Below are 72089 nucleotides of genomic sequence, written 5' to 3' on the forward strand. Positions count from 1 at the left end.
TGGGCCTTACAATTTTGTCTTTAATTTTCCTTCTCTCTTTCTTGGGGAATTATCAAATTTTACATGCATACAATTCTTTGAGAGTATGAGTAACTAGAAATTAAATTAAATTAAATTTATACAACATATATATTTACCATGCCACTCACTCTAGTTAAAAGTAAATATAATATAATCCTACAATCTAAATCACTTAGAAGTTTGTAGCAATTATCAATATCCTATGGTCCACTCTTAATTCTCTTAAGTTTTAACAATTTATTAGATGATTCTTTTTATTTTTTATTATTATAGTGACTTTATTTTGAATTGTGGCTGATTATTTGTTATTGAATTAGTAATTCTAAATGTATTAGTTTATTAGCAATTTTGAATTTATTCACTTCAGTTCCAGAAGTGATGAAGAAGAATGAAATAAAAGCTCTGAATATCCCAAGCAGAGGCAGTAATAACATGACTTGCATCCATGCATACCAACTTAAAACCACGATTCTCCCCTAATAAGTACATCATGAACCTTGGCTGCACCAATTGAGAAATTCTCATTCTTTACTATATAAAAGTCTGGTCAACCATTATATGAAAGCCTCTGAATAATTGCAATTTTAAAAGCCAAATCTTGAGTGCATCATTAATGATTCTGGACACCAAGAATTCATGTTCAAAGATTACTCGTCTACCATAAAATCGTCATTTGGTACATACCCCACCTTCTTCATTTTCACATGAAGATCACAGAGTAACAAATATATTGTCTTAGATTGGCAATGAGACTTATCGCCAACTACAAACAAATGAACCCTATTCCCAACTTCAATCCAACTGCAACCTGGTTGCTTCTTCAAACCTTTGTCCTTCATTTTCAACCTCACTTCCGCAGCTTCTCTCCATTTTCCATTTGAAGCATATATATTAGACAGCAAGAGGTAAGTACCAGCATTTTCTGGTTCCACCTCTGTAAGTTTCTTTGCAGCCAACTTCCCTATATTTTCAACACCGTGAACATTACATCCAGCAAGAAGAGCCCCCCAAACACATGCCGATGACTTGGTTGGGAGCCTCTCAATGAATTTAAAAGCCTCTTCAAGTCTTCCCGCTCGACCATAGAGATCAACCAAACATGCGTAGTGATCTTCTCTCACTTGGATGGAGCTGTCTCTCACCAGCTCATCAAAGTACTTCAGCCCCTCTTCCACAAAACCAGCATGACTACATGCAGACAGCAACCCCACATAGGTGACGTAGTTGGGTTTGAACCCTAAACCTTGCATTTCTTTGAACAAATGAATTGCCTCTTTACCACATCCATGGTGCGCATAGGCTGCAATCATACCATTCCAAGAGACCAAATCCCTTTGGCTTGTCAACCCGTCATCAAACATTTTTCTAGCAGTACCTAACTCCCCACATTTCGAGTACATGTTTATGAGTGCGGATACCACAAATGCACTGCCTTGATAAACTGATTTGCAAATTATCTGGTGAATTTGCTGCCCCTCACCAAGACCAGCTAAATTACTACAAGCACCCAAAACAGTCACAAAAGTTCCTTGATTAGGCTTTACCCCGGTGGACAATTGCATTTTTGAAAAAATCCTCAAAGCCACTTCACTCTGACCATCTTGAACATACCCGGTCATCATCGTTGTCCAAGAGATGACATTCTTACTAGGCATCTCACTGAACAACTTCTGTGCCTTTTGCAAATCCCCGTTTTGGATAAATCCTGTGATCATTGCATTCCATGAAGGGAGATCCCTCTCTGGCATCCTCTTAAACAAATTAAAGGCTTTATCTAACATCAGATTCTGTGCATAACCCGCAATCATAGCATTCCATGAGACCACATTCTGCTCTGGCATTCTATCAAAAAGCATTTGAGCTTCCATAATCCTCCCATTTTTTGACAAGCCTGTAATCATTGCAGTCCAAGAAATGATGTTCCTTTCAGGCATCTGGTCAAAAATCCTCCATGCCTCCTCAATTCTGCCACTTTGAGCTAAACCTGTTAGAATCATATTTCCAGAAACAACATTCCTCTCCGGCATTTCCTCAAACAGACTCAAAGCTGAATCCATTCGACCATTTCGCACATACCCATCAATCATGGTATTCCATGAAACAGTGTTTTTGTGAGGCATTTCATGGAATAGCTTCTCTGCTTTCAAAATCTGATTCTTTTTTATATATGCGGAAACCATAGCAGTCCAAGTGACCACATTCTTCTTGGCATCCACCCTATCAAACAAGTTTCTTGCTTCCCTAATCATCCCACACTTGATATAACCTGAAATCATAGTAGTCCATGTAATCACATCTGGGTCAGGCATTTCATCAAACAGGCGCCGTGCTTCGGGAATTCGACCCTCTCTGCTAAACTCTGTGATCATCCAATTTAGCCGAGCCACATTTTGATTGACTGTATAATCTATCCGAGGTATGGGTGTTTTGGCTATTCCGGGTCTTTTCATTGAGTGGTATTGATAAAATTGGGGTTCCCATTGAAGCTTGAGATTGCATAGAATTGGTATGAAATTTTGAACGGAACTCGGAAGGGGTAATATGGTGAGGTTGCCACCATGTCTCAGAGTGACTGATAATGGTATCCTAAACAATGGTAGCATTCAGGCACTGTTTAGTTTTGCGGGTGTAAGTCTTCCATAGGAATATCAGCGAAAACTAAGGGAGTATATATTCGGATATATTATATATATTAAATATATATGTGTTCGTATATATAAATTTTCTTACAGAGTGGAACACACTGCGAAGAAAGAAGGATCACGGTCGTCGAATCCAAGCCTCCAGTTGCGTCCTCAGTTGCCGGTAGACGAGTGGAACAGTGAGAGAGAAGAATGAGTGACACGTTGCAAGAAAGGAGAGCGAGCGAAGAGTGATGTCGTTGCTGGATCGTCGGTGGTCGTCTCAGGTGGTGACTGTTGTTGTCCGAGAGAGAGAGAGATGCCGAACTTTAAGTATTCCAAGAACTCACTGAGAACGAATCGTCCTACGGTTTATTTTTCTGACAAATTTTTCCTCCAAAAGTGACTCGAAAATCTCAAATATATACATACACATATACATATACATAAAGAGAGACTGTTTCTGTAGAATAATTAGGGTTCGACCGGTTTCAGAGTTGGGGTAATTGAAACGATTGAATACAAGTGAAAGTTGAGAGAGATGTGAGTGACTGAAAAATGAAAAATGAAAAAGGAAACCCAGAAACGTGTAGAGAGAGGAGACGAATTATTCTGAAATGCAAAACCCTAGTTTTTCTCGCGATCGGGTTTGTGTAAATTTCTCAGAAATTGGGAAAAGTTCTCTGGGCGAACTGCGAGTGACGTGACCAGTGAGTCGTGAGTCGTGATTCGTGAGTGAGTGGCACGGTCACGAGCTCGTGGGAATAATGGGCCGTTTTGGTGATTGGGCCTCTTCGTAAGCACTGGACATGGATGCCGCTCTCCTTTCTTTCATGCAGACAACAGCAGTCAACGGCATACCTGAGAGTGAAAGGAATAATGGGCCTCTTCGTAAGCACAAGACATGTCCTAATAAACCTGACCATGGCAATGTAATAATAGTTCAAATAAAGTACAGGACATGTCCAAATAAAGTATTATAAAATAATAATAGTTCGTCCATCCAATATACTATCTATATATCCTGAATTTATGGACAAAGACTTGATCAATGTTCTTCAACCTGACAATTTGGAGCCTTTCATAGTCCTGACTCCCTAAGAGGCCAGAAGTAAGTTTTTTACTATGCTTTTATTGATATTTTACGGAACTATTATTATTTTAAAATACTTTAATTGTACTATTTATAGTATGTTATAACAAATTATTTTTGTCTAACTACATTGTGATTCCAACAATCTAAAGCCTCAGTATATCTTCTTTTTGTATATAATGTGTTTATTGCTTCGCGTTGATTTTATGTCTAATTTTGTATTTTCTGTTTAATTTTCTAAGAAATATTGTTCCTTTGTACGTTCTCTAGCCTAATTCTCTTCAAAGTATTTTTGATTCCCGTATGTAATGTCTTTATATTTGGAAGAGATTTTTGAAAGTATGTTTCATTAAGATTTAGAATAAGAATACTGAGAAATTAAGAAACTCTTTAGAGTTGCATTTAGAATAAAAATGATATTTAATTCAATCACTTTAATATATATTTATCTGTAATATGTGTATCAGATATTGTAATACCCCAATATTTTAAAGGATTTATTAATTAGAATTAATTACTTTTATTTGATTTTAAAATGATTTGTTTGATTTAATTGGAATTAATTGCTTTTATTTTATTTTTAAATAATTTATTTTATTTAATTGAGTGTTATAGTTAATGGTCTTATTTTTATTAAATTTGTTTCGTGATTGTACTTGATGTATTAGTATGTTGGTTTGCTTTATGAGAATGTCATGATTGTGTTGTTTTAAGTTACTTATTTGACTACGTGTGATTTTTATGCTAGTGTGATCTTTTTGTGAATTAATTATAATTATTAGACTTAATTGAATTATTTTACTTATTTAAGTTAATGGGTTTGGGCTTAAGAGGAGAGGAACCAATGGATATGGTCTTGGGCTTGGATAAAACCTTGTTGAGTTAATTAATAAAGGCCCATGATTAAGTGATTATTTAAATGATCATTTTTGGGTAATTATATATATATATATATATATATATATTGTTATATACGATTTAATTAATTAATGATTAATTATGGAAGGTATATATATATATATTATTTAAGGATAATTATTATTATTTTATTTGGTAATCTCAGTAGGAATAGAATTAGGGTAATTAATGGGTATAAATATACACATAAGGCTTTAGGGTTAAAAGTTTGATACGTTAGAAAAATAAGAGAGACAGAGAGAGATGAAGAAGAAGGGCTGACAAGGAGTAGGTCGGATCTGAAAAGGAAAATGTCAGAATTGGAAGAGATAATTATAAACGTTGGTTTCGTTTTGAAACTTTCAGGCGAGTTTTCTCTATCTTTCCTTTTTAAATTCATAAGTATTTCATCTAATGTATCAAGGCTTTGAATTAAATTTATAAATTTAAGTCATGGTTAGAGCAGAATAATTAAAAGTATAGATAAATATATTTGATTATGGATTATCGGATTTTAATTATATATATAGATGTTGTATATATTTTAAAATCAAGTTATAGGTTGATCTTTGACTCAATAGGGTTAAAAAGGGTTTTTATAATTTCTGGGATCTTTTTAGATTTTCTGGAATTTTTCTAGATTTTTCTGGATTTATTTTATATTTTTAGGAATTATTTTAAAATTTGTTTTCTATATTTTTTGGTTAAATTATTATACACTGTGTACTGTATATACAACGGCGTGTGCATAAGGGAGTACGATTCTGTGCGGTGCGGCTCACAGAGTTTCGGTGCGCCCAAATCAGGACCATAGAATGGCCCTGATGGTTATTAAATGTTCCAGTGTGTGTATATGCATAGGAGAATGGTACACTTGTTGACCTATGCCGTGGATGGAGTTGATGGATGGTGAAGGATGATCTGGTGCGATGTAGTCCATAGAGAGATGATGCACCTTCAGCTTTGACCGCTGAATATAATTAAATGGTGGAAGATGATTCGATGTGGACGAGCTCACGAGAATTGAAAGAAGCAGCCAACCAAAAGACGCCACGTCATCAAGAGAGTCATCAGGCGAGTCTCAGCGCGTGAAAGTGCGTGAGGGCGTGTGGTGACATGTGACAACTTGTGGTGGCGCGTGCAGAGGCTTTAAACGCGTGTGACACTGTTTGGGGTCCCAGAAAGTTGTTGTGGGGTCTAGTGAATTTTTAGAATTTGTTTTAAGCCTGTTAGGGTTAAGAACAACCACTAGAGGAGGTGTTATTAGTGTCTAAGAGCCATAGAGAGTACTACGACGATTAGTAGAATGTACTTTGAGTAAATATAATAAATTAATATATTAGTTATGAAAGGAAGTGTACATATATATATATATTTATTTTATATATGTATATTTATGAATTAACTATTATGTGATTGGTTTGTAGGGAAGTATATATATATATATTGATATATATGTATATGTTTTAAATAATTAAGAATTATTATGGAAGGTAATATACATATATATATATTGTATGATGTATGTGTATGTATATATATATCATTTAAGATGATTAATATTATCATTCTTATTTGGTATATCTGGATAGGATGATTATTAAATTAATGATATGCGTATAATATGCATGAAATGGCTATGTATGATTTAGCGTATGGTTAAGTTTAAAGTAATTCATGGTTAAAGTGTAGACATGGATGAGTTGCCAAATGGTTAAATATATTACCTACATATTTGTATAGGGATGAATAAAATAAATAGGAAGCATGGATGAGTTGCGAAGTTAAAAGTATAAAAATATATACTTAAGGAGGCATGGTTGAATTGCCAAGGTATAAATAAATATACTTTCAGGAGGCATGGTTGAATTGCCAATATATAAATAAATATATTTATAATGGCATGGTTGATTTGCTAAAGTGTAATTATATTGCTACGTGTTTGATGATTAAAATATATCATCTATGGTTATTATATGTATAAGGTGAGTTAGGATTAGATATTCTTAAATTAGAATAGTCTAATACTTACAGTAATTAAATATAATATTCTTTTAATTATATTTTATTATTAAAATTATTAAATTGCCGTGTAGGATGGAATTAAGGTTAGGGGAGTTTCTTTAAAAAGAACTTGTGGATTGGACTAGATATGATTATTATTTAATCATTGATAATGGTTTTAGAATTAATGCACCTAGCTATAAATGTTATTGTTATACTGTATATAATTAGTTATATATATATGTATATCATGGTATATAAGGTTAAAACTTTATTAGGTTTGTTTTTGATCAGAGATGATCTATTTATTGGTTTTCAGAGGTCTGGTAGAGAGAACTTGCTCGTATGGTTTAACCCACGATTTATTTTTTAGGTTATTAGAAATTCAAGTCTCAAGGTTGAAGATCCGCAGTTGGAGGACTTATCCATTCTTTCTTCTTATTTCAATGTAGGATATTTTCTAATTGTTAGATAATGGATTTTATTTAGAAATCATTGGATTATTGGATTATGTTATCAGGGGTCCTTGATTTACGGGATTTCCAAGTTGTAACTTTTGGAGAATTATTAATAAAATTTTAATTTAATAGATTTTCCTTCAGCGAATTATTTGTTTTTTTTTTTATTTTTTTATTTTTTTTTGTACTTTGTGCTTGTTTGAAATACTTTAATTGTTTTGATATCTTTTAATTTTGTGCGCGGACTTGATCAACCCGTATTCCGAAATTAGGGGTATCACAAATATATCTATAGTTACATCCCTTATAATAGGGGATTTATTTTGTATTATTTATATACACTAAAATTAGTTTTTTTTTTTTTAATTTAAAAAGAAAACATGACTTAAAATTTTTGTTTTCTCAAGAAACATGACTTTTAAAATAATAATAATTAAATAATTAAACTCTTGTAACAACACTTTCTAACCGCAAACACCTCCTCTATTTTAAAATAATAAATATTTTGTATTGTAAATATATATATATATACATATATATATATATATATATATTCCATTTTACATTGTACACCTTTTGAATTTCTAAACGTTACACCTTTTAGCATTTCAATATTTTTAATATTCCCTGCCAATACACATTTACACCTTTGAATTTCAAATATAAAAATAAAACACTTCAAAAGTTACCTTGATTTTGCACACCAAGTAGCCTGCTTTTATGAAGAGTTTCTCTTAAATTCAAATACCTATAAAGAACACCTCTTCTTTTTCATATTAAACACCTTTTTTATATTTATATAATATCTTATTAAAATACATCGGTTCTCTATTTAAATTATTTTGTATATATTATATTTTTTAATAAATTTTTTTAGTGTTCTTTCCTTCTTCAAACAACAAGACTCTTGAAAGTATATGTCGATTCGATCTTAAAAGTATATGTGGATTAGATCATTTAAAAAGGTAAACGAACATTCCAACAACCTAAATTACCTTCAAACCCCTTTCACTGGAGACAAATCTTTTATTATTGTGCAACAAATTACAAATCAAAACCCAATTTTTTCAAAGGTATGAAATCCAATTTTTTTTTAATTCAATTCACTTGCCCAAAGTTGGCTTGAATTGGAGAGTACGTATGCATTAAAAAGAAAATAAAATAAAAGAATGATTTTTCTTGAAAGCACGTGTGTTAGTTAAATTAAAACAAAGAATTAAATCCATCCAATTGTTTCATGCCGACCCCAAATTTGTACTTTCTTTTGCGTCACCGTTCTTGATTAATTTATGTGACGTTAATCTTAATACAATATCTTATTATTTTATTGCTTTCCTTTACTAAATTTAAAGTGTTCTTTTATTCTATTTTTAAGTTTGTTCAATTCTATTGAGTCATTAACATATTATGTTATGTCATGGATTAAGGACACTACAATGGTAAATTGGTTCTCAACTTCATGGTGAGATATGAATTACACAAATAATAATACATTGTCTCCTATACTCATCCAATTCATTTTAAAAATAAAATTTTGTTATGTTGAGTTCTGTAAGTACTAATTGCACCAAAATGTTAAATAGTGTTTTTATTTTTATATTTTTATTACTGAGTAATTTCAGGAGACCAACACGAATATATATATTTTTGGTTATGTTGAGTTTATATTTTTGGTTATGTTGAGTTTTGTAGATACGGATAATGTACCAACACGTATATATATATTTTTTGTTATGTTGAGTTTTTATTTATTTATTTATTTTGATAAGTAAATAGTGTTTTTATTTTTATTTTTATACTCCGTATTTTAAATTTTTGGATTTTTATTACTGATTTATTTACATCATTGTGTTTGCAGAGGTGATTTGTTTTCTCAATATAATATATATATATATATATACATATATATATATATAAATCTTTAATTTTTTATTCTTTTATTAATTCCAAAAAATGTGACTCATCCAAAAGTCACATCTTTTTCAATTGGATTTTTATTTTTTAATTTTTTATTAATTAATTCCAAAAGACTTGACTCACCCAATTTTCGCATCATTTCTCTTTATATATATAGGAAGAATTTTGAACTTGGATAGAAAAATTGAACCCAGAGTTGAGTTTGGGTCAGTTTTAAGTTGGTTACTATCTACGTAGGCTATGTAGTACCAACACGGGATACGGATACGGATAAGTTTTTTAAAAAATTAGTACGGTCTGAACACGGCTACATTTAAATATAAAATTTTATTTTTATACATTTATTTAGTATTATAAAACTTTAATTCATTTATAATTTCGAGTTACTATGAAATGAATTAGAAATTGAAATTATGTCATTATTGTAATATTTTTATATCATATATATCATTATTTCACTACTTTGTTATGATAATATTCATTTTTTTTTCAAGATTATTGGGTAGACTTGCGTTAAAAATGTTCACGAAGTGTCGGCGAAGTATCCGAAATAATAAAATTAATTTTTATTTATGGACACGTATATGAAGTGTCAGGACACATATTCGAGGAGTGTCGATGTCTAACATGGGTACGGCTCCTTAATAGAAGTGTTCATGCTTCCTAGGTTACTATTGCCCATAAAGAATTAAAAAAACGAAATGTCATATATATATATATATATAAATGGGTAAAAAAAACCCTTATTTTTATAATTAGTTTAAATTTATCATTAAAAAAAAAATAGATTTGTAGTTACCATTTTCAAAAATGGTTAATTTATTATAATAAAATTTATAATACTTACTTAAAAAAAATTAGTTTAAAAAATACCCTCTTTTTCATACAATAATCATGAAAAATTAATAAATTACGTAAATAAAATATTTTTCAGTAAACCCCTCTCGTCTAATTTTTTTTCCAAAAAAACCCTCATCGACTTGTAGTCATTTTCAATAAATCCCCTTTGTATAATTTTTTACTAAAGAACCCCGCTCAACTATCTAAGGGAAGTAAAATAGTTAATATTTGGACCAAAATACCCTTTTATTTAAATCTTAATTTTTTCAAACTTCAAAAATTCATCTCACAAACCGTACATCCATATATTGCAAATAATATATGCACAGAAAGCTTATAAAACAATGATTCCATAAATATATGATTTGTTTAACAAAACCTAAATAGACAATCTAAACATCTAATGCAATAATCTTATTTTATTTTATTTTTTTATAAAATACTTGATTATTTGTAAAAAAAATTTCAGAACTATTTATTTTCATATGGAACATAACATATAAATAAAAAAATTAGCCCCAATAAAGACGGAATATTTATTTTTATTTATTTTTTAAATGGTGAGTCAATAAAAAAATAAAAATACTTTGACGCAAAATATGATATTTCGTGATATCAATCTTGCCGTTTTCATGCTCTCACTCTGGCGCCTGTTTTCGCTTCCACTCCCACTTTATGTGATTTTGAACTATTAACGAGATATAACTGCTCGTCTGGGAACTGTATGATTTTGGGGTAAAACTATAATTGTCTAGTTGCATAAAGGCTGACAAGAGGACAGGGATTGATGAGGTGATGACTACTAGTAATACTCAGATGAGACTATGCTCTCTCTACCCTGTGACACCCACATAAATGCGCACACAAACAAGTATATGTGACACACACAGACACACAGGTCTCCCAAGGACTGCATCTAACTAAAACCACGCAGAGAGAGTGTGATTTAGAAAGAGAGTGTGTGATTTAGAGAGAGAGAGAGAGATGTCGCTGCATCCCTTTTCTCTCTCCTACTCCACCCATTCCGACCTCACTGATCAGCTCTGCCAAACGCCTCCTTGAATTTCAGCAACCCATTTGCCCCAAGTCCTCTGTCTTACATCTTTCATTTTTCTTACTTTTCATAAAATCTGAATAGGTTTACTCCCAAGGCCATACGGTTAATTGATGAATCACTTAATCAGGTACGATTCGCGGACATAACTCGTCAAAGATATACTCAAACAATCCAACAGTTTGGGCTTCATTAAACATGCTTATGAAAAGTTTAAGAATTCAGTGCATGTTTGGTTTGTAGACGATGATTATCAAATACCATGTTAACATATAGTATACTAAGTTGCTAATATTTTTCCATCTCTCTGTTTTCTGATTCCATCTCTCTGTTTTTTTCCCTGTGCAAATCAAATCAAACTGAGTATTGTAATTTATCACCAGTAAAATTTATTGGAATCCAGGTTCTGAGGGATGCAAGTGCATGTGCTTTGATTACCACAAATCAGGTACGCTCAATATATATATATATATATATATATATATATTGTGGGGATGATTGATGATCACAAATCAGGCATACACCCCTTCTTCTAGCCCATTGCCCGCAGAATCAAGCTGTTGGTTGTAATTTTGCCACTTTAGTAGAGTTTCCTCCACAGTTCCAGGCCCCTCACGCATCCTTCGCAATTTCTTGTTGCAAGCGTCCATGAAATTTAGAAAAATTACTGCGCTTTAGAAAAATTAAATCATATATATATATATAGTGCTTCAATCTGATGAACTTAAATTTCAAAAGATTTAACTAATTAAGCTGATATGTGAAATCTATACATTACAATTTCTAAAAAAAAGATCATATATATATATATATATATATATATATATATATTTATGTATTGCTCAAAAAGATCGACGGCAGCATCGAAGATCTGAGGATTGATAGGTAGCTTTGCTAAAGTCGAACCCTTCTTGGTCGCCCCCATCCGTCCTTCTTTTAGGACCACTGGGAAGCTTTGCTCGGCGATGGCGGTGCATTTTTGCAGGACGCCGGAGTGACGGCAGCTGTAATGGTCAGCGCTTACGGTCTCGTCTCCATCTTCGATAATCTTACTTAGCACAACCTCATCGAACAGGTCTTGCTCAATCTCAATCTCTCTCTATGTATATATATATATGCACATACAGATACACTCGATCTCAATCTCTGGTCTCCATCTTCTCCGGGTAACTAATACTTGAACCAAACGTCGGCAGAGAGCCCAGAGTTTCAGGTGGGTATTTTAGTAATTTCAGACGGCAATGTGAGGGTATTTCAATAATTTTGGCATTCATTTTTATATTTAACAGTCCATCACAAGAAAGGTTCATGTAGAATATTTTGCCCGAATCTCTTCAAACTTGCATGTCTTCAAATTCACCATCGACACTCGCTTCTTTAGCAGTTGCTTCCCAATCTGCACCAGTTTTTGCAAGTTTTTCCGTCGTGGCCACATCAACTGATGCTTCATCACTCATCAGTGTATCATCCTGATCATTCATACCCAATAATCATTTAATTTCAGTGATGATAATGATATGATCATGATGACGATTCATACAAAAATTCACGTTTGAAAGTTTGAGAAAGTATGATTTTTTATCAACAGTTGGGCATGCACTTGGTCATATGGTCATACTAGTGTTTATGTCAACTACTTTTCCTTAATGTCATATAATTACTGCCATGTATAAATTTTTTTTTTGACTAGTTTGTACTAATTCAAAATAAATTCTGAAATGTTGTTACTAGAAATAGTGAAGATGCAATGCATTGAACATTTTCTACCATTATTAATGTTTCTTCCAAGAAAATGGTTCAAAACCTTAACTGCTTAATTACAAAAAAATAAATAATAAATAAATAAAAACATCCCAATTGCTTTTGGGCTACTGGTTTTTTAATTCTAAGCATACTACAACCTAGTAATAAGCTTTTAAGGTAAACATAATTAAAATTCAACAAGTGTTTATCATTTCAATAAGACAAGTCTCAAGTGATCGTTCCAACCATGCCAAGATGGATCGAGCCTCTTCTCAGGATATTTCCCTCTTCGATCGATCCAACATTCCTTCGATCCATCTTGGCATCCTTTTCCCTTCCATCCGGACTCCGAATCAAGTGATTCTTGAATCTAACTTGATTAATTTTTCGTTGTCTTTCCAATGATATGCACGGTGGCACCCATTTCAGTTTGAAATGACCATTTTACCCTTGGTTAATTTCTTATCGGGTTTGAAATCCTTACTTTAGTACTTGACTCATTTGAGTTTCGTGGCTTCATGGGGAGTCATTTTGGTGCTTTAGGGATAACGTACATATCTAGAGGCCAAAAGATGGAAACGGAGAGATTCGGGTCGCCATGTATTGCAGTTCCACTCCATTTTATGGGAGCTCAAATTTAAGGATTTTTCGTCCTCTTTCCAATGGTACCAATTTAATTATATGTACCTATATTATTCTCAAATGAATTATCAATAAAAATATTTTGTCCCCAATTAACTTCTGTTCAATGTGTCAAATATGTACGACGATTACGCCGATGATAAAGGCTGTCCGGTCAACACATAAGCAATTTTTAATTGTCGAAGGAAAATTTCCATTTTTCCTTTCTATCGAAGGTAATTTTTACCATCAAAAGCCTCGATATTTGGTTGAAATTTTCTAAACGTCCTAACAAATAGAGTTGTTGAAGAGATCGAGGAGGAGAAGACAAGTGTTGAATATCAACAATCTACTCCTCTTTTACAGAACCTACGTCCAATGATTGAAGGTTACTTAGCTAACTCCAAATGATTCCAAATTATTATAAGTTAAAGAACAAGTCAAGGTCATTACATATCTCAAGTTAAATACCTAATTAAATCAATGGAACCATTAAAAGTCTGGAACAAAGAGGATTTCAGTAGTAACGAAAGGTCATTCTCCCACCGAAAAACACTTTTAAGCTTTTCACTTCGATTGAATTGCCGAACAAGTTTAAAACTTCGAAAGCTGCAAGCGATTTAAAGACCAACCACATTCACCGATGGCGGGTCCTTCTGGAAGCGAAGGTTAAAGTCGTTTCCCTCGTTGTCCCCGACATAACCTAGGAGTATCGTCGGATTCGGAGCACTTTTCTTTCCTCTCTTGGATGCAATTTGACAAATTCCAGCTTATGTCAAATTTTTTAAAGATCTTTACACCCTTAAGAGGAAAAACAAAAGCCAAGCACCGAGAAAAGTTGTTTTAACCGAACAAGTAAGCTTAATCTTGCAACACAACACCCTTCCAAAATTTAAAGACCTCGGTTCACCAACTATTTCATGCACTATTGGTGATTTCCCACACAATACTAACTTTTCAATTAAGTAAATTAAATGGGTCATTGTTTTAAAGTAATATAATAAATTGGAGATAATAGAAGTAAGACTCTCTTCAACAAGTTCTTCATCCTCCTCTCCTACCTCTATGGTGGTCAACATCTCTTCACTCTCTAAAGTATCAAAGGCCGGAATCAAATCATATAACCTGTCGAAATTTAGGTTCTATTTCCACTTGGTCCATGTAGTCGTCCGCTCCCATCGGGTCCGCACCACCCTCAAACATCATCGGCATCAACTTAGAAAACCCCGCAATCAACTTCAGATGTTTCTGTGCTAGCGTCTCCTTAACTTGAACTATCGGTTGTGGTACCGGCTGTGGAAGAGAAGCAATTGTTACCCCCAAAGCATTCTGCAACAGACGGTTCAGCGCCAACTCAGCTAAACCTTCACCCGTTGAATCATTTAATTTGATGGTCCAGATGAAACATTTAATTTGCCTGCACGCGCGTGTGGGAGTTGCCAGCGCGTATCAGTTGCTGGCACGCGCCTGTTGGCGCGTGCTGCATCGGCACGTGCTCCTCACGTGCCTATGGATTGAGTGTGCACCATAGGCGCGCTTGTACCTGATCCCTTTTGCCTATGATCTTTGATCCAACAACAGCTGGTGCACGCGCATGTGGACCGCGCCGCACTGGATCATCCGTCCACCTTCTGACGTCGCCCCTGTCGCCAGCGGCCCTTCAGCCACTGGAAAACAGCAGAAAAATTTCAAAAAGTTAATAAAAAATTTCAGAAATCATTATTTGGCCCAAAAAATTCTAAAAAATTCTAGAAAATTCCTTAAGCCAAATTAAACCCTCTTGAACCTTTTTAAAGCTTCATAACATCCTTTGATGAAGATTACATGGTTTTAAAAAAATATTTACACTTGAAATACAATGAAAAAAAATTAAATTACATCATTGAACTTTCAAATGGTTAAATCAAAGTCTTAATTACATTCATCCAAAGATAAAATTACATTCAATTAACCTATAAGCTTTATCCATGGCCCAAACATTCATCATCATTCATTCACAATTATACATACATCATCATCTTGTATCAATATATATCAACATATTAAATCATATATCAACATAATAAAAATTGAATATATATGTTACGCCTCGTCCTATTTTTCAGGCATGCCATACTATTTTTTCTATTAAAAAAAGGGCGAATTGCAAAAAAAACCCCATCGACTTTCACATGTTTATAAAAAAATCCCCCTTATGAATATCTTTAGAATTTAACCCCCCTCAACTATCGCGGAATGGAAACATGGAATTCATGTAATTATATTAGTTATGAATCACATGTGGATTGACAGCCAACTTGAAGATGAAATACGAAATCACATAATGATCCCTATGGCACTACTCTCGGCTCGCAGTTCATCCTGGTGGTATGAAGATGTATCACAATTTGCGACTACAGTTTTGGTGGAAAGGCATGAAACATCCAAAACTGTCATTAATAAATACTGTGAACACCATGCATCATCCTCTGGATGATTTTGGAGAAAAGGTCAACATGTCTTTTTGGATGCTCTGAAATTTGTATTGACATAGTTCCTTACTTTGATCAATCAAAGATGACGTGGCATGAAAATATTTTTGTAAATGGCATGACCTCCTTAACCCTAACCCGACACAATTACATAATCTATGAACATCTTTGCGATAGGTAACCTCAAGGTCACCCATTGCCATTTGTCGCTGGAAAAGTCTACGCAGTCCTCAGCAGCTAATAGTGGGATGATTAAGTTGAGGTAATGTTCAAAGTAGTGCTAAGAGATCATCCTAAGCTACCTTAGAACATTTTAAACACCAACCATAATAAGTGAAGCAATTAAACAACATTGGAATAGCCAATACAAAAAGTAAGTTACAACGACTTAATTTAAACGACATTGGAATAGCCAATACAAAACAAGTAGTTACAACAATTTGATGTTATCAACTTGAAATGTTATGCATACAAATACAATGCTGTCACATTGATAGGTCTGTCACAGTGTAAATATGAGCTCAAATGAACAATGTAGCTTCTTAAGCAAATGTAGTATGAATGATGTAATGTGTATAAAAACCAAAGTACCTTTGTCAACGACTGTAAGATCGCAACCACCTGGCCATCTTGTAACTAGGCCTTGTGGGAATTTATTCAAGCTTGTAAAATTATTCAAGCTTCCCCCTCCTTGCTAGGTTAAAAAAATAATAATAAATAAATAAATTATTCGTTTAGGGATAATTGAATTATGGTTTATGTCAATTCAGAGGGTGGGGATTGTGTATTTTATCTGTCCTTTCAAAGTGAGCAATTTAGAATGAAAAGAGGACAAAGTTTGGTGTGGTATAATAATTCAATTATATGCATAAATTTTACTTAAAATGGAATACAATTTTAAATGAAATGAAACAGGATTGAAGGTTGAAAATTAAAAATAAAGTATAGTAAATTTTTATGTCAACACTTTTAAATTTATCCAAATGTCCTCTACTAGAGTCTACCCCAATTTACATCCGTGTTAGTCCAAGGATGACACTTCCCGTTCAAGAGTGGCCTTACTCAGTAACTTTTATGTTGAAGAAAATTACTGTTTGGCAGATGAAGTATGTCAGGCCTCTTTTAATGTGCCAATAGAATCTTGCCATCTCATTTCATAATTTAAACATATTTCATTCATAAATAAAAAAATTGTGAATATTGATAAGTTGCCATTACCATCATTGTCAAACACAGATGGCCTCTTTTACTTTACAATTAATATTCGTTTACTTTACAATTAATATTTTGATAATAAAATCTTTCATTTCACATATATTGAGTAACTGTTAATAGACTATAACATTTAAAGTTATGAACAATTCTACATGCCTATTTTACTTTGTAATTAATATTTTAATAATAAAATGAAATTGAGTAGCTGTTGATAAACCGTTGACTAAATAAAATTAATATATTTAATTGCATATCAGTTCATATGGTAAGACCATCAAGTGACACAAACCAAACATGTCAAATTATTATTATTTTTTATTATTATTAATTTTTCTTTGTTTTTTTCCGTCAATCTGTGATTGACAAGAGCTTATGATGATAAATTCTTGAAAAATACTAATTTTACAATAAAACCCACACATGCACGTCGTCGTTTTTGTTGTAAGTAGCTTGGATTTCTCATGACATTTTCTTTCTATTTCATTATATATTCTTGTTGTTCAAATCCTCTCCCCTCATACAATTTTCTACATTCATCACGGGCTAGGTTAGAAAGTTATTTGACCAAAACCTTGAAGGCAAAACAGGAAGAGTGACCAGTTTTAGAATGTAGATTTATTTATATATTTATTTAGGGTACATCTCTCTATTGAATTTGCAAAAAAATTTGTACATTAAGATTCGTAGGAAGTTAGCGGCAAAATTTTCCTAAAGTAGATACTTAAATAGTGAATGTAATTTTTTAGTACTTGGTTCTTATGAATACACAGGCTTTGAAGACAAAATGTATGAAAAAAATCCCAACAACTATCCTTTCATATTTTTATGTAAGTGCTTTATCATTAAAGAGTTCTTCTTTAGGTGAAAAAAAAAAAAAAAGAGAAATTTTTTTAGAAAATGCTATAGTTGTCTGTTTCAACTTTTAGAAAAGTGGGGCATACAAGAAAGTCTATGTGTGTTAAAATAAGGGTAAAGTGCAATAAACCCCCTTAAACTATCAGCTAATAGCACAAAAGCCCCCTAAACTAAATATTACCCTCTGAACTATTTAAAAAGTGCAAATTGAGGACACAATCAAAAATTGCCAGTAAGAGAGGCAACCAGAGATGCAAGATTACCAAATTACCCTTACAAAAAAAAATCCAACCAGAGAGTGACAAACCCTAATTACATGCCGCCGCCATACCCAGAGTGCCGCCGCCGCAGTCGGAGGAAATGACGACAACTACGGCCAAAAGAGAGGTTGCAGAGATCAGCACCAAGCCCAGACCAACGCCGCCATGATGTGACGAAGAACATCCTTAAAGTGGCCAATCATCTCCAATTTTACTACAATCACGGACCAAGCTTCCTGCCTGCTTCAAAGCCCAATCAATCTATGCATACATATCTTTATCTGGATCATCCATGGCATCGGAGAAGAGATTGTAGCCATTTGCCGGAATCCATATCCGGCCGTCAATGCCCACCGTCTCACTCTCTCTTCCCACCACCATCTCTGCCGCAATCCCGCCACCGCCACTGCCGCCATAGTCTCTCACAAGCACTCCATCGTATTGAAAACTAAATTACTCAATCGAACCCTACAAACTCACTGCTGCCACCACCATCATCGCCGAACCAATTAAACCACTAATTTTTTTAAAGGCACGCCACCATAACGTCAACCAATCAAGCAAAAATCTTCTCTCAAACAATGTTACCCAATCGACTACAAAGCCACCGTCACTACCATCATCACCGAACTAATCTAACCATAATTTTTGGAAACTCAAATAATTCATATTGAACCACCCGAGCCACTGCCATCACCCACCACTTCTACAACCACCATCACCCCTACCATAACTTCATCGCCGGAAAAAATGGTGAATCAATTCTAGGGTTTGAATTTATTCTCCATATGATTGAGTATTTCCTTTTGCGATGATTCATTGTGCTGGAAGAGTTTGGGCTCTAGCAGCAAATGGGTGAATCTCAAAGAATTTTGTAACATTGATATTAATTTTGTGATTGGGTTTGCGAAATTTAGTGTCTATAGTTGTTGATGGGATTGCAGATAATGAGTACCAGAAAGAAATGCGATTTGGTAGGGATGAGGCTAATTAGAGTTAGGGTTAGTTGATTTAACCCTATAAGGGTAATATTGTCATATTTAAATTACAGTGCCTATTTAACCAAAAAATTTGGACTAAACAATGACATCGTGTGTTTTTTTGCAAAAAGTGGGATAGGTTAGGGGGTTTACTTTAAAAATAAAAATTTAGGGGGGTTTCTTGGGAGAGAGAGTATAGATCAAGGGGGTTTATTGCACTTTACCCTTAAAATAATATATCTAGTATTGGTCAATGCATGGTGTTTAAAATAGAACCTCCATCGGAACAGGTACTTCACTCGTCCACTAAGGGTAACCTAAGGGTTTAAAAGGCTTATTGCATGTGCTAAGTGTAATCGTGTTCCCTACGAAAATGGGACGGTGGCATATTTGGGATGGATTAGCTCTAGTAGAAGGGCCCGTCACTCCCAATTGACTACCCTTATGCCATTTCAGGTCAATAAAGTTCAAACAGGCTAAAAAGAGCGCCATTTAGCTCAATTTTGGAGCTAAGGAGCAAAATTGGAAAGAAGTCAAGAAAATTGCACCAGAGAAACTACGATCGATCGAGACTTCCTTCACTAATAACCTTATAGTTCCTACGATGGCATTTTCTACTACCTCTATTATGATTTAGTTCTATTTCAGATACACCCCCTCATGTGCAAAAAAACCCTTAAAGTTTCAATTTGGTGCAAATAGGTCCTTCTAACAAATTTAAACCCTAAATTGACTAAATTACCCTCACTAAACCATCTATGAATAATAGTAGTTCGAAAGGTTTAAATGCATGTGTTTCCAACTTTTGAAAATTGTTCGTATTTCTTTTGGAAGAAGGGTAAGCTTCTTTGGTGGTTATACCACCCCTAAACGCTTAACTTTTTAACACCCATAAATTACCTTTAAAATAACTAGGGAATTTGATAGTGTGACCCCGTGAATCTAAATAATGAATAGAAATAATGGGAATGGGATCATGCTACACCGAGAAAGAATACAATTCAATTTCAAGGTTAAAAACAAATAATGTCGTGCCATGAAATGCAATGCCGTGCTATGTCGCTCCCCATTTTCAAAATCTCTTCTATTTCTTCACTTTTCAAACCGTTAATGTAAGCTGTCCCTCGGTGACCCCTTAACAACACGAGAGAAGGATTGGCCATTATCCCTGACCCTTGGTAGCCCCGCGGCGTCATTTGGGGTCCAAATAGCTCAACCACTCTAGGGCGATCTCCCTAGTACCCTCTAGGCTACATTAATGCCACGGATACTCGGTACCCCCTTGGCGTCCGAGTTTTTCACAAAACCCTTTAATCAAAACTTTATAATTTTCCTTTTTTCATTTCAAAACAATTTGCCCATTTTTAGTCAATGTATGAGAGAATTAAAATATAGACTATCCAAAATAACTTGGGGGCTTCGTTGTTTCTTTTTTTGTGGTATGAGGAGACATAGTTGTTTCTTTTTTGTGGTCTGAGGAAAAACAAATCAAAGGGGCTAATGCCACCTAACGTCTATGTCAAAATGAGACACCCTGCCCCGTTTAATAAACGATTTTGGTGTGGGAATGGAGTTTTGGGTTTCTTAAAAATAGGACCATATATTTTTTTATTGGATGCTCTGGAATTCACTGGAGCCCATACACAGAGGCGGAGTCCACATGAAATGGAAATGAATTTAAAAGAAAAATAATTCAGAGTTTCATGAATTCCGTCCTATATATAATTATAATAATAGGTTCCTTCATTAACTACGGTTATCAGTGTTGTATCCTTCTTGGTAAGGAAGCTACCCATTTCATTGATTTTGCAAAGATAGCAACATAGTTGGAAGGCTTGTAAGGAAAAGGAACATGTGATGGCTAGAGTTTGGTTCTAGTATGGCGACAAGAGTCTCCTTAATCATATAAAGTGCGAATAGGTAGTACCTTGTTGGAGTAATTGCCCAGAATCACTTATACATGCCAACTCAACTAAGATTGGCTTAAACAATTTGTCATATAAGCACATAAGCATGTTATCAAGAAGCAAGTAAACATATTATCAAGAAGCAAGTAAATATATTAAAGCAAGTCAACACATCTTTTAAAAAGGAAAATCATGATCTAGTGCAAATACTTAAATAGATTTTGGTTTTTCACCCACATTGGCCTTTGACCCGGTCGATCCTGCCAAATTTGTGGTCGATCCTGATGAAGATAAGATTAAACTGAACCCTATTGAAGGAATAGTAGAAGTTGATCAAATTTTCTGCAATTGGTACCCTAGGAAAAGGTGTGAAATTAGGACAACTACGCCTCCTAATGGATGTGCTCGTGCATACTTTGCACCACCCGATTAGGATAACATGTTCATTAACACTAGAGAAGAAAACATAGCTTTTGGATCGATTGATATGCATACCAGAGAGAAATGAAAATTTATCAATTGTTTGCTTGAAGGCGTGGATAGAGGTGAGACTACAATGGCAAAAGAGAAGAAGATCATCAAGAGAGTGATGGGCCTATGACACTAGATATTGGTAGACTTAGGACACTCATGTCAAATTATGTACACTAAGTTAACTAAAAAGAACCGAAATGAAAAAAAATGAACAATGGAAAAAACGGCATCGAAAACTGAGTCCTATGTAGAAAGATATGCCCCGAACAACTTTGGTAACAACCGGGGCCGTAAAAATGCAAACGGAGTTCTCCGGTTTGGTTGTTTTTTTAAATCATTCGTTTAGGTGCAGACAAGGTACAAGAGAACATTAAAACACTAAGGCACTACAACTTTTTACTAAAGGAAAGTGGCCGGAAAAATAAGAAAGAAGGTGGCAGCCCCTTGGCTGCTATGGCTGCTAGCCAAGAGAGAGGAAAGATATGAGAAAATCTGATTTTTCATCTTAAGTCACCCTATTTATAGAAAAATCCAAAAAGTGCCCCAAACGGGTCCGGAAAAGTGAAATTTAGCAGACGCACTCAAATGGCAAAACACTGTGAACGAAAAAGAACCGAAATGAAATAAAATGAATCACATTAGGTTGGCGACCCGACCCCGGGTTACACTAACGGTTCGAAAATGATGGCAGAAAAGGTTTTGAAAAGTGGGGAGTGACATTACATGGCATTACATCCTACGTCCACTACATACTTACCTCTTGTCATTCATTGAACCAAGTCATAAGACGCCTTCTAATGCATTCCATCATCTAAATTATTGGAAGCCCAGAGGCTTTTATGATCCATGTATTTAAACTTGCGGCCTTTGACATAATAGGTACCTTGATTGTTCGTCTCTTTGAAAGAAAATGAAAGTTTTAAGTTAAAACTTATTTGAGTTCCCTTCGACATCCCTAAGAGTGTTTTAATGATTAAGTTGATCAAGGTACCCAACTTAAATGGGTTTGACCCGGTATAACATTTTTTTTTTTTGCTTTGTTTTAGAAGATTGCTCATTTGCTCTCTCCTAAAATTTACAGCGATTGCCCATCAATCTTACCACTGCTCACCCACCAAACACAACCATCAATCCCAAACACAACAGCCATCACAAATTAGTCCTATACATACCCAAATAGAAGTCCCTAATCTTGAGAAAGATGTATTCACAGGCCACTATCTCTACCATCTCCGTCGGACTGAACTTCGAGCACAGACTACCATCACCGAAATGAATTTAATTCTCCGACCACTTGCCGTCACTCGCTCATGCGAGTATATCTAACGCTTTCTACACGAGCACACGCGCCTCTTCTTCTCCGGTGATTGCAATACAAGCTTAGATCCAAACCCTTCACAAATTTAAAACTTTTTTGTGCAAAAAACGCACCTTGAGAGTAGAAGGTTTTTGTGAAAACCCGGACGCTAAGGGGGTACTAAGGGTCTATGGCGTTAATGTGACGGTTCACGCTTCCGTGTAGCTTATTGGGTTACAAGTGTTTGGTGATCAGCTCATAATGTCATTTGCCACTAACTCGGTTAAATAAGGGCAAGAGGTTGTTGAATTCAAATTCAAATTTATGCTTGTGTCAAAGTCAAGCAATTTTAAAATTTTAAGCAATATAGTCCTACAAAGATGATGTGTCGGGATTACCAGCTAAGAGCTCTCAAAATTGAGCTTAAGAGGTGGAATAAGGAAGTGTTCGGGAATCTCAGTCAATTCAAATCCAATTCAAGTGAAATTTGAGTCTAAAATCAAGGGCTCGAAGTGCTGACTGCACAGCAGAGCATTCTGGAGGAGCTCCTACGCCGTACTCTGTCTGCCCCTTCGATTTCTACCGATCCGAAGTTCATTATTGTTATTGGTGGACAAATCTCATCATTTGAATGTGACTGTTAGATTAAATCTAATGGCTATTAAAAAAAGTGCGGATGGTCGAATTTTCTTACTCCCCATGACAATAATGCTTATAATCTTCAATAAGCATTCAAGTGAATCAAATCAGGTTATATTAATGTGTCGAGTGGGGACAGTATTATAAGGGTTTTACTCGATTTCATTCATTTCGAAGCATAGCGGCGCAATTATTTGGATAAGGACAAAGGCCAACCATAAGGTATATTAATTCAAAAACTTAATTAGGTCATTGGAACAATAAAGTAGAATTTAATTAAATCATGATAATTAAATCTCTAGATTCTAAGCCCTTAGATCCAACCAACCAAAAAGGAGATCGAATCAGTACCAGGTCGTATATGTTGTATCTATTCTATGTTCCACTAAATAACCATACACTGTGTCAAAGTGTCGGTGTACTAAATTTCGACATTCATTATAAAGGTATAAAATCTTGTCTGAATGCCCCGCAATCTCTTGAACCCAATCGGCAAACCTCCGTGCTCCATTTAAATACTGTGTGAAAAGACCATTTTGCCCTTGGGGCTTATTTGGTCTATTTTTTTATCCTTTTCTTCTGCGTTCGTTCTCGTTGAGTTCCCCCAGTTCCCTCTAGGCCATACTAACACCCTTATAAACCGCAAAAATATTATGAGATCCAAAGGGTTAAAAGTGCTTTATAAATAAAAAAATTAAATTCCGGTTCACTTCTAAGGAACTTGAGATGTCTAGTAGATAAAGATGACGTCTTCTATGACTAGGAGCTTAATTTCAATCACTCAATGGAAAGCTTTTTGGATTCTTCAAGGGTAAGAGGGGTATTAGACAAAGGGATCCCATCTCCCCAATGCTCTTTGCTCTTGCAACGGAGGTTATTAACCTTTTTAATGTATAAAGATTCAATCTTTGAAAGAAAATTAGGTTTTGAGTTAAACATATTCGAGTTCCTTTGACGTCTCGTAGAGTGTTTTAATGTATAAGGATTAAATCTTTAAATAAAAATACCCCAATCAAAGTACCTATTACTCCAGTGAATCAAAGGAATAATGGATGGTACGAGATCTACGCATGGATACTCCAGTGAGGCAAATTTTTCGTATTTATTTTTCGTGGTCTTTAAGAAAGGTATAGTATAAGTCGTTAGTTTATTTCAAATTTATTTAAAACTAGATGCATATAGTACGCGGAAAATTATTCTTATTGCTCAAGGAAATGTATGTGGGTCTTGAGTCCCAATTTTCAAGTCTCACCTATTTCTATTATTGATTGAGGAATTACTCTCAACTATTCTATCCAATGATCCTTTAGAAGCTTAGGAATGTCTTTCGTAGGCGTACCGACATAGACTGGGCAGTCAAAAAACTCAGGAAACGTGGACTAGCATTTATATTTCAGCCCTGTCATATAGGAGTCATTGGCTGAAAGTTTGTTACATGGGTGAAATTTTGTGGCGTGCCGGACACCGTGGGGAGCAGTAGTAGTGCCGTGAAAAGCTGTGGCCATGGTTGCAAATGATGGCCTCCGTAGAATCGGATAATCACTGTCTGGAGGGCAGATATGTGATCCAAAAGTGCTAACCGATAAGCCACAGCTCTAACTCGATTCGTAATCATGAATGGACCGACAAACCGCGGTGACAACTTCCCTTTCTTCCCAAAGCGCATTACTCCTTTCATAGGATACACTTTGAGTAGAACCTGATCCCCAACTTGAAACTCCAATGCACGAGTACGACGATAGGCATAACTTTTCTGAGCCATAATCCCAATTACACTCGTCCCACGCATCCTCATTATCAATCCATGGACCTCGTAGCCCATTAACAGTAAAGCTCGGAGGGATTTGTAAAATCAGCTGCCTATCACGGGAATTAAAATACTGGCTAATTAACAAAATTTTAATCCCCGTGATAGGTAGCTGATTTTACAAATCCCTCTGAGCTTTACTGGAGGTGTGGATTGCAAAGTGTGGCGTGCTTCAAAGGGTGGCAAGTTCTCCATCAAAAACGCCTACCATGTTGCCGTGTCTCTTTTTGTTAAGACTCCTTCTTCTCCAGCCGAGGAGGGTAGTAGTTTTGCGACGGATTCAAGCCGCATGTGGTGTTTAATTGGGTCGGTACGGGCTAATAGGAAAATTCAGCTTTTCCTTTGGCAATGTCTCCATGATAGACTTCCAGTTAATTAAGCTATTTCTGTTCGTAAATTGTCGAATTCTTCTTTATGCCCGGTTTGTGATTTCGTTGTTGAGACGGTGGACCACCTTCTCTTTACTTGCCCTTTTTCAATTATGGTTTGGAAGCTATGTCCTTTTCGGTTGGATTTCAATGCTCATCAGCCAACTGTTTGGAAAAAGAGGTGGATGGCTATGTGTGATGGGTGGATGGAGCATGATCATTTGTTGGACTACATTGGTCTCACTGCTTATATATGCTGGTCTATTTGGAAATGTCACAATGATTAGGTCTTTTAGCATCGGCGCTGGGACCCTTTTGACGTTGTCCAACGTACTCTCTTGGCCTTTCAGGAGTTTCTGGAGGTCTCTAGACAAGACTCTTTATTGTCATTGCCCTCCCTTCCTACTCTTCCATCTCCAATGGCTTGGTCTACTCCAGCAAAGGGATGTTTCAAACTTAATTTTGATGTTAGCTATGACAGTTCCAGCGGTTTGTGTGGGGGAGGCATGGTTCTCCGGATTCATTTGGGTCTTCCTATCAAGGTTGCCTCGGTGTTTTTTCATCATGTTCAAAGCTCTTTTTTGGCTGAATGTTTAGTCCTGTGCGAGGCTATGTTTCTTCTCAAACTTTGGGGCTACCATGATGTGGTGATTGAAGGTGATGGTCAGCCTATCATGAGGTTGTTTGCCTCAGTGGAGGCTCTGAACAATATTTTTAAGGATATCTCTTCTATGTTAAAAGATTGCTTGGGTTCTTCCTTTGCTTGGGTTCCCCGTGGTTGTATTAATGTTGCTCATTTAGTGAGCAAGCAAGCTTTGAAAGCCAATTTGGGCGATTTGGAGTGGAGCGTTTGGCCCCTGTGGTTGTTATATGCTCTGCTCCCAAGTTATGTTTTTTCTCCTTCTTGAATGTTAGTTTCTTTGTGGTTTAGTGCTAGCCTATATATATTTTCTTCCTTTGTACATGATTTACACATGATCAATATACAGAACATATATTGTATATCTCTTTCTCTTTTATATTCAATAATCGGTTTTTTATGCATGATAAGACGATACTTGCCTACTTACAGGTAAGTAGGTCATTCTTGTGACAACTCATATAGTCCAATCACAAATGTACACATAGTTTGTGATTGTAAAATCAGGAAAGTGATAAATAAAGAAATCGGATGGGATTACTGAATTTATTCCAACAAAAAATATTCATTATTATTTATTATTTTTCTAATTTTGTAATCACATGTGTATTTGTAATTGGACCACATGAGCAATTTTTTGTAATTTCGTAATCACGTGTGTATTTGTGATTCGACCACATGAGCTGTCAATAAGGATGACCGATAAGTAAACTTGTATTATTGTAAAATTGGTGATTTTGATATGGACACCTGATTGCAAATATTTTTAAATAAAAAAAATTCGATAAACAAATTATTATGTGCAAATACCTATCGAATTTTAAGTTATTAGAGGTGAAAAGTTATACATAAGTCAACAGGTATATTTTTAAAAAGAAAAAAAAATGAGCACATTATCACCAACCCATTCATTGTTAATATTTAGTCCTATGGTCTGTTCGACGGCCCCTGGGACATGTGTCCTATTAGAGGGGAGGTTATTATAATTTGTCGGTGTTAATTTGACTCTAGTAATTTACTTTGATTTATAAACTAAATTGGTAAATTTTTTACTGTTGTTTTTTTATATTTAATTTTAGGGTTAAAATAATAAAATTTCATTTACTTTTAAAATCGTGTATAAAACCTCCCAATAAAATTAAAAAACTCCTTAAACTAACAAAATTTATCAAAATACCTCCAAATCTATGATCAACCCGTTAAATGAGTTGTGTGAAATGTCAAATTTGACATTACTATTTAATATTAAATTAAAGGTTATAATTATTGTTTTAAAATTACAAAAATATCCGTCTTCTTCCGAAGCCCTTTGAATGTCAAATTTGATTTAATAGCTTCTAATTAATATTTTTGTAAGCACTTTGGGGTATTTTTGTAATTTTAAAATAATAATTATAGTTTTAAATTTAGAATTAAATATTAAGGTCAACTTGATATTTCCCAATGGGTCAGTTACGAATTTGGGTTAAGTTGATAGGTTTTGTTAGTTTAAGAAGTTTTAAAACAATTCCATAGCTACACAGAGTGAATATGACCTATGCATAGCCTCCTTACGATGCACCTTTTGCTCCTTACTCTTGAGCATCTTCGTGATCAAATAGGGAAAGGGGAACGACCATGTCATGGCATTATCCAATTGTTTAACAATGAGATCATGATAGAGCTTCAGAATTTGGTCCCAAATGAGCTGCGGGACACGAACATTTCAGGAACTCCAAAGAAGATTTAATCCAAATATGAATGAGGTGGTGTTAAAAGAAGTTGTGAAGTTGCTAGATGCGGAAATAATCTACCCCATCTCAGATAGCAAGTGGGTGAGTCCTACTCAGGTAGAATATAAAAAGACGGGTATTACAGTAGTTGAGAATTCCAAGGAATTAGTTCCACAACGCACCACCACTGGATGATTATGTAACTGTGTCGGGTAAAACTTGAGCCATGGACAAAAAGCTCGAGCTTTGGAAGAAAAGCTCGAGCCATGTTCCAGTTACTGAATTATTAATTTTACCTTCGTCGATTATAGTAATCGACAATGTTGTAGCAGACCATCTCTCTCGGCTTCTCATTGAGAACACTTCTGATTTTTTTCCAGTTCATGATTTCTTTTAGAGTGTGTTCAATACTATTTAGAAGTTTCTAGTGGCTTTATTTAAGGAGGAAAATTGGTATTCAGCAAGACCTGATGAAAATTTGAATCAAATGACAAGCCAGTAGTCTCATTCCACCAGCCTCGAGGCCTATTTCTGATATTCGTAGGCAAATGGTGCTCAACCATTGATAAGTTTGACCATGATTTGAAACTCTTCAAATCATAGCCATTGGTAGAAACAATCAACCAAAACTTTTTTTTGTCACTAGTATTCAATTAATGCTTATTAAAGACCATGAAGCCAAAAGAGATGAGGAGGCATAAATAAGCTTTCCCACCGACAAAATCAAATCTCACCAAACCTCTACTCATTTAGTATTATTATTTCCACTTATATAACCCTACTCTCACCATGCCCATGTAGAAGTAAGGGCTTAGGCTAACACTAACTCATATTAATAATATAATAACATTAAAGTGATAACAAGTAGATATATTGGACAAACAACACACATCCAATAAAAAAAATATTATACCATTTAAATTAATTAAGGAAATTTTTTTATTTGACTAATACCCATTTCATTAGATGATGTATTCTGATTTAGTGGACAAGCCAATGACATGCATGCTGGCTCACCCAATATCTATTCTGAGAAGAGAAGTTTAAAAAATTGACCTCCTATGTATCTTTATTATTTTTAGATAGAGTCACTATGAAAGAATATTACTTTTATAGAAAGGTAAACCATTGATCATAATTACATAAAGCTAACCCATTGACAAAGTGCTTATAATGTTTTTCCAACTTAAGAGAAGTCTAGAGATCTGACTTTTGAATACCTTAGTTATGGTTCATGTGGCTTGCAAACAAATGATAAGGTTTGTGACTTATTTGAGTCTTTTTGTTTCTTTGTTAGTGCTTTCACTCATTAATCATTTTTAGGGATAAGATTTGTCTATTAATCGTTGAGTAGAATTTTCTTTATTGATCGTTAATGTGATCCAATCACAAATATATAAATAATTCATAATTACAAAATACAAAAAAAAAATGATAAATAAGGATAATAACTCCGATTTCCTTATTTATCAATTTTCTGATTTTGTAATAACATGTTTCATTCATGTCATGTCACGTTATTGGTATGCTCACTCAATCATAACTTCTTCCGTCTCAAGCGACCAACCCCATCAATTCTTGTTTCTCAATAACCAAAAATGCATATAAATCCCAAATTGTCGTCAATTCAATTTGCATTTCAACTGATATAGGTTCTTTTTTAAACTGGAAAGAGTCATTTAATAAGGTACTAATTAAACAATCCATTAAATCATAATAAGTGGATTATTAAATTTAGTAAAATTTATTTGGATACAATGCCACAATCTTTACAAATTTTCATCCGTTCAAAATGGGCTGAAGAGATGAGGGAAAAAAAATGATTGAAATTTAAATTCAATAGTATCTTAAATTACACAAATTTTAAATTACAATATTATTCTTTTAAGAATTACACTATTATAGATATTAATGGACGTAATAATAAAAATAATTTAAAACTTTATTTTTCCTTCTCTCATTATTATTCTCTTCTCTTCCATCATTATTCAAAAAGAAAATAATTATTCTCATTATTCGGTGAAAATTTCGAGATAACTTTCTGTGTTTTTATTTTTTGAACCAGTCCTTTTGCATGAGACCCTCTGTGATCTCAGATCTGAAAAGTCTTGGTGCTATTGAGTTCACTCTGATTTTGTGGCACGCCAATTCTAAGGCCATGACCTATTATATCATTGTTAGTTGAATAAGTTAACTAATTTCATTCTAGATACTAAATTTAGGCCACATAGTTTATTCGTGGCTGTAATTTTAATTGCCCATGAATATATGTCGTGACTACTATTCAAAATAGGCCACAGAGTTTATCCGTGGCTATTCTATTATTAATAAAATAAAATTTAATTTAATAGCCAAAAATATATATTGTGGAGGGAAAATTGCCATCAATTGTACCTCTGATTCCCAAAATTGGCATCCTTTCATATGCCTAATCAATATGAGATCGTGTAAGTTAGGGTTTTATATCATTTCAACACTTTAAGAGAGTGTGAGAAAGATTATATGTGCTCTGCCGAACCCAAAATTCTTATTGATAGAGAGGGAGAGGGTTTACCAAAGACCGCATCACCAAACGATTTCGCTTTCCATATTCGGCATCAAATCCAAGTTTGTTTATGCAAAAAATGAGTTAGGGTTTGCGCGACATCGCATGAAAATAATTGGAACTCCAACCTGCTGATCTGCGACATTGAAGTGCTCGGAGTTAAATATATGTGGAAATTTCTACAATATCTACTTGATTTTTTTACAAAATTAAAATGTAAAAGTTAGGGTTTCGGTGTTTTGATAAGTGCTTAAATGTTGTATATGGTCCTCATTAATGTCCTCCATTGATGAAATGGAGTTACTAGAATTATCCATTCCCCTTGGATTTCGAACAACCGATTCAAGATGAAAATTAAGTGGGGTAAGAGTAAGATCTAATTACCCCCATCAATAGGGAAAATTTTACCTTGATAATAAGAAATGGAATCTTGTGATTGGCTGGAGGAAAAAAAGAAAAGAAATTATGTTGCTTTTTAATTGCCAATTTTAGTCCACTTACCTTGCTGTAGTATAATTCAATTAAGGAAAAGAAAGAAATTAGACTAAGGAAACATGGCAAATTATTAATAATTTTTCTTAAAAATTATTCCAACGCCATGGTGGATTTTCTCTCTCCATTTATTTTATTAACTATACATAGCTTAAATATGATTTTATTGGCTTTCCATTTTTTTTTGGGGGGGAATTTTTCTTTGCTGCTTCACATACTTTGCTTGACGGAAAGAGAGAAAATAAATAAATAAATAAATTATTTGAAAAATAATCTGTTAAAAGATAATTTTGTCCGAAAAATTCCCACAAACAATCACTTAAATGGACACCAGTTAAAAACACCCCTTTGGGATAATTGAGGGGAGTCAAAGAGTAGTGTTATTGAGCTGAATGTAGAAGAAACTTAAAAATAAAACCCTAGCTCAATCTATCGATTAATTCGCACTAGTTTATAGATAAATCTCTATATTAGATGGCTATTTTTATCAGAATTCATTACCCATAGATCTATGCCCATTAAGTATAGCTCAAATAATGCCTAAAGAGACTCGCATTGCTCTGATAATGACGACAATGATGAATAACCAATCCTTACGATCTGGTTTAAGCTTTAATCTCTGTTTGGATCGAACTATGGCTAACTAACTCCGACTTCCACTGATGAGTAGAATGATTAATTAAATCCGAGACATAGAAAATTAACGCCCAAGAATAGGAAGAAGAAACAGAGGGCATACAAATAACCGGCAACCACTGATCCTTCCAACAAACGTACCAAAGAACACCCTCATAGGTGGATCAAAATTATCAACATTGCATGTAAGAGACTTTTGTATCGATTGTTGAAAATTTGTTTAACTACTGTATATTATCACTACAGAACTTACCAAACAAATGGTCATCCAAGCTTCCATTTTGCATGAACTCGTACACCAAGATCTGTTGGTCTCCATCAACACAATAACCCAGTAGGTTGACAAGATAAGTATGTTGCAAGAGGCTTAGCATAAGTACCTCAACTAATAACTCTTGGCTTCCTTGCTGGCTGTCAGGATTAAGACATTTCATCGCGACAAGCTGCCAATAAAGTCAATAACAAACAAAATTGTGAGAAATAGTTTACTGTTACAAACATTAAGCTGTATTAGATTATTTCCAAGTTTGCTGATGTTGTCTTGTGAAAAAAAGAACAAACTTGATCAACAATGTCAAAAAAACTTCTCCTTTACTACAAATCAATTATTCATTGAGTTCAAACAGAAAGAACGGAATACTTTCTAAAAGTTACATTAAATGACAAGCAATACAAGTATTAGGCACAATTGAAACTTAACATGAATAGAAATAAAGGGAACGGGATCATGCTATACCAAGGAAGAATACAATACAATTTCAAGGTTAAAAACAAATAATGTCGTGCTATGAAATGCAATGCCGTGCTATGTCGTTCCCCATTTTCAAAATATTTTCCATTTCTTCACTTTATTTAACCTTGTTCAAAACCATTGCAAGCTCTCATTGACGTAGTTGTTGCCCCAACCGTCCCAAATTTACCTCATGTCTTTGGTTGAGTTTTCTCTTGATCCTTAGGATCAGTGGCCACCTGATTATAGCCAAAATATCCGTCTAATTTAGGTGGAAGAAAGAATGTCGACTTGATACAAGCCAACATTCTTCCTTCCACCTAAATTAGACGGATATTCCGGTTATAATCAGGTGGCCATTGATCCTAAGGATCAAGAGAAAATTCAACCAAGAAACAAAAATGTTTCTGAAGAATCTTTTCATCCACGTCCCTACGGGAAAAAGAATCAACCAGCGAGCTTTTTCTCCAAAAGTAAAGCTACGTACGCATCTCGAGTCCATTGCATTTCATGCATTTCGAAGCATATCTAAGGTCAACCCATCATCTTGTGTCCTGATTACACTTCTAAAAGGTTCTAGACAACATTCCAAGGCTTGGGGTGATTCAATAACCAAAAGAGGAACAAGGATGCACAAGCCTCCAAAATCTCTCACTTGTACTTCAAAATTATCGTGAGACAAACCTAGTGTTCAGTTGGTAAAAGAGCCAATTCATGGTTCAAAAAAGGAAAGTGTTAGGTCCCTATGGTCTGCTATCTTGGTGGCTAAGGCTTCTACCCATTTGGTCCGATGTCGTAGTAACGCACAAAGGATGCTCTCATACGCCTACGCTCATATTGGAGACAGTTGCCTCACAAGACTTGTGGATATGGCAGTGTTAATATTATTCCTATGCAATCTGCTTATAATTAAATTTTGGTAGCATATGCACCATAGCAGGCTTGAATCTCATAATGGGTTACATCAGCATCAGGAACGAAAACTTAATCGGTAACCTAATTAAGTTTTTGAATTGAGTATACCTTGAGGCGGCTCTACTCCTAGAGCTTTACCTGGGATGCAGAATTTGGCTACTGTTTAGGATTTTTGGGATTCTAGTGATGGTTGGTTGATGATGGGGGTTTAAAATAATATTAATTGACATGTTTAAATTCCAGGAAGCATAATTTAGGTCTTATGATGAGATTTATCGCCACCATCTCTCTCTTATTTTGTCCCCGGTGGCCAATCCGGTTTACCCGAGGCTCGTTCAGTTGTTCTACCAGAACCCCTTACTATAGCATTATTCTACATTGATTTGTGCTATTGTTATTAGTGGTATTTTTAAAGTGGTACACATTTGTATCCTTCGACTAAAAGATAGGAGCTGCACAAAAAGGTTTGTCTCTCTGTTTCAGAACAGTTTTATGATGGAAAAATTCTTAACTCGTGTTTCACCATCAGCCTTCACAACAGAACATTTTTTTGGAAAATCTTCTTCCAATGGAAGAAGTGGTAACAGCTTCCTATGGAAAGGTTTGTCGACTTTCCTCATAGAATGAACTACTTCTGATGGAAGATTATGCAATGAAAATTCCATCTGAAATAGAACTTGAACTACTGTTGGTGGAATCGACAGAAAAACTCCTACTACGACCTGCTGAAATACATATAAAATGCAATGGCGGGCCTCTGCATCATCTGTTGCCTTAATAGGCAAAAAGTGAGCCGTCTTGGTCAATCTGTTAATAATGACTCATACTGGTTTGCATGAATTGGTCGACGCATAGGGTTTCACGTCGACCGAATTAGGAGAATCAGTCGACGTTTGGGGCGTTCACGTTGACCGGTTTGTATGAACCGGTCGACACCTGGAGGGAACACGCCGACCGGTTTCTGTAATCGTCGACTGTGGTAGTCCAGTGCAGGTTTGGGCATGGGGGTTTTAATCAAACACATTAAGCCCAAGAAAAGAGCGATGTACATAAAGAAAGAGGTGTTTGGCACAAAAATGGTTAGACAATTTTGCCCATTCGCCTAGCCCTAGTTAAATCGTCAGTTCGCGAGGAGGCATTTTTATTTTCATTGTTTATCGTCGGCCCGTGTGGAGGCAACTTACTTTTCTTGCATTTTTTGAAAAGCATGGGAGTATGAGATCATTGTATGTGGAGGCTTGTTGTTGATTGATTTGTGTTATAGAGGAGAAGAATTTGTTTTTGTAACTGTGTCATCTGAGGTTTGAGAAGCCTTTTACATTTTCTGATTTTGCAGAGTTTTTTACAGAATCTCGAGCTGTTTCGGTCGACCGAAGCATCATTTAGGCCGACCAATGGCTATTGGAACAGTTGCATTTCAAATTCTAGTAGCCTTCATTCATTCTGAGCCACAACCGGTCGACCGGTTTGCCATTTCGGTCCCATCTTCTCAAGTTTTCCCTTCCACAACCCAAGGCCCAAACTTAGCCCCACCAACGACTTAAATTTTGAAAAAATACATATACATACACAACAGAAGGAAAAGATGACTGTTTCTTTTAAGTCTGATAGTTCTTTAACCGTTTTGTTTTTGTTTTTTTTTTTTTTTGTTGTTGTTGTGTGTGTGTGTGTATTTCAGCAAGCTGTAGAACTGGTGTGTGTTAATACCAGTTGCACTAAAAGTTGTTTTGTTGAGTTAAAAGCAAAACAAGAAACGTAGTAAACATGAAACTACCAAGATCTTACGCATCACATAGAAAAATCTCATGTTGTCCTTGGCCAACTTGTTCGGGGCATATTTCTCTGCATGGGACTCGGTTTTTAACGCCGCTTCTTCCGTTGTTCATTTTTTTTTCATTTCGGTTCTTTTTCATTAATCCACCTTGATCAGATTAGGACTGTGCAAGGAATCCCACAGCAGAATGGGGTAGCAGAACGGATGAATCGAACATTGACAGAGAGAGCTAGAAGCATCCGCATACATTTGGGTCTACCCAAATAGTTTTGGGCAGAAGCAGTCAATACAGCATCCTACCTAATTAATCGTTGACCATCGGTGCCTTTGGAGCATCGAATACATTCTCCGGTTAAAAGATACCGTGACCCTGTCTCACTAAAACTGTCATAACTCTCATTATGGTTAAAGTTTCTGTGTGTGGCTGGTACCATTGGAAAGCCGACTTAAAGCTCTTGAAAATGGACCCTGTACTAGAGCCGTGCCCTAGCCATGGTCATTTTATGACATCCAAAGTTTCCAAAATTAACAAGTTGTGCACAATAAGTATATACCAAATGCAAAATCTGCTCGGCTGCAAACAAAACCATATTGACATAGAAAACTGCTAAATCGTTGAAACCAAGCACGAGGAGCCTACATAAGGCCGCACAATGAGGTCACGGTAAAGTTTCAGAATTTGATCCCAAATTAGCTGTGGAGCCTAAACTCAAGGATTTTGAGTTATCTTTCCAATGGTATCAATGTCATTCTCAGATTCAAATCACAGTGAGAGTTATTCATGTTAAAACTTATCGATAATCCGTTTGCTTAACAAATCGGATATGGATTTGGATCGCTAACGAGTTCTCGGACTGAATGTCCCAATCCATATCCTATTTAGCTCTACCATTCATAGGTAATAATTAATTATAATGAATTCATGCTCAAAGTTAGAACTTTATTTTGTCCTTTTATCTTCCTCTGTCCCAAAATTAATTTCTAACAGTGGATCCTGAACCTCGGCCTTTAAATCATGGGTATTTGCCTCTAAAGTACCCAAAGCGGTTAGAATTTCTCTTCAAATGCGGGACTTCTTGAATTTCCTGGAGAATATAAAGATTGGTTTGGAAAATGAGACAAACTGTTATTTATAAAGCACCAAAATCGATTTTTACTTTGTGTGTTTTCAACCTTAATATATTCTATATGCTTATCGTCTGATTTTAATATAAATTTCGCACTCATTTAAATTTTTTGCTCGTGTAAAATTTTATGTGTAAAGGCCTCGCGTTTGAAAATTAGCCTAAAGCCTCTCAAAATTTTTGGAATCTAGAGCCAGCCGTGTATCAGCCGATTCAATTTGTCTGGTCTAAGATTTGATTCAGACTCCTCCTTTAACGAAGGTATCAAGTTTGAATTCAATTTCTAAACTAATTAAGTGAGCCAATGACAAACGGTATTGACATGAAATACCCTCAATATGATTTTATGGTATAAAATTTGATTCAGACTCTTTCGCTTTTGTGACTATATCATGATATCATCGGTAGTTACGTAAAAAAGCTGAGAATAAAAGATTATATTGTATCATATAAAAAGGAGCATAATTAGTAAAATATGGTGATAAAATACTTGTTTACCATATATATATTTTTTTAACAGGCCAGCATAAAAAAATATGACCACGCATGTATTATTTTTCTACTTTTATACTACAAATAATAAGTATGAAGCGTTAGATATGGAGATTTTCAAATATTGAAGAGTTTGTAAAAATTGATAGATTGGGGAAAGAATTCAAAAGGATAAAAAGTTTGTAAATTTAGATATAATTAGGTAGAAAGTTCTAAAACCTAAATCTTAATCATTGATTTAATGTATCCTAACCATCCATCAAAGAAGTAGATGTACATATATAGGTAGGATTCACATTTGTAAGCTACAAACCCCACAATACAAAATTCATATGTATAGGAGTTAAGATAGGGTTAGGATTTAGAAAGAAATTAACTGTTAACTTGGGTTGATTGAGATTTAGTTTGAAATTCAATTTTAAAAAAAAAAATCTCCTGTCATTTGATTAATTTATATTTTACTTTTTCATAGAATAAGTTTTGAACGGGAGTCGCTTACATGAACATAGTTTATGTATTCGGATTATATAGTGTCATACCCTAAAATTGAATGTGAGTTGAAAAAACACTCCAAACCGGATATTGTCGTATGAATTCCCAATGCACTACCCACACCAATGAACCATTGGATCAAGATCTCCCATCATAACATATCGATCAAATCTGAAACTGCCCCATCATTCATCAACCAGAAGTCAACTACACATAATTGAAAATTTTCATTAAAACATTTTGTACATGGAAAATATGTGACTTCCAAGTGACCAGGAGCTTCAGGCACAATCTATGGGACCTTAAGAGTTTAAAACCATTCATAGAAGCTATGCGCGAATGATTAGGAAAATAAATCAAATTGTGAGCTTCAATCATTTGGAGTAGATTCATTCTCAAAAGCGAACTTGATTAGGATCAAGTGCCAGAATACCCCGATAAGGATCAAGAAGCTACTCAAAACATTTCGATGAAACTCTAGCCTTAATTTATATATGCGTACAGAACATGTACAAAATTAAAATTATAATGGTACATTAACCAGTGTAGTTCCCGTCAATATCAAGGATGCTGGACATTAAGCACACGCTTGCTTCACAGCCCCGCGAATTTTTCCAGTGAACCAAACAATGGTCCCTTGTATACAACATATACCAATGTATACTTACATCCACATTGTTTCAACTGTATCAAGAGCAGATCATGAGTTGACATATACAGCAAAATGACACTCACCTTAGATGCTTTCGTGTTATGCCTACAGTAGCCTAAAGATCAACCACTGAATCGTTTCAGCGGTAAACTGTGGGAAAGAAGCAAGATCTGATGTGGTTTGCCAGAATTGTACTGCCTAGAACATCGCCAGAAGGATATAAAAACAAAAATGGTAACAATACAAAGCATTAACAGACCACATGACTTCCTCACCAGTAAGAAGACAAGTTCAAATCCTAATAATCTACAGGTATAATTCATTTCTCCAAATTAACCAGTTTGTCTCGAAGCAAATGCACCAAGACAAAACCATTACACCTACTGTATATATATGCCACAGTAGTTCTCACTGCTTATAAAACTCCATACCAACTTCAACAGTGTTGTGACTTGTAACCATTTAAGTAGGCATTTCCACGTCCAGATCAATGTTCCTATGGCATGCAACAGGATATCTTAGCATACAATGGAAACAGAAGGGGCAGTTATGGTCCCTGGAAGGGCTGGTTTCTGGCGACATGGTCCACCTTGAGAGTGCTATCAACATCAATTTGTTGCATTCATCACGTACGGAATTGCAAAACAATTCATACATTCAGTACATCAAACCAAATAGCCTAATACGTAAGCAGGCGGCTGAGAAGAGCATACGGCATCATCCCAACCAACACAAGCTTACAATTAGTCAACTCTTAACAACTATAATTAAAGGGCTAGCCTTGTGCACAACGCTCCCGCTATTGTGGGGTCCGGGTGGGTCAAATGTATGGAGCTTTACCTCCACGTGCACACAGACTGTTTTCCCGTTTCAAACCCGTGACTTCTATGGAGCGCCAAATCCCGGCCTCAACTCTAACAACTATAATTATGAGTAGTTATACTCATTAAACAAGCATTTCTGACTCCAAAGCAGCAACTCCAAAAAACTCAACTCAAATGAAATAAAGAGGGGGAAAGCTCCTCAAACAATTGAGTTCAGCAGTCTATAAAAAATAATGGTAGAATTGTCTCCAAGATCCAATTCAGGGCTCCAAGCAAATTTAAAGATATTGTAGAGGGAAAATTTTAAAATATAATGATAATACAAGAGAAGTGCCAAGGAAACCACAAGGAAGTTCCATTTTTTGTTCTATATCGTAATTAAAAGGCATAAAACCAACTGGACTCATGATAGAAGATTATCTACCAATTATTTTTCCCTTTTTGAGGAGCTAAGTCGGGTGGATATCTTGGTTTGAATGCACAAGAATTATTTTGAGGGACCATTATCACTGTTAAACAAAGTAACAAAAAAAAGAGGAATGGAAAAACCAATCAAATGATTAAAACAAATATTACTGTTGTTTTGTCATAAGAAATACATAAATAAAATAAAAATAAAAATAGTTTCAACATTTTCAGGAATTTTGGTTTCTTGAAAATGTTTTAAACATATTAATATGTGATTGAGTAAAATGAAAGTACTTGGAAAACCTAAAATTGGCTTATAAAATTTATTACAGTTGGAAAAAAGCTTTGTTGAATTTAATCATTTTCCGAGTGAAATTTGGAACTCATATGCCCAGACAATAAACAAGTATTTATACTGCATATATATTCACTCATAAATAAATATAATGTGTATGTATATAGATGCCCATGAGCCAACCTATGTGAAAACCCATGCGACATGCCTGCTTTTGCATCTACATACATATATTAGGTGTTATCACATATTTTCTGAAAATTCATACTTTTTTTAAAACATCCACCAAATACAGGAAAACAAGAAGGAATAATATTTTTTATGTAAAATTTCACAAGAAAAATAATTCTGATGTAAGACATGTTATGTGACTCGTGCCAAAACAAATGAAGCATAATTAAAGAACGATTTTTCTTTTGGAAATGCAGAATAAAATCTTAACATGCTACCTAAATAAAATAAAACAATTTCAATTCCTCCAAGAGACAAAATGCTGGACACAACTAGCGCGGAATAAACAAAAATGAAAAGCTTCCTTGTGGCTTCCAGTTTATAGAAGCCCTTAAACAATCTAACACGAAACATTTCATGATTGATTTAAGAACATCTGGACCACCAAAAAGAATTTGGTTTAGGTCATATAATGTGAGCTTGACATGCACACAATTCAAAAAATCTTAAATCACCCAATCCAGTCATCATGATACAATCACGGTGATCAAAAAAGCACAATATGTTTTCTGATCCCAGTGTTATATAGTTGGGCAAAAGCTATGCTATCATCCGAAGCCATAATTCCACAACCACAGAAGCGCACAAGGAACTACTGTGGATGGTAAGAAGGATGGTGTTGTGGTGGCAAACCATATCCACCATAAGCAACTGGTCCATCAAAACCAGGTGGCATGTATAATTCTGATGGGTACTGATGAGACCCTCTAGGGGGTAGGTTCCCAGGGAAACCAAAAGGGGACCCGGAAAAACCATACTGCCCATCAAATGAGCCCGAAAATGGAGCAACAGCAAGATTGGAGCCTGCCAAGCCATAAGGCCCGGCTGGGGCACTAAAGAATGGAGCAGGATGATCTGGCAACAAACCTGCCGCCTGTAGATTAGGTTGTTGAAATGTGGGTACAGTTGAATTGCCATCAGCAACACTATTTGGAATTGCTGCTGGACCAGCTGATGCAGTAGTTCGAGGGCGCTTGCTTCCACCACTCTTCTTCTGTTGGTTTGACTGCTGCCGCTGAGGCATTGGGGCAGGGCGTTTCCTTCCTGCCTTTTCCTCTTCTAGCTCCTCAATACGCTTTACAATGCTTTCCTTTGGATACTCGGATTCAAGATTGTGGTCCTCAATGACTTTGATAACTGATTTCAATGCACCGGTTTCTCGCATTGTGGCCTCATTCTGCAAGAGAAAGTAACCAAATATTATTTCGGTGACTAATTGAATTTGAAACAAGTATTTTAACAGTCATAAAAGGACATGTACTATTACCATTAACTGAAGAGACTTGTTTTTACCCCTGCGGATTATCTGAGCAAGATTATTTGCCTCCTTCACGTATTCTTTTAAGATGGGTACTGGAGAGAACTTGTCAGTCAACTTGAACTCAAAAATAAATTTGACGGCGAGAAGTTGTTTTCCCTTATCAATAAGTTTTTGAATGAGATCTGCAAACAGAAAAAAACAAAAAACAAAAAAATACAAAAATACAAAAAAATACAAAAAAACCAATAAATAAATATATAAACAATAAACAACAACAACCAAAAAAACAAAAAATAAGAAAGAACAAGCAAAATTGTTGTTAGCATCAGACTTTTCCAAAGGGGGCATTAATGACAACCAAAGATCACTACTTGATATTGGGTTCTTGAGCATAAAGTTTCCACTGTTATGTATTAGTTTGCTTAGATTGAAAGGTCTACAGTAACCAGGGCATCAAATGTCCAGATTAACAACTTCGATGCTTGGATTAAGCTGACTCCTGGAGTGAGAAGTTAGGCTTGTTTATGGGTCATATGTAGATTAGATCAGGGGTCATCTGACTTATATTGGTACAAAATATCAAAATCCAATCTAATACAATAATCTAATGGATGAACACGATTCAGACCTGCGTTGTTTAACAAACCAGCTAGGAATCTAAGTTCAAACTCATTTCATTTATATCAATGAATGAATTTAAAAGACTCTTTAACAAATCAACCCCTGAGCAGTTCATGACACCTGGTTCATTTGCAACCATAAAGACGAGAAGAACAGAGGGAATAAAAGAATGTTTCAAGGATGTGGGAAAGGGCATGGCCAATGATGTAATACATTATATAAAAAGGCACAAAACTCAAGTAGATTGTCCACGAAACATCGTTGAATATGCTTTTTTATATTTTATATGAAAGCATTTGGGGAGATGATTTTTGAAAATATAATGTGGATGAGACCAATACTAAGTAGAACCATCAGTTATAATTATTATCTTGTATGAAAATAATTGTCAGCGGTAAACTGAAATAATTTTGAAAAGTTCGCAATTTTTATTGGTACATATGGCACAAACGGAAGCTGGGGCTTTGGATTAACTTCCTTTAATTGTGTTACAACCCCTATATAACCAAGTCTCTGTACAACACTTGTTTAGCTAGAACTGGCAAAATTTATTACTCTAGAGCTTAGAAGTTTCAATCATGTGCTATCAGAGTTCCTCCTGGAGATAAAAAAAGCAATTCCATGCATCTTCATTTCATTCACTCAGTACGACTGAATGTTGGCCCTCATTCACTTTCTTCCATTTTCCGGCAGATAGAAGTTCCAAATTCAATTAATATACCTCAGATATATATAGAGCTATTGATCATGCATTCACAATTTTAAATATAGGAAATGTATTGGTCAAGCTACTTATCCAAAAAAAATTGCATTGGTCAAGCTGACTTATATAATCTAAACACAGCAGCAAAAGAAAAAACACCATATAAACAATAAAGCATAAACAAAGAAGGGTTAAACAGTGAACTGCATTTGAAAGAAAGCCCTCACCGGGGATCATATCCGTGAACCCGAGCACTCCATACAACGTGATGGCTTGTTTGTACGTGGCAATAGCGAAAGCAAAATCAAAAAGCTCCTCCCTTTTAAAACCATCCACCAATCCATAGGTTGCCAAGAGATGCAAAAACCCCAATGCCTCCAACACATTCTTCTCATTAGTCCTCGCCTTCTTCTTCCACTCCACCGCCAAATTCATCGCCCTCGCCTTCACCTCCGCCTTAATCTCCGGCTCCAACCCCATCAGACCCTCCAACAGCGCCAGACAGCTCCTCTTCACACCACCCGAGTCACCATACTTCATATTCTTAGCGCCCTCCGAAACGGGCTTGTAGAACCCCTCCATCGCATCCAGAACCATCACCGGGGCGTCCGGCGCGCACCGCAGCGCGTCGGGCAATTCAACCCTAATGACGGACCGTTCATTGGGACGATCGGCGATGTACTTCCTCAAACCCAACCCGTCCATCTTCTCGCAGAACGATTTCAACTCGGGGCGAGCCAGAGCGAAGCCCGAGTCGGACGAGTCCTTGGGGACGATCGCAGAAGAAGATGGGGGTTGCGGTTGGGGCGATGGATGGGATTGGGGTTGGGATTGGAGGAGTTTGAATCGGTGTTCGAGGGAGGATTGGAGGGTGGTGAAGTGGGAGTCGAGGTCGGACCATGTGAGAGTGAAGGAAGAGAGAGAAGAAGAGTGAGATTGAAGGTCTTCGAAGGCCTTTCGGAGCTTCTCTTTCTTAGCGTCGATGAGCTTCAGAGCTGCTGAGATTGTTTTCATTGTCGCCATTTTTTTTGATTTCAGGAAACAAAGCTACAAAACCCTAATTTGCTGAAACCATTGTGAGAAAGAGACTGCTTCCCAATCGGACGACGAGTCCAGAGAAAGGTCGGGGTTCAACTCGGCGAGCCTCAACCCAGTTCAGTATAATCTAATCCTAATTCAATTTTCAACCCATTTCCTAATTCAAGTTAGACCCGTATCCAGAGTTTTCTGGACTGAACTCGGGTTATACACATACATGTTTAGACTCTAGTCTTGGGACCCAAAAGTTTAACCTAATACGCACTCCTATGTCTAAAGTTTTGGACAAAAATTTATAACAGTTTTTTCTCACTCGTACCCGCAATATTGGGTCTAATTGCTCTGCCTATCCACTCATCTTAGGTCTTGTTTGGGTGGATTTCCTAAAACCCAAAACGAGTTTCTAAATTCAAAAAACCCGTTTCACAGTAAGTTTATTGTTTGGCAAAAATTTGAAACCGACTTCCATAAAAATCTAACTCCTTAAAAGCCCGTTCAGCAAGAGCAACTCAAAGTTGCTTTTAAAACCCACTTCGCCAACGTGAATAAGTGATTGTAAAATACAATCTTAAAAAGAGATAATGATAAAAGTTTTCTCTCAATTATCTCTATGGCTTCACCATTTACGGCTAATGACAAAACAAACTGGCTGCCACCGAACCAGCATCACCTGATCAGGTGGCCGCCACCACTCCTTCCGCTGCCGCCTCGTCGCTAGCGACGCGACTGCACAACCCTTGATATCACTTATGTACAATGTTATGCTTCTAATTTGTTATTCAAATATACAACAAATCTGAAAAATTAGGCTTCAAATGGTGGTAAATTTTCATAGACTTTTTATATAGACATGTTGGATCTATTTGCAGGTGTTAAAAGATGAAATTTATATATTGAGGGTTCTTTTAGAAATTGAAATAGGGATGAAAATTATGCACGTGAAGGATGAAGGCAACGAATTTTGCGTTTGGATAATTTCAACCCCGATCCGGAATTGTGTATTATCAAACCACTCTAGCAGTGGATTGTACTGGAGCTTCTAATTGATAAAAAAAAATAAACACCCATCTATATGTGTGTATATATATGTATGTGTGATATATATATGTATATGCATCGATTGGTCTTCTTGCCATTGTTGGCTTAGTGAGACAAAATGAGAAGGTTAATGGGTTTAAAGGAAGATGGAGGAGTACGATTTTCTTTCTTATTATGTCTACTGCATTATCATTTTGTTAGTTACAATATATATATATATATATATATATATATATATATATTTTGTATTCTCTCAACCTTGGTATTTCATGTTAAAACAGTGGTGAACTGGTGATGCAAAGATTGGTCTTTCAGCAAACAATGGGGAGATGGATTGAATGGAAATGAGAAATAAGGAGATGGGTATTCTTGTCAAATAAAAAATTATTTTATTGTTAAAGACTTGTAAAAAGTGGACTCACCAAACAACTTTTGTGCTAAATTCCTTTGGGCAAAATTTCTTATAGGAAAGAATTATCAACAAAAGGACTTTGGGTGTTGAAAAGCTCTCGCAAACAGGGCCTTAATTGATTGCAAATTCACTAACAATCCAAACACGAAGTTAATCCTCTATAACAATTTGAACATAGACCTAATCCTCCATATGGTTACTTATATGAATGATTGAGTTTGCTTTAATACCATTAGTAATTATCCGTTCGTCATTCAATCAAAAAAAAAAAAAAGTAAATTAAATTTTTTTAACAGCATATAAATAAATACAACATAAAATGTAATTTATTCTCAATAAACTAATTTTTGAAATGATATTGTTTTCTAAATTATTTTCTAAATGATTGATATACAATGTAACAATATTTTTAAAAAATAAGTTGACCAGTAAAATAACGGTCATGATTATAAATGTAAAAAAAAAAAATCATCAGTTGACCAATAAAATAACGGTCATGATTATAAATGTAAAAAAAAAAAAAATCATCAGTTTACCTACACCTCAACGAAGCCTAGCCCAAACTAAACTCAGGTTATGAATTTCCAAATAGTTGCCAAGCCCATAAAGTATTGGATTCGGAAAATAATAGAAATACAAATTATAGGCCTGTTTTCTTAAGCATTTATGTTTAGTGTTTATTTAAACAGTTTAGAACGAAAAACATGTTTATGTCATTCATAATTCATGAGAATTACGCTGGTCGCAATTATGATTAGAATGTCAACATTATGATTAGAAAGTCAGTAAGCAAGTTTTGGATGAGACACCTCCATCTCAAATCCTTCACGCAAAGATATATATATATATATATATATATATATATATATATATATATATTTTGACTTTCTCCCAAACAAGACCATAATTGGGTAAGAGTAAAAATTTATTGCGCCCGCTGCCGTGTAACGGGCGTATTTTAACCGTTCATACACGGCATGTGTAGTATATGCGTAGGCATATATATTATATGAACGGTTCAAACGTGCCCGTTGCTTAGTGTAATGGGTGTAATGAAGTTTTTCTCAGTTGAAAGGTATTGAAAGGGGAAGAAAAGAAAGGTAACGGAGGGATATGAAATATTAGGTTTGGTAAAAAAAAATTACAGGAAAAAATAAAGAAAACAAAGGGATTCAAAATGATACAAATTATACACGATGTGTTGATTTTATTGTCCATTTTAGAAATAAAAGGAAAGAAGTGCATTTTTAATGAAAATTTATTATTACTAAATTTGTCCATACTTTTATAAAAAAATAAAATTTAGAAAAAAAAGGTAAGATAGTAAATTCATTAAAATATTTTCCTTTCATTTCTTTTACAAATATGATTAATATAATTTAATTTATTAATCAACCAAACACAATAAAAGATTAGCTATTTCCTTTAATATTTTTTTACTCTCATAACTACTAATGTCACGTTACAAAACATAACCTAGATATAGGATCTTACAATTGTTCTAAAAAAATTGCTAGTTTGTACTACTGATATTGTCTTGAATTCTCTTGTTTTAAAATTGGACAGATTTAAAAAAGAAAAAGAAAAAATGTAGAGCATAATTGCAATAGCTACTAAAGATGTATATTTATGCATATAAAATGTTGAGGCTGAAATTCGCGCAGTCCGATACGATACCGTTTTCCTGTAAGGAAGAGAGGAGAAGATCGATGAACCCTGACGGCACCGGTGTGGTGCCTGCCAAGAGCTCTCCGACGATCAAATTAGTCACGGAGGTCTAAAAAGAAGGCAGGGATCAATAATAGTTTTTTACGTCGTACCTTCTTTAATGGCTTGGTGCTCTATTTATGGCTGTCGATTAGAATCAAAATCGTTCCGCCATGTCGACGGTTGATCTTATCTTCCGCTTGTGCGAAATCATAGGAGATTTGTTGCCAAATTTGTGGGGATATGATTTAATTCTTTTGACCTATAATAAGATTATTCTTACCTGTTAAACCACGTCAAATTTCATTATGCTTGATAATAAAATCTAATCAATCTTATCGAGTATAGGGTAGATTTATATTTTTCCCTATTATAATACATGTAAGTAAGTATAATAATAAAAAAAATAAAAATAAAAATAAAAAAAGTTGTTTCTAGTATAAGTTTCAAACTTAATGAACAATCAGTGTATCTATATTTTTAATTAAGTCATATGATACGTGCATTAAATATTTTACATATTATACATTGTGAAAAATAATTCACTTACATAGAAATTATATATTGTTTTTTAATTATTTTTAGTAGAAGAGAAAATGAATTTTAAAATCCGTGCATTGATTTATAGTAACATAACTGGTAATAATCAATTTATCCTAATTAGTTCATTTTCCTACTCAATGTACCCCATAACTATCATACTATCATCTAATACCATATATCTATATATTATCTTAAGTGTTACGACGAAGTGATTCAATTATGTGATTACATGTACTTTTTTGAAACTATATATCTATATTCAAGATAAAGTATACATTATGTATCTTTTTAATAAGTTAAAAAACAATGCATTTAATCAAATGATGCAACTTGATTAAACAATGGTTTTTTTAAATAAGTAATAATTTTTATTTTATCCTTATACTATAGGGTTGACAATTTAACTCACAGGGACGGGTACCTATCCCACCCCGCTCCGTTACAGCGATTTTGGTGATCGTTTAGTTTATTTGAGTGTGAATGATTTTTATAAATAAAAACTCGCAGGTAGGTAATTACAAAATTATCATTATTTTATTAATATATATGATTAACTCTAAATACCTTAAGTCACATTCACTCACTTTCTCAATCGTTTTAATGAGTGGCAGAGCCTACGCACTAAAAACGTTCATACCCTTAAATTTTATGTTAAATTATTGATTGCGTATTTTTTATAATTTTTTTATTTAAGAAAAAAAATTAAAAAAAGAGGATAAATTCTAGAACTAAACGGGCGGGGTGGGATGAAAAAGTCCTTTGTTTAAGCGGTTTTGAGCGAAAACAAGATAAGAATTCCAAAACCGCCCATCCTGGTTGATTATAATTTTCTTAAAATGGCCAACGTTCCATCCTTGATTGATTCATTTATTTAACTCATGTTATATTTTCCATTTTGTTTTATCTACTTCTAAAATAGTAAAATATAAACTTAATAGTTTTTATTTTTAGTAATGTTTATAATTGGCAAATCAATCCATTCCTTTATTTTTATTTTTTATCTTTCTTTATCCTCCTTTTTCTTTCGTTCACAACCTTGAATCCAAACACCAGACATGTTTTTCCTCTCCCTTCTTTTTTCCTCTCTCTCAAACGAAGAAAGAGAAATGGATAATGACGACCCAAAATAACATCCAGATCCAATGTAAGAAAGCAACAAGTCAACTTCGTCTCTCTCTCTTCCTCTTCTCTCAACCTCTCTCTCTCAAAGCGTCTCTGACAAGGCTGCAAACACACTCAACCCACTATTTCTTCCCAGAAAACTCCACTATTTTCACACACACTCTCTCTCTGAATCGTCATCGTCAATGGATATGGAAGACTCCCACTCTTCACACGAAGACCTAACCACATCTTCCGAGCTTCGACTTCACAGCTCCAACGTCGAAAGTCACGTGATTCGCAGCTCTCCCCAAGTGTCCGACGCCACTCCCGACGCCGGAGTGCTCTCCGGCACCGGATCCAACTCCGCCAAGTACAGACTCATGACGCCGGCCAAACTCTCCATCTCCAGGTCCACCTCCATCACTGTCCCTCCTATTCTCACTCCGACGTCGTTTCTCGAGTCCCCTGTTCTTCTCTCCAACATCAAGGTCACAACTCTCTCCCTCTCTCTCTCTATATATACACACACGCACTCACTGCTTCGCATCTTTCACAAGTATCCCTAAATTTGAGTAGTTTTTAGATGCGGATTTAGATCGGATGTTCGAATTCCATTAGGAGGTGTTTGGTTGTTGAGAAAACGAAGGAAAAGTAAAATAAAACTAGGCATTCTTGTGTTTCTTTTTTGTTGATTTGGTTATAGAAATTAAGTGAAGGACTTGCTAACGTCAAGTAAAGTTGTTGTATTAGGCTCCATTGATTGAGTGAAATTCAAAATGGAAGTTCTTTTCTTTTTCCTACATTATATTATCTCCACAACCAATTAGAGGGTATGGTTACGTCAGTGCTTCTTTAGTGGAGAATTTGTGGGAATTGAGTGATGTGACCTATGGTGTTTATTGAGCTAAAAAAATGCTCTTTAATTCAAGTACAATTTGAAAATTTGGTTCCTTTCACCACTTTGCTATTTGTTGGCCTAATTGTTTAAATTGGTGCTCCTCTGGAGTTGCATATACATATATTTATATATATTAGTTTATATTATGCTGGGACCATTTGATTCTGATGCTCTATTACAGTATGCAATATTAGCTTCTTTATGGCATAATGCTTGTATGAATTGTTCTAGAACTTGTCTTTCTGCTTATACTTTTGCTATTTTTATTGTTTAAACTCAGTGTTGTTTTTTCACAGCATGAATCATCCTTTTTTCGTGGTGCTTGGCCTTTTGAAATTCGATGTGTTCGGAGAAAAAATATATATATATGTGTATACACATGTTCCATTTGTATGGATATTTTTTACAAATCGTAGTGTCTAGGTAACTTTGATACATATCTTTGCATCTATGTTGATAGAGAGATTATTTGAGGGATTTTTGAAATTTTGCTTGATAATCCGTCACTAATTTTGTGACAATTAGCAAGTGCCCAAAAGTTTTAACTGTTTTTTAGTGGCAATTTTGATGGCCTCTTAGGCTAGAATGAATACAACTTGCTTATATCTTACTTAACCCCGACCACCCCCACCCTAAATTGTTTTCTGGGAAGTGTGTATTTGCTTTCTGTGTTCTGGTTGTTGGTACTTAAAGTAAGAATTCCCCTGTTCCATAATTTTTATAAACTTCCTTTGTAATCTTGCAGGCAGAGCCTTCTCCAACTACAGGTTCCTTATTCAAGCCTCATTTGATGCATGGATCTGGTAGCATCACTGCTTTCTTATTAGCGACAAGTTGTTCGAAAAGCAACACCTCTGATGAAAGGAAAACAAGCTCCTTTGAGTTTAAACCCCACACCGGATCTTATTCTGTCTCAGGATTATCATCGGTAAGACCTTCAGTAATCCTCTGATGAACTATCAAATGTTGAATTTCACATACTTTTTCCTGTTCAATAAATTGACACCATGGTACCTTTTATAACTTCAATCAGGGGGTTTGTCTGTACCTTCATGGTTTCTGATTATTGGATTATGCAAATCAGAATATCTTTTGAAGATATCTTAACCATGCGATTTGCCTTTTTCTTTTCCACATTTTCCCCCCTCTAAAGTTCTTGCACACTTCGTGGTATACTTGGTGAATGATGACAATGATGTACTCATCTGGAAAATGTTAGCATGGTAATAAGTTTGGTTGGACTCTCTGGAGAGTATATGATGTTGGTGCCATGTGAATAGATGACTTTTAAGGGGTTACTTTATTTTAGATTTATTTGCATTTGTAAGTATAGGACACAAATGTTGGATGATAAATTTGTTTATCATGTATGGCTAATTTATTTTTATATTTCCCGGAAGGTATCATGTAGAAGATTTGCGCACATAGCCATATAGGCAATACTGCCTCGTTTCTTAAAAATTCCGATTAATAGGATAGTAGGGTCCACATATACCTCCTATAAATGACCTTATTCATTTTCCTATAAATATATATTTTTAATTTTCTGATTAATAGGATAGGATGGAGGTAGATGAGGGTCCACATAGACCTATAAATGACCTTTTTCTTTTTCTTTTTTTCTTCTCTTTTATATATATATAATTTGAAATGGTAATTTATTAGATTTTCAATTCCACACGTGTTTTTGAGTATCCTTGAATGATTTTGGTTACTAATTATCTAATGATTTATGTTATTTTTCAAGATCTCTACAGGTATGAACCACCAGCAAAGTGAAACATTTGAACGAGTTCAAGGTCAATGCCAGTCTCAACCATTTCCATCATTGCCTTCTGTTAAAAGTGAGAAGGCAGCCTCCTCAAAAGAATTGAATATATCTGCACCTGTTCAGATGTTTAATTCAAGGGCTAGTGTACCTGTTGAAGTTGTTGATTCTGATGAATTGGGTCAGAGAGTACCTCCCAATACCGGGGCCCAGGCTTCACAGTCTGATCATAAAGATATTGCACCTTCAGTTACTACTGAGAGGTCATCTGATGATGGATATAACTGGCGAAAATACGGTCAGAAACTTGTCAAGGGAAGTGAATTTCCACGAAGCTATTACAAATGTACGCATCCTAACTGTGAGGTGAAAAAGATTTTTGAACGTGCTCATGATGGGCAGATAACAGAGATTGTGTACAAGGGTACACATGATCATCCTAAACCTCAACCTACCCGTAGATATACTGCTGGTGCTATTATGTCCATCCAAGAAAAAACTGAGAAGATTTCATCATTAACTGGTCAAGAAGGTAAGTGAAAGAACTTGTGTGATTTCTTCTTCTTCTTCTTCAAATAGTATGATAACTGATTTTTTTTTTTCCTGTTCCTTCATTGAAGATAAGTCCATCATAAATTCCCAGATCTATCGTAATGGTCAGCCAAACACTCCTGAGCTATCTCCCAGTGGAGCAAATGATGATGGTGTACAAGCAGGTTCACGGTTCAACAGCACCAATGATGAGGTTGATGAAGATGATCCATTCTCGAAGCGGAGGTGATACACCTAGTTTGTTAGAGGCCTTTGATTTTATTCTATAGTACTTCCATCCGTATGCCAACTCTCAATAAACTGTCAAAAATTTTAAACAGGAAGATGGATGGTGGTGGTATTGATGTCACACCAATTGTTAAACCTATTCGTGAGCCACGCGTTGTGGTTCAAACTGTGAGTGAGGTTGACATACTAGATGATGGGTATAGATGGCGTAAATATGGACAGAAAGTGGTGAGAGGCAATCCTAATCCAAGGTATGTAAACCGTCACACAGTTACAATGAGTGTTTGTTTCTGGTTTTGTTGATATGTTCTATTTCTGCATTTAATCATTCTGGAATATTGAAAGTAGATTTGGAAAAAGTTTTACATTTTTTGTTCTCTGGCTTTCTTGGGTCCAAACCAAAGTCATAAGTGGGATCTTTGAAGTCTTTGTATCGGACCGAGGAAGTGAGCATCACAAGTGACGTGCTCTATATGTTCTACTATAAAATGATGCTTGGTGAAACTACCGAGGCTCCTAGAAATCCACCGAATAAGTTAATTCATGTTTGAAATTTGCTGATTATCTTGGCCAATCATATAGTGAAAATTGTTATAGAAATATATAATATTCAATCATTTAGGGAGATGACCTGGTTGTCAAAATTTCTTAAATAATGGATATTCGTTAGGCATATTTATGAATGATGAAACAAAGGGCTGTTTGATAACCTCTATTAATTGCTAAAGGGTGGTTTGTTCATTGATGGAGTTTGCTCAAATTTAGTTACCCCCTCAAACATGATTTTAACCTATAGGAGTTTGAATTTTCAGTCGGGCATATAAGACTTGATTAATTAGCTCTAAACAGACTTGCTGGAAGGTACTTTAACATAAAGAACTAAAAATGTTAATCTTAACACCTCGTTTGGATTGAGGGAATTAGAGAGACAAGTGAACACCTGTTTTGCCATTACTACCAACATAATACAATTCTTTACATTCTTTTCTCTAAACTATGTTTTCTAGACATGATGTACGGTTACCACTATCCTTCCTTTTCTTTCCCTCCTTAAGGGCAAAGTGCAAAAAACCCCCCTGAACTATTTTCTCCCTCCCAAGAAACATCCCCCTGAACTACTATTTTGGCAGTTAAACAACTTTTTTATTTTTTTTTGGAAATCCCCCAAGCCTTTACTGTTCCAGTCATGTAATCACCAATTTTTTGAAAAAAACAATATTGCCCTTTATGACATTTAGGGCATACCCATATCTAATGGCTTAACCCATTTTTAATTGGTATTCTTCAATTTCTATCGTTGCCAGAGTTGGAGGTGGATCAAGGAGAGGAAAACAGAGAGAGGGAGGCGGATCGGAGAGAGAAGGGAGGGGGGGTGGCGGCCGTGAATGGTGGAGGTGGTTGTGGGGAAGAAGAATCTTTATGGGAGAGAGGGGGGGTTGGTGGCGGCCGTGGACGAACAGTGGGATGGTTGGAGAGAGATGATTAGAAGATTTAGGGTGTTGCGCCGAGGAGTTGTTTGGCGCAAGGACTTGTTTGGCAATTTGGCAATAATGAACCTTTTTTTTATTTATTTATTTTATCACAGGCAATAATGAACTTCAGTAACAGTACTTAGTGATAAGAAAGTTGTGTTGCCCATTTTCTATTGGTTGTGGGGATTGCAGGGGCCACGCCAGCATCTAAAACATAACAAATTGACGATGTTTAATTAAGGGCAAAAACGTAAATGTTATTTTCCATTGATGGCAACTTGACATTTTGTCCTTAACTGCCAGTTATTTATTTATTTTTATTTTTTTTGTGTTGGGGGGGGGTGGGGGGTTTGCACTTTTACCAGCTCCTTAATCATCCAAACATGCGTCAACACTATCCACTCACTTCCTTTCTTTCCTTCTTAAATCAACTTAAAATTTTAGGTATTAGTAATTCACTACTACAATTTCTAGTGTTAAATTTCAGTTTCATCAGTGCCCCCCGGCGCCGCGCGCTCCCACCCAATATTGTTAAGACAATCTATGGCTAGAGTAAGTGACTAGAAGATGGTCGACAAATTCTGGTCTGTAAACTTGTCAATAGACGGATTACAGGAGTTTTAGTTCTTGATTTTCTTTTGAAACTAAAAGAAAGTTGTTCTGATATTCTTTTATGCCTCCAGATTTATTCCCCATCTAATTGCTAGAAAAAAGAATGAGAAAATATAATTAAATCTTACGTGTTTAGCTGACTAGTTTTGAGAAAAGCGGAAAACTAAACTTGGGAAGGCCTTATACTACTATCATACTGGAACCAACTGGAGCCCCATTTTGTATGATCTGAACAGTGTGAGCCCAATTCCTCTCTTTTTTCCTCCTATTTTCATTTTTTAGATGACAAAGAAATATTTATTAATGAGCTTGTGATGCAGTTGGTACAGTTCCATGACTTATTACTCTTTCCATTATACCCATTTTTTATACCAGCAAGAGAAAAATGAACTATTCTTTTTAGTAAAAGGGTTGGGCACTGAGAGCAGCCTTGCATTTATGTTATATAATAGATATAGATACCTTATTCTGAAGAAGATTTTGCTCATAAAGCAGACCTGCTATGGGTATTTCAAATTCTGTTTTAAACCTTAAGAAGTTCAATTTATCTAGAATCATGATCAATGCATTCAGCAAGTGCCAACATTATGGCCAACTGGAGCTAGCCCCTTTTCCAACCCCAACCTGCCATTTACTTGAAATCTGCAGGCTTGTAAATAATCACACAATCTTTAATTGGAGCAATCTGATTCTGATCTGAGCCAGATATAAATTACTTGGTTATGTTTTTACAACTAATTTATTATTTGCAAAAGTTATTTTTAACTATTTTTAAAATGTGAAAAATTTGGGTTTAATGTGCATTTCTTGACAGTTTATGAACTAATGGGATTCAGGTAAAGGCATTTTCAGTATAATCCGGATCCAACCATTGCCAGTCAATTACTCACCAAGGTTGAGATAAATTTTCGGTACAAGAGTTTCCTGAACTAGGGAGAAAGAGAACCTCCAGCTGCTTTGATCACTATTTTTTTTCCCCAAAAAGAAAGTACTGACATTAGACATGCATTTGTAGACCTAATATAATTAATATTATCTCTCACAATTTAGATGCTGTATCCTCAACCCGGCATAGAATTTTGTGATGCATTTGTTGACCTAATATTATCTCTCACAGTCTGGTTGGTTCTGAGTCTTCTGACTTCAGTGTATGATGCTTCTGTGAAATTGGAAGTGCGTGGCCATCATGTTATCATGTGCTCCATTTTTCCTGAAAAAATATCTGAAACTAAAAGATTCATAACTTGTTTAAATGTACAGTTTACCTTGACATTTGTTGTGATCCTAATTACTATAACCTTGTCTTGTTATTGAAGGATTAATTTTATCCATTTGGCTTATTTGCTAACCATTTAGAACTCCCCTTGTTTTTTTTTTTTTTTGTTTTTCCTAGTTGGGACTCTCACACACTGCCTCCACTGAGGTCGAGCCCTTGACCTCCCTTTGGGAAGTAAGAGCCTTGTACCGCTAGGCCACAGGCTTGTTGGTCTCTTTTTTTTCTTTTTCCCTTAGTTAAGTAAATACTCAGACACAGACCCAAAGGGTAGAGTTTATCCCACCTGGGCAATGGCCCTGTGGTATTATTTCTTATTTTTCATACGGAATGACACTCAACATGCATGCTCAATGACACTTAACATGCATGCTCAATCTTCTGAGAGGAGTGTGTTAATTTTTTTTTTTTTTTTCTTTTTTGCTTTTCATTTTCACCTTTTTGTTCACCTGATCTCTGTGATGAGATATATGGTTGTTTCTTACCATTTTCGCACGTTATGCAGGAGCTATTACAAGTGCACCAATGCCGGATGCCCAGTTAGAAAACATGTGGAGAGGGCATCCCATGATCCCAAAGCAGTTATAACCACGTATGAAGGTAAACACAATCATGATGTACCTACCGCTAGGACTGGCAGCCATGAAATGGCAGTGATTGGAATATCAAAAGCTAGACCAGAAGAGAGTGATGCAGTTAGCCTTGATCTTGGGGTAGGAATTAGTTCCGGCACTGAAAATAGATCCCTTGAGCAGCAGCAAACTCTGGATGCTGAAACTTTCAGAAGTCAAGTCCACAATACCGGTTCAGACTATAAGGTAGTTCAACTGACCCCAGTTTCGGCATACTATGGTGTCATAAACGGTGGCGCCAATCAGTATGGACATATAGAAAACCGTGTTGACAACCGTGGCTTTGAAAATCCACCTTTAAACTATTCTTCTAACCCATATCCTCAAAATTTGGGAAGAATACTTTTGGGCCCATAAAACTTTTTGATGAATTTGAAGAAAAATAAAATGAAGATGCAGTGATTATTCTTGCTTCGTGTTGGTTTGAAGGATCAAGTACAACAATCTCGAGATGGAAGTGCAACTCAAATCAACACAACAGAATATTGTCCCAACTATTTGGTGTCAGCTTTATGAACCACATCTTCCATTCTGCTCATTCTCGATATATATATATATATATATATATGATATTAATCTTTTTGTAGAAATATTTTTAGGTCTGTTCTTGCTGTATCTTTTACCTGCTGTCTTGCAGCTGCCTTCTGTATCCAGGTGTTAATATTTTACATTAACTGTTTTTTTGAGCCCAGAAGTTCTGTACAAATACAAAATTAGTACAGGATAGTGATCTGACCACATTTTGTAACTCAAAAATGCTTGTAATGGGATGTATTTGCAGAAATATCTGACCACAAAATGTAACTCAAAAATGCTTGTAATGGGATGTTTTTGCAGAAAATACTTATATTGTTCTATTAGTATTTCAAAAGGCTTGTGATTATTCTGTTTTGATTTGAGAAAGTTTTGATTTGGGTTGAGAAGGTCTACATTTTCCCAATTTCATGCTGGGGTCTCATATAATCTGCACGCAGGCATGTCTCGGGAACTAGTTTAGCCTGAATGGAAAGATCAAACTTCTTATGTGGCTGCTCTAAACCAAATTAGAAATGATTTTCCTTTGTCAAAATATCATATACAATGCATGAAAGCTTGCATGTGTCATGGACCCAAGGCAAGGGTAAATGACATATAAATTGATAATCTCCTCTGGAATTGCATTTACTGCTGAACATTATAGTGCATGTTAGAAGGAAGTCCCTCACGGGCTCGGGTGGGGAACCATCCCGCCTGATTGTTAGAGGAGTTGTGCTAATTGTGCAAGTTCAACCTTGGATTTTTTGTGTCCAACAATGAAACTCACAAATTCAAGAGCTGAGATTGTGCAGTCGCGATTGTACTTAATATCTCTCCTTTGAAATTTGCTTATTTGATTGTGCAGTCGCGATTGTACTTAATATCTCTCCTTTGAAATTTGCTTATTTGTGGTGTATTTACCGTATAGGTTTAGCGTGTCTCTCCAATGGATGGAAGTGTTCAGATATACCCCCGCTAACATACAATAAATGTGTTGTGTTACATGACAATTGTTCATTTTGGAATCATGTAATAACTTCTCGACCAAAGCACATATGTATTAACGTAATGTTGTTTGCCTTTATTACAATAACATTACTCAATTAAATATTAAAAAATAGTCTAACAAATAGGACGGATTTAGGAATGGATTACACAAAAAATATTTTATCCAAATATTAACCCACCCATTCAATATCCCCTTAATAATATAAGGCTACTATATTTTATTTTAGAATTTCAACAACAATTTACTTTACTGGTTGCAATTCTTTGCAATTTTGTGACCTTTCATACTATAATTGTTTGAAATACAGACTCTTCCCTACCTCCTCTACTATGTTGTTTTACATGTTTCATACCAATATGCTTCACGCTCTATATGTCAAAATCATCATCGTCCATCTCCCTGCAGAACTTACACACGGTGACTTTGCTCAATTGCGCACTAGTGCAAGAAGGAGCAAGAAGGAATAATACGTGTATTATTATTTAAATGATACCATCCACCTATTTATGAGCATTTTACCTACTCTCTAGAAGTTTTCTCATCAATATCTCTACACTCTACACATATCTGCAATTAAATATTTACTGTATTTACAACCTCTTCAATATTTTAGAATCTTCCAACTCTCTACGTTTACACTTTACAATCTCCCCACAACTAGAATAATGATAAGTAGTCCAATAGTCTTACAATTACAACTAATTTTACATGAGTATGAATGTCACTCATCACAATGTTAGAAATGTTAATAACGATGTTAGTCCCTTAGGTCTGAATTTTGAAAATTTTCCCCTTGTATGACAACATCTGACCACCCCTTAGAACTCCACCTCGAGGCACTTAGAAGCCCCCAACAACCCGATTTAAAACGTAGAATTAAATTTCTGACATTTAATGTGTAAATCTTAATACATAATTATTAGGGGTGACAATTAGGTGGATTTTGCGCTAATAATGAATGAAGTCAATCTCTTATTATTAACCCATTTATAATGGGTGATAAAAAAATTGAATATTAAATGGGCTAATTAACACACCCAATCGAATTACCTAAATATTTTTAGATACAAATTGTTAAATTATTTTAATTGTTGGATACCAACATATATATATATATATATATATATATATATATATATATATAAATAATATTTTTATATTAAATTTATTAATTTTTTATTATAATTTTTTTTTTGGGAAAAAGTTACTTACCACAGCCAAAAAAAGAAAAAAGAAAAAAAAAAGAGATGAGAGAAAAGGAGGAGAAGAGAAATGAGAGGAGAGAGAAACAAGGGGAAGAGAGAATAGGAGGGGAGAGAGAATAGGAGGGGAGAGAGAGAGAGAATAGACGGAGGGGGGAGAGAGAGAGAGAGAGAGAGAGAGAGAATAGACGGAGGAGAGAGAGAGAAATAAGGGAGGAGAGAGAGAGGAGAGATAAAAACCAGAATAGAGACATAGATATAGAAAATATTAATATTAATAATATTATAACCCCTACACTCCAGTAATATTATTAAGGGAGAAGAGAGAGAAAGAGAGGAGAGATAAAAACAAGAATACAGATATAGAAATAGAAAATATTAATATTAATAATATTAGAACCCCTACACTTCAGTAATATTATTACTACTATGGTTGTTGAACAACAAATAAAAAAATTATTTTTACATTAATTTTTTTTTATTTCGAGCATTATATATGTATATATATGTATTTTTTCTTTTTTGTGATAGAAAAAAGAGAGAAAACAGAGGAGAGAGAAGATAAACAAAAAAATTAAATAAAATTTTATTTGAACAGTTAAGATGGATACTCATTATTCACCCACCATTGACTCTTAAATTAAATGGATACCCATTTTTTATTTATTATTGACTCACTCACTTAAGTTTAGATATCTAAATAATTTAATTTTAGTGGACGGCTTGGACTATTTAATGGGTTTTGGACTTAAATTGGCACCCTGATAATTATAAATGTTTGGATGAATAAGTGGACAATTGAATTGGTAGGACGACCCAACCGACGGGGGTTACTGCCGTGGTGATCATAATAGAGAACATCAAGAAATGATGTGCCCATTGAAATAACACTTCAATTGTAATCCTTCTAAATTTAATCACAACTTAATATTCAAGCAACATCATTGAGCCGATCTACCAGAAAAATTCATGAACCCCCTCGAAGCATTCAGGGAAGATGCAAAAAGTTAATAGGATGAACAGTTCAATAAGATCCCGGAGAAGTTCGAAAAAGTAAAATAAAATGGTGAAATATTGGCAATATAAGAGCCGTTCCAGATGCATGGTACATGGAACTGAGCCGTAATGATTATATGGGCACAACATGATTTGCAGAGGAGGAAGTCTGAGAGGGGGGTCTGATCTTTGAAAATATCCCACTTTTTCGAGTAAGTAGAATGATCAGATTGAACTGCAACCCAGAAAAATTCAAGAAAATGGAATTCAATTGAGCAAATCAGTGATAATCAAGTGAGAATATCGTCACACTACAAATGGGAAGAATGTTTATGATTCAAATAGTACCGGAAGATCCTGTTCCAAGTAAGAACACTTAGATTGTGCGAAATCCCGGAGCTATACTCCCCTTGATCTGTTAACTATATGTTTAAATGTTTTGCAACACTTCTTCGTTCAACCTAGCATATGTCTTTTTTCCCATGAAAAACTCATATATCATCTAAACCACAAGAAATATTAAATTTATGCGTAGTGTCATATATATCAATCCTTTTGGTGCACAGTTTATATCTTCTGCTTAATCAAATTATCCTGACTGATGAATCAAGACAGTTTAAGATCACGTACGGGATATAAAACAAGGCATGACCGGAGAAAAGCTTATTTATTACCAAATGAAACATAATCCGAAAAAGACTGTAAATTGATGGTCTACAAACGACTGGTAGAAACATGACGACTCTCTAAAGAAAAGGAAAAAAAAAGATGTACCTGATTTTACCACCTTGAAACTTACAAAACATGCACCAAATACAGTTTGAGTTTTACTTCCATGCACAAGAGGCTACCAAGTCTCGATTCATCCAGCCAAGAAATAGAGACCCATCTCTCTCTTCGAGCCTATAGTTCTCACAGTAGTTCTCCAGCAGACACTTGATAGTAGCATTTACTAAGGAGCTCAGAGGGTACGGTGTAAACCCAGCCATAACAAACCGTGACCTCCACTTTCCAAGAAGCTCATGTCGCTCCACTCTCTCAGTCCCTTCACATGCTATTATATTGACAATCTCCCGAGCCAGACAATGCTGCTCAACATTGATTCGCTCCTTATGCTCCCTCGGTAGAGTCACATCAATTGATTCAAAAATAGCCAAGTAATAGTTCATTGTCTCAAGGAAACGAGGAAGAAAAGGAGCAGTGTTGGTGTTAGATTCTTGCTCGACGAGAGTCACAACCTTAGGAGACAAGCTCTTAACTTGCCTCAACAATCTGTCTCGATGATTCTGAGTGCCCACACTCTCATCTGGCATGTGGTGGAGGATGAATGCAAAATTCACAGCCAATGCTTCATCAGGCAGAATCCTAATATTTTTTATATCAAACTCAGAACCTGTAAAGGCTGCAGCATGGAACTCGAATGGTACATTACATGAATTTGCAAGTTTAGATAACCTCTGTCCCACGATATCAAGTCCTCCTCCCCTAGCATAGGCCGAAGTGGAATCATCGAATCCAGTGATACGCACCCGTGGGGGTCCACCGGGCCGAGCTGCAAGAGCCTGGATTAGGGTGAACCACTGGCTGCCTTGAGAAATCTGAAAATCAACTATATGTATTCTGTTTTCATCTTTCATGGCTTCAGCAATTGCCCCATTTGCAGACATATATCCAAACTTGAAGTAGGGGCAAATTTCATAGAGCAAGTGCATGTATGATAGGAGTTCTGCACTGGCAGGCTCTTTGCACCTTAGGGACTTATATATGGAGCTTCCTGAGCAAGCCAACCTAGCAATGAGCCCTTCCAACATGTACGCTCCTAAACGTTGTATTGGCTCACCAGAAACCGACACCATTTGACGTAACTCTGACATTAACCATTCAGCTGTTAATAGATCATTATCTGCTATCGCTTTCGCACAGGCAGTTAGCCCATCTTTCAAGTCCCTTCTGGAGAGCATCTCTATAATTTCTTTCCACTTCTCTGCTTCTAATGAATCTTGATTCGATCCACTCAGAATGGCAGTATTGTACACTTCAAGGCTATCTGAATCAGGTCCCAGCATAGCAGTTTCCAGTTCTCTGATCCTATGCCTCAGGTCGTTAACATCATCTACTGGTGAGCTGTAAGTATTGTCAGGGGAGTGGTGGGCATCAGATGGGTATGAGTGAGAATCTGGCTGTGACAAAGGACTTCCATTGGGTGAGAAACTGACAGTAGACGGAGAATTGCGAACAGGATAACCACCACTTGCAGTGGCTGGTTCAAAGGTACAATACTGATCTGGAGTCTGAACAGAAATGTGGGTTCCTTGGCTACCATCATCAGAGCATATAGGGTGATCTAGACTCTCAGAAGAAACCGAACAAAAGGACTCAGGCTCTTGCACACGCTGGTCATAGAACCTGCGGGACCCATCTGAATTTCCATGTTTCTGAGATGACCGCATCAAGCAAAAACCTGTTCTTGAATTTTGCACAAGCAAAGGATATTCACACCAATAGCAGGAATTCTTTCCAGTGGATTGTTCTTGGAACTCAGCCAAACCTTGGTTATACCCAATTCTATAACTCCAATTCTTCGATTTCTAGATGAAGTCCATTAAAGGCATTCCATACATCTTCAAATTGATACTTTCTGCAGGGAAGTCAACAAGATAATTATAATTATAATAACTGCAGAAGAAAAAAGAGAAAAAAACAAATGCTCCCATGAATGAAATATTTAACCATTTTATTGGTAACTCGTAATTCAATTAACACTTTAGCAGTTTCCTTTGACAACAAATTTCTTAGAATGGATTAGAAACATTCAATTCAGTTCTTTTGTAAGAAGAAAACATCTGTAGATCCTGTCCCTCGTAACAATCAGCAGTCCACCAGGACTCCATAATAATCACAACAATAAGAGAGAAATATATCATGAGAGGATATTGGTTTCAATCAACAAAATATGTACGCACAGTAATCTTCTAACCAGCTACAAGGAAGCCTAATCATGGAGGCAACTAATTTTGCCATCTTAGAAGTCTAGGCAAGAAAAGTTTGGAACCAAAAACATTAAGCATATACCTGGATTTGGATTCTGATACACACCTAAAGGATCACATATCATGATTCACAGGGGGTATAAGAACTCGGAAAGTTTTATATTATTGGGATTACCGACGAACCTAGGCAGAATGGATGCTCCATACTGCAAAAGGATTACATTGAGCATAAGCATCACCTGACTCCAAACCACCTCAAGATCCATTTGTTCGATATAAGTTTAAATATAAGGTTTTTTTTTTTAAGTTAGTTTAAATTTAAGTTTATACACAAGAGAAGGAGTGATTTAAGTTTTAAGGGCAAGTTCTGAGTGGTGTAGGTGACTGTAGAAATGTCATTTTGTCATCTCAAGCAGGGGAAAGACCAATAGTTAATTAGTTCAAAAGAAACTTATATGACTAAGTAGCTGAATTGGCGAGCATGATGAGATTTAATTTGTATTTAGTGAGAGCTTGGTGTGAGTTGGCAATAATAGTCGGGAGAGTCAAGACTCAAGACCAAGAAACCAGCAACATATATAAAAGTCTTATTTAAACGAAAAAGAATCATCAACGCAGATCCCAAATCAAATAGTGAAGGAAAACACATACAAATAATTACGTTTTAAAGACTTCTTTAGCATTTTCCTCTCCTTTCCTTCAATCATTATGATAAAAACGAAGAAAAAAGGAGAAAGAATCTTCTATAAATCTCAATGTAAATGACAAGGAAACATTGTTAAGATTCCTCTCTTGCTTTAAGAAGTGGACGTCAAATTTGACCTCACATCAAGTTTCCCTTCTGCGCGAACTTGACTTAGTCATGTTTAAAGGGCTCCTATTTGATGCCCCTCATTCCGCAAGATTAATTTCCTGAACCATTCAGAATAAGATAATTTACTAGGGAAAAATTGAATTTAGGAAACAAACTGTTTATTTCAAATGTTGTATGGATCTAAATGTTTAACATGATTAAGGATCATCTAAATAAATGACCTTAATTTGCATGCACGTATAATGGTCTCTTTGAACATCAATATTGTCTCTGCTGAATTGTGAAATTAACAGATGCTAGAAATCCTATTGCATTGTTTTCAGTTATACGAAACGTAAGAACGTGCAAACAATTACTGAATATAAGAACATGAGGATAATACGAAGCGGAAGTGGATTCAAGAAAGATGCCATGAATCTAAACTGCTGGTGGAATACTTGGTAGGCAGTTCTCACAACTATGTAAATGACTACAAGTCAAGCATAGGCGCTTTATCCATACCATTGGCCTCGGAAGAATTAAAATTACTAATAATTCTTTGCTTTAATCTCCACTCTTGAACTATGAAGGATTCCACACATCAAGGATATATCTTAGGCATGAAAAGTATAGGGTTTGATCTATCAATCCCATCTAAACTACTAATTTTGGAAGAAATAAAATTACTAATTAATCAAGAAAAGAGGATATGTCTTACCAAAAAAAGAAGAAAGGGAATATGAAAAAATATAAAAAGTACATGAAATCTTAGTTTTAGCACAAATAAAGTTACAAAATTTTAAAAATGCCAACGATTGATGATGTCACTAGGTGGAACCTAGAAGATTCAAAGGGTTGGGTCAACAATCACTGCTTGTCTGCCGCGTATACCACCGGAAGAGATGACAAGCTCCTACACTGAAGTAATTCCACTCAGAGTCTCAGACCAAAAACTAGAAACAGAACAAAGCCCTAATGCAAAACTATTCAAGAGATTTGTGGACCAAAACCTAGACGTTTTCAGTTTAATATATCTTCAAAATTGAAAATACAACTGCAGATACAACAGTTTTTCAGACAACATACAATTTTCAAAAATCAACGAAAATACAACAAATTTGGGAATTACAAACAAAACTGCAAAACAGTACATAAATTTCTTCAATCCGTACTAAAATGACCTAAATTTCTCCAAGAAAATCAACCAAAAGAGCACTTTAACAAGGTAAGAATAAATCAATGAAGATTGTACAATAACAAAAAGTCGTACAATGCATCTACCAAACACTTCTAGACAATAATTGAGAGAGAGCTCAAAAGTAAAGCATAAAAGGGGATATATTCAGTCTAAAAGGCCATAAAGCATCCAAATGTGATTATCAAATGTCATTAAAAAAAAATTCCATCTTTCAACAATCAACAAAGGGAGGAAAAAAAAAAAAAAAAAAAAAAAAAAAGTCGATCTTTCAGAAAGTTATGAGCAACCCATATCTCAGAAACCATAATTTACTGAAAAAAAAAAAAAGTGAATCTTTCAAAAATTTATGAGCAACCCATTTCTCAGAAACCATGATTTACTGAATAAACAGACCTAAAAAAACCAAACCTGGACCAAAGTCATCACAAATATCGTAAAGCTAATCACCAAAGGACCACTCAACTGCACAAAAAAAAAGAAGAAGATATTTTATGAGTCAGAGAACAGAATTAAATAACATAAATACACAGAATTTTGGTTGAGGAACAAAAGTCAGATTGAAAATCAAAACAAGAATCAATCTAATGAAGACCCACATAAAAAAATTCAACATAAAAATTGATGAGTGGGTTTGACCTACCTTAATTTGCTGATATATACATATATATATCTCTTTCTTGAGAGGTTTTCCTCTTGTGCTTTGCTTCTAAGCTCAAAAACAAAATACTCAATGGCACTGAGTGGTACAAACCTGGAGGGATACCCCACTCACAACTAATCATGCTCTAAATTTATAGTAAATATTCATTCATCAATGCCCTCTTTCTTCCTCATAATTACACTTCTGGTCTCACTCCCATTGTCCCCCGTATGTTCAAGTGTTGACATTAATGACCAAAAAGACCTTGGATAAACAGCATGTGGTCAAACGTGTCTTTCTGCGTGTCTAATGTCGATGTATGTATAGACGTATAGTTCTCTGTCTTATTTGGCGGTTAGTCAAATACATCGTTCACTATTCTATAAACTATGAAAGACCACCTATTGCATATTCTCTATTTATTTGCGTGTACATATACATACAAACATACATACATACATATATATATACATACATATATATATATATATATATATATAATATGCATGTTATTAGGCATGTGGTTTAGGACTTGAATGACTAACCCCGAGCGTGTATATCGTCACTTATTTAAAGAATGGTGACTACAGGAGATATATATATATATATATATTCTAGCCGTTTGTGAACATGGACCATGGTCTTCATGAGGTGGACGGCATGGAGTGTTAAAAATACATTGTTTTTTTTTTTTTTTCATTTCACACCTCGAATAGCAACTTGCTATTAGCAAGTTTTGTAAATATCAGTGATTTTTTTATTTTTTATGGTCAACTATTAGATTCAAAACTCAAATTTTTTAATATGATTATAAAGTTAAAAATGTATATTAGACACTTACTAATATTTAAAGTCAAATATGTAAAAGTTGAAATTATTAATAAAGAAAGTAACGCATCAAGAGAGTTCTATTTTGACAAAGAATGTGGATCCATAATGACATTTTATCTTGATGTTTATAATAAAAAGTGCGGTATATAATGATTATTGGACTTTAATTATATCAAAATTTGTGAAAATAAAAATAAAATTAAGGTGTAATTTAATGATTAATTAAAAAAAAAAAAAACAAAGTGATAAATAATGACCCTTGCCCATTTAATAGATTTTATTGCGGCTCTTCCCTCGACAAGCCAATCATGTTCGGATAAAAAGAACTTGGGAGGAGGAAAATTTCGAAAAAACTAAAAATAAAAAATGCTAGGAGGCTATTAAAGTAATTCGACATGAAATGGACGTTAAGCAAATGAGGGACATGAAAACGGTCATAAAATGGTGTCTAGGGATAAAGGGTGTTTTTGTAAATTGACAAAATGAAGATATCAACGGTGAAAGGATAGCGCTCAGATGGCACTGGCAGTGGCCCACACGGTTCACCCACACCACAGCCCCATGCTACACCTTGTACTGAGATGACGACGGAGATGATGAAGCTGTCTCAACTTCAGTCATGGCTTACATCTCTCCATTTAATACTTCTTTTTTCCAAACTTTTTGAGTCCCCCACCTAACTCATAGAGTCGAAGTAGGAATGCGAGTCGAGAGCAAACGTACGAAAGTATTAATAATATATAGGTGCGTGTTGTAAGGACTGCCACTCTAATCACACCTAATATTATTTGTAAGGGTCGCTCGTTTTAATATTATTATATATTAAACACGTTTAATTTTAAAATTTTAGTACATTCACGACTATCATAGATTTAAAACGCATTGTATCAGCCTCCTAAAAAAAAAAATAATAAATAATGGTAACTCATCCCAAATTAATCAAATCCAAAGTTCGCCTACCATATTCAGAAAGCTGGATCTGCCCTTGTTATACCTCGTCCAGTATGGTAGTCTACTGATATCAACTGGACATGTTCTCACACACCCGTCCACAAGAATGACACCCATTTAAAAGAAATGTGTGATTTAGGTCACTATTAACAGGATTTTTTATTTCAACTTAATAAAAAAAACAATAATAAAATTACAACTCATTTATTGTACAAAATATTGACATTGGCTTATAGTAAAACTCATTAATCAAAAAGCCAGATGAAAGATATTTTCACGGCGTCCTCGTTTCATTATTTTAGTAATTTTCTTTTAATAGAATTTTAAAGTAAGAGATAAGTTGTCCATTTAATTCTTATTTTTTTCAAAATCTATTTAGATTTTGAAGTTCACATAGTTGGTTGTGTGTTTTGATCCTTCTTATATATTGTTGTTGTTGTTTTTATTTATTTATTTATTTTTTTTGTAATAAATTCTTACTTATTTACCAAATAATTAGTAGTAATAATAACAGCGCATGAAATGAAATGGATTTAAACAAAAAATTATAAATTATATTTTTGTATTATTATCTTAATGTCATTCTCTGTATTTCAATATGAATTTGATCATTTAATTGTAAATAATTCAAAGAATTTTTAATTTGATAAAATGAGATTCCCACTAAATTAGATTTTTTAATTGATTTTTTCTTTAAAGTTTCCAAAGCTTTGTCTGATAAACAAACGCCACAAATTAAGGGTTCAACCACAGACTGAATATTTAAGTTGTCACAAGTTCAATATTCAACACCAACACAATGATAATAGAGAATTTAAATAATTTTCAAGTTTATTAGAGCGTTCAATCTTGTTGATTTAAATTAACACATAGTTATTTTGTGCAAAGTTATTTAAAGATGAACTCATTTTTTGTCCTGACCTAGAAGATTACTTTGAGCATGAAAAGTGAATATTACCCTATGAAAACAATTTATACATTTGTAAAATTTGTCCCTTAACTATTAATCATCTCAACAAATGTTTGACAATACTATTTTTGATGATTTACATTAAAAATTGTCTTTCCACTTCTCTTTTCTTTTAATTTTTGTTTGTAGCAACTTAAAAAGTCATGTCTGTCGGCAACCATATATAGGATGGCACATTGTTCATAACAAAAATAGAAAAAATCCTTTATTTTATTTGACTCATTATTTATTTTATTATATATATATTTCTTTCGAGACAAAAATGTTAGATTAAAAATTAAGAGAGACAAAGACTCGAAGTCACCCCTTAAAACAACGTGAGCAACTTAACTTTTGAGTTACATGACGTTTCGTTATTTTATTTTACAGTTAAAGTCAATCACTTTATAATTTTTTTAAAGATCTAATATCATCATATTACATTACATGTCTTCATAAATTAAACGATTCAACCGATTTATATTTACATTTGTCGGAATCCATTGCACATCAAAATCTTAATTCTCAGAGGTTATAGAATGGACGTACGGTACGCGCTTTCTTTGAGTGGAAAAAAAGAGTAACATTCCAAAAGACAATCCTGAATTTGGTTGAATATTTCGTCTTCTTTTTAATTTCAACACGCACCTACGTACTATATGACGTACTATATGACTAAGAGACCATATTGCAGTTATTATTACCATTTCCGAGGTCAAAAAAGTCTTTCATCAGCAATCGTCATGGAGTCGCAATATTTAATGTAATAAATATATTTTAATATATAATCACACAATAACCACTCAGCAAAAATGTTTGAATCATCCTCCTCGTTAATTTTTTTTTTTTTTTTTTCTTTTTTCCTGAAATTCAGATTAAAAAAAATGAAAGAATGTATATTCAAACCCGTACAGTTATTTTTGTATAAAATAATATTGAGTATTAAGCATAAATGTTATGTTTAATTGCATAAAATTGATGTTTTAAATTTTAAGTTACTAATTTCGAGCAACGGAACCTTACTTTTGATGATAATGCAATTGTACACGTAGGTTTCTTGTATATTACAAATTATCATATACGATTACACCAGTTACTTGTTCACCACTCACCTACTCACAACATTCTCTTTATATATAAGAACCAATTATGTTGATTACATACAATGGCAATATAGTATAATATTTTTTCATTTCTTTATTTCTAACATGGTATTAGAGTTTTCTAATCACTGGTAAAAAGTTTTATTAGTTTATTGTAGTACTCATCGCCAGAGATGGCACCATCAATCCTATTCCGGCGGCGATCAACCTTCAAACTTATGCTTCCGCATCCCAACCTTCAATCTCAAGTTCATAATAAGCAAAAGCCTTATTTAGCTGTCCAATCAGCTTCCAAAACATATTATCGCAGTTTCACGGCAATAGCGCCATAATTCCACCTCGTTAGTGCTTCATCCTGTGTCACTTGCCACGACAATTGTCATGTCAGGCACAGCCAACAATTGTGCCAGCAGTAGTGCCACATCAGTTGTTAATCGTGTCTCCATCTGCATCATGGGTGAAAACTCATCTCCACCAAATTTTCGTCAAGCTGTTTCATAATACTGTCTTCAATCTCAAGTTGGATTCATACTTACTTTGAGTTTGAAGGGGTTATTAGATTACAAGTTTACACATTTATTTACTACCTAAGTTTTTTACATATTACAAATTATCATATTTGATTACAACTGCCATATTATTATCCATACGTTACACCAACCCCAAACTTTCTCATATATATAGGACATTTATGTAATCTTTATTAATTCAATACAATATAATATTATTCTCTTTATTTTTAACAGCAATCATTTAGCAACTATTTTTGTCTTATTGTTTAGTAATCAAAATCAATATTGTTAAATATATGAGAATATATGTATTGAATTGAATATAGATTACATAAATGTCCTATATATTGGAGAATGTTTGGGGGTAGGTGAATCATGAACAAGTAACCTATAGATAGTAATATAATAGGTGTAATCATATATAGTAATTTGTAATATGCAAGAAACCTATGTGATAAGTAAAGGGGTAAACTTGCAATCTAACAGCTCCCTCAAACTCAAGGTGAGTATGAACCTAACTTGAGATTAAAGGCAAGATCATGAAAGCAGCTTGACGAAAATTCTACTGACTGTATCTGACATGACAACTATCGTGGTAGGTAACACACTATTGCTGGCTCTGACGCTGACTGTGTCTGAGGGCAAAAGTATGGCGTTATTGTCATGAAACTGAGATGATGTGTCTTGGAGGCTGATTAGGTGGTCAAATAAGGTTTTTGCTGATTATGAACTAGAGATTGAAGGTTGGAATGCGGAAGCATAAGTTTGAAGGTTGATCGTCGCCGGGGATGGGGCTGGATGGTGCTATTCCCGGTAGTGACTAAGCTCTGATACCATGTTAAATATATCAGAATATATGTATTGAATTGAACCTATATTACATAAGGTCTTATATATATGAGAAGGTTTGAAAATAGGTAAGTGATGAATAAGTAACTTATGGAAAGTAATTTGATAGTTGTAATCATATATGGTAATTTGTAATATGCAAAGAAACCTAGCTATAGGTAAAGAGTTAAACTTGTAATCTAACTAATATGATGATGCAAAAATGAAAATTTTCTTTAAAATTATTTAGATTTTTTTTTAGTCCATCAGCTTCAACCCCCGTACCCCTGAAGTTTGTTTTTTTTAGGTAAAAGGGTAAGCTCCGTACCCCTGAAGTTGCATGACGCTCCATCTCAGAAAGTTTATTTGTGATTTAATTTTTGTCATCGCAGTAAATTATGTGACTTTTTGTACATAATTACATCACTACTCATCATTTAATATTCTGTGCTATTTTCCATTTTTTCTCACTGGTGTGTTTGATCAAAGTATTGAGAAGAATGTTTAGTCAATTCAATGCAAGTGACTATCAAATTCAAAGCTAATCACTTAAAAAAAACACACACACACACTTTTCACATTCATAATAGAAAGCCGATTAAAAGGAAAAGGTGTAGGAATTTAAGTACTATTGAATTGTCACAAAGTCAAGAATCAGATTAAAGATAAGAAGAAAATCAACAAGTCAATAAAAAAGCTTAATTTTTTTTTCAAAATTGATTATGATAGGTCTGCATTTGGAGTGGACTGTGGAGCTATCAGGTGGTTGGTGTTGACATGAACTTGTAAGTTGCAAGGGAACAAATGGTGGTTTGACAAACTAAATTTGCGGAACATTTAGAGCCTACACAACATAATCGGATTGGAAAATTGTGGTGATGAGTTGATTTAATTTTTGATGGTCAACGACTAATATAAATGGAATCAAATCCAATCAAAAGTCAAAGCGCATATAAGATGATAATGACAAGCAAAATTTTCAAGAAAAAGGAATTTCAAGACTAGGGTTCATCATCATCCATGCAATTGTTCAAAAGTCCTTCATTTCTGCTGTTCAAATTCACTCGGCCATATTGGCTGAAGACTAACCCTTGGCGATTGTCCAATGACCGGGACTCTCACCTCATATCCTGAAAGTTGACGGGAATTTTTTCTGTAACTGTTTCGTGTTTGGTGCAAGTGGGATGAGGGATTGTATGTGTTATGAAGTGCTCTAGAGGCCTCACAAATAGAAAACTCAAGTGATGAATATTGGACTACACTGGCACAAGACAACTACTGCCATTAGGTTGACAACACATTCATTTTTTCTACTTTTGGGCAAGTTATGAGCATCTATGCTAAGACTTTTATGTGTCCGGCTTCTTGAAGCACCCCATAACTCATCACCACGCACATGCAGCATGCACCGAACAATTACTAGAACAATTTCTGAGTGTGGCCTCAAAGGGATTCAAATTCGAATCCCAACCTCCATCTAGTGAGGTGACTCTTTTCCATTAGGCTATTCCATTGGAGTTGCTCCTCCAAAGGCGAGGTAGTCATTTTTCCTTATATTCGACCTAGTTTCTACAGAATGAAGCAACCCTAACCTTTCCAACCAGTAAGCTAATCCGGACATTGCAGCCGAAAGGAAGTATAGCAAACCAACGACAGCCATTGAATGGTGAAGCAACAGGAATGCCTAATAGAATGAAACTTAAACAAGAAGCGATTGATTATCTTTCTTCGCCATTTCAAATATCAACTACCTCATGATTCTTACTTTGTTAAGCCTTCGTAATGCCTTTCTCACTAAACACGAGCTATCAACAGTTCGAAGAACAGCAAGTTCATCTAAATCACAATTCCGCAATCGAGGTACAGTCACACTTCAATGTTCTCCAGTGCTCCTATATTATAATTCGTGATTCTCAAATCTTCGTCCTAGCACAGGTATGTGATTCTATTTCTACCCAAAGAGGGGAAAACAAAAAAACACTTTGATAACCTGGTATTTCTCTTTAGCACTTAACTACATATATAAACTACCAAAACATATTTTATCCAGTTTTTTAACATAAAGTCTGTCAAAAAAAAAAAAGAGAGATCATTAAGGAGACAATAAACATATGCAGCCTATCAAAGTATATCAGCTAACTTGGTACATCACAATATTACACTACAAAACCGAGTCCGAGTTCTATAGAAGTCCTAAAGCGTAGT

The 72089-nt window shown here is 34.9% G+C and overlaps 5 protein-coding genes across 7 annotated transcripts in view; 1 reads left to right on the forward strand and 4 right to left on the reverse strand.

Annotated features, from left to right (window-relative positions):
* Positions 1-398: 398 nt before the first annotated feature.
* On the reverse strand, positions 399-3514 carry LOC132312236 (pentatricopeptide repeat-containing protein At2g35030, mitochondrial-like). Its single transcript, XM_059810520.1, has one exon. It carries the CDS (start codon positions 2622-2624, stop codon positions 669-671), a length of 1956 nt encoding a protein of 651 aa, XP_059666503.1. The 5' UTR covers positions 2625-3514; the 3' UTR covers positions 399-668.
* A 36273-nt stretch (positions 3515-39787) lies between these two features.
* On the reverse strand, positions 39788-43283 carry LOC132312237 (truncated FRIGIDA-like protein 1). Its single transcript, XM_059810521.1, has 3 exons — positions 42317-43283; positions 40772-40947; positions 39788-40681 (listed from the first exon to the last, which is right to left on the reverse strand). The coding sequence occupies exons 1-3, from the start codon at positions 43110-43112 to the stop codon at positions 40097-40099; spliced, it is 1557 nt and encodes a 518-aa protein (XP_059666504.1). The 5' UTR covers positions 43113-43283; the 3' UTR covers positions 39788-40096.
* Positions 43284-47869: 4586 nt separating this feature from the next.
* On the forward strand, positions 47870-56269 carry LOC132312238 (probable WRKY transcription factor 20). Of its 2 annotated transcripts, XM_059810522.1 has the most exons (6): positions 47870-48419; positions 49575-49757; positions 50577-51129; positions 51218-51374; positions 51470-51628; positions 55240-56269. In XM_059810522.1, the coding sequence occupies exons 1-6, from the start codon at positions 48135-48137 to the stop codon at positions 55721-55723; spliced, it is 1821 nt and encodes a 606-aa protein (XP_059666505.1). In that variant the 5' UTR covers positions 47870-48134; the 3' UTR covers positions 55724-56269. The 2 variants fall into 2 exon arrangements, with proteins under 2 accessions (XP_059666505.1, XP_059666506.1); XM_059810523.1 differs by lacking the exon at positions 47870-48419 and having other exon boundaries at positions 49638-49757; positions 50587-51129.
* A 3468-nt stretch (positions 56270-59737) lies between these two features.
* Positions 59738-64846, reverse strand: LOC132312240 (scarecrow-like transcription factor PAT1). Of its 2 annotated transcripts, none has more exons than XM_059810525.1 (3): positions 64711-64846; positions 64479-64532; positions 59738-61727 (listed from the first exon to the last, which is right to left on the reverse strand). In XM_059810525.1, exon 3 carries the CDS (start codon positions 61537-61539, stop codon positions 59917-59919), a length of 1623 nt encoding a protein of 540 aa, XP_059666508.1. In that variant the 5' UTR covers positions 61540-61727; positions 64479-64532; positions 64711-64846; the 3' UTR covers positions 59738-59916. The 2 variants fall into 2 exon arrangements, with proteins under 2 accessions (XP_059666508.1, XP_059666507.1); XM_059810524.1 differs by having other exon boundaries at positions 64464-64532.
* Positions 64847-72064: 7218 nt separating this feature from the next.
* Positions 72065-72089, reverse strand: part of LOC132312241 (uncharacterized) — a 2099-nt gene continuing 2074 nt past the window's right edge. The window contains exon 4 of the mRNA XM_059810526.1: positions 72065-72089. This exon is cut by the window's right edge and continues 408 nt beyond it. The gene's annotated coding sequence lies outside the window, so the exon portion shown is untranslated.

Source organism: Cornus florida, unplaced genomic scaffold (assembly GCF_030987335.1).
Source record: "Cornus florida cultivar Cherokee Brave unplaced genomic scaffold, ASM3098733v1 CherokeeBrave_3.0.0_Hap2_Chr06, whole genome shotgun sequence".
NCBI classification, from domain to species: domain Eukaryota; kingdom Viridiplantae; phylum Streptophyta; class Magnoliopsida; order Cornales; family Cornaceae; genus Cornus; species Cornus florida.

Coding starts and splice junctions, on each gene's coding strand:
- LOC132312238 (XM_059810522.1), top strand. CDS start 48,135: ATGGATATGGAAGACTCCCACTCTTCACACGAAGACCTAACCACATCT. Junction 49,758..50,576: donor CTGTCTCAGGATTATCATCG/GTAAGACCTTCA, acceptor TTATTTTTCAAG/ATCTCTACAGGTATGAACCA. Junction 51,130..51,217: donor ATCATTAACTGGTCAAGAAG/GTAAGTGAAAGA, acceptor CCTTCATTGAAG/ATAAGTCCATCATAAATTCC.
- LOC132312237 (XM_059810521.1), bottom strand. CDS start 43,112: ATGGCGACAATGAAAACAATCTCAGCAGCTCTGAAGCTCATCGACGCT. Junction 40,948..42,316: donor GTTCACGGATATGATCCCCG/GTGAGGGCTTTC, acceptor TTCTGTTTGCAG/ATCTCATTCAAAAACTTATT. Junction 40,682..40,771: donor ACAAGTCTCTTCAGTTAATG/GTAATAGTACAT, acceptor TTTCTCTTGCAG/AATGAGGCCACAATGCGAGA.
- LOC132312236 (XM_059810520.1), bottom strand. CDS start 2,624: ATGCTACCATTGTTTAGGATACCATTATCAGTCACTCTGAGACATGGT.
- LOC132312240 (XM_059810525.1), bottom strand. CDS start 61,539: ATGCGGTCATCTCAGAAACATGGAAATTCAGATGGGTCCCGCAGGTTC.